The sequence below is a fragment of the Triticum aestivum genome, chromosome 5B (genome assembly GCF_018294505.1).
Source record: "Triticum aestivum cultivar Chinese Spring chromosome 5B, IWGSC CS RefSeq v2.1, whole genome shotgun sequence".
Lineage (NCBI taxonomy): Eukaryota > Viridiplantae > Streptophyta > Magnoliopsida > Poales > Poaceae > Triticum > Triticum aestivum.
In genome coordinates this window covers 442,754,587-442,826,675 of record NC_057807.1, presented here as the reverse complement: position 1 = coordinate 442,826,675, position 72,089 = coordinate 442,754,587, and the positions used below count along the sequence as shown (strand labels likewise).

Below are 72,089 nucleotides of genomic sequence, written 5' to 3'. Positions count from 1 at the left end.
TCTTCTTCCAGCACAGCGATCCCTGCTTCAGGTCCTGTATCCGTGACGCGACCGACTTCTCCGCGTCCTCGAGGATGTTGGTGCACACCTTGAGCAACTCCAAGGCCGAGCCGCAGCGCGAGAATGCCATGAGCGCTTGGATTGCCAGGGGCAGTGCTATCTTCTTGATGAAGAGCACCAGGTCGACCGGCTTGAGTTGAACCACAGGAGGCTCTGATTTGAAGCCAAACAGAAGAAATGCACTAGCCCACATGTGGTCTGAGTAGATAGACATATTGCCGGTCCTTATGACACCAGATACTGCTGCGGATGCCGGTGCCAGACTGCCGCTGATCTTGCCGAACATCTGCACGATCGGGTGAAACTGAATCCAGCAACCTGGACGCTGAGTTGTTTTCCGCGCCAAGCCAAGTTTTACCAGCAAGTGTGCCGACTCCACCTCAGCTTTCCTTGCCTGTGGCTGCAGAAAGCAGTGTGTGCCGCACAAGAGTGCCGCCTTAAGTGATTCACTCAACAGCTGAATGCTATTGGTTTTTGTTGGCAGCTTACTGGCCATGGCAGCTAGTAGGGTTGACGACACGGGCGATGGAGCTAGCCAAGAACCTACTGTGATCATCCTCAAGGCAAGACCACCTCCTTTCACCTGGTTCATCAATGCAAAGCAGAAGACTAATACCTTGATCAGAAACAAATTGTTCTGCCATAAGTTGTCATCACCAGAACAGAGCACAATCATGTTCTCATTTAACAACACCCGCTCGACAGCCTCAAAAAGAATACCGGGGTCTATCATCAACTCGGACAACAGTGAACCAACAAGCCACAGCCCGAAGCTGACTCGCCCCAGCTGCTCATCGAATTTCTTCAGAACTTCCAGTTCCTCAGGAGGGTAATCCTTCTTCTTTTTCCCCTTTATCAGGACCATAGCATCATGAAACGAGAGCTGCGGAAGATGAATTGGCTCAAGGTTCATGAAATGCGGCAGCCGTGTTGTCACGATGACATGGCTTGCTCCAGTGTTTCTAGGAATGAAATCTTGCAGGTCCTTCCCTTCCCACCAATCCCTCTCGCTCTCGAGGTTATCGATTATGAGCAAGTAGGGCACATCCCTGAAAAGCTCTCTCTTCACCCTTTGAAATGCATCCAACTCTTGCTCCTCAAAGCTCCTGATCCTGCCGTGCTCCCTGTCAGCCTCGGCGCTGATATCCAGTCCCAAATACCCCGACAAATTCAGTATGTTCTGTCTCAGGTACCTTGCCTCGCCTCCAATCCACAATACCATCTTGTACCGCTGTGAGTACCGGTACGCAAATTCCAATGCCAGCTCCGTCTTGCCAATGCCTGAAATGCCATTGATGCAGACCACATTGCCATTGCCATGATCCTTGCTGTTGCACCTGAATCTTGACTTCCTGAGCTTTGATCTCTGCTTCAGAAGACCGATCCCTTTCGCAGCCGACAGATCGATCGCCGGAGCAACCGATGGCTCCAACATAGGCCGATTGCACTTGTGCAACTCCAAGCTGCCAAACCTGCCACTGCTTGTCCTCACCCTGTCACTGTCCTCATCAGCAAATCCTCCATCTGACACACCACTGGATACACAATTAGGCATGGTGCTGCCCCCTGGGCACTCCACATCTTCGACTTCGCCGGCGCAACCGAAGAACATTCCCTCGATCTCAGCAAGCTCTTTCTCCCTTCCAATGAAATGCCTGTTGCGCGGAAATGGCAAACCCTCAGTTCCCTCGCTCTCCTTTTCAGCAATTGTACCCCGGCCAAGCTTCGATTGCAGCACGGTGACCGCCGTCGACACACACCTCCTCCAGCTGCTCTCATCTGTCTCGAGCTTCAGCTCATGGCACCGCATTAGGCCGTCCAAAGCTTCCATCCCCTCCTTATCTTCAGGTTTGCCATCAAACAGCCCGGCGATGTCTGACACCCTGGTGTCAAACAAGATTGGCAGCAGGTTCCTCTTCTGAGCAAAGAACCGGATCTCCTCGAGGACGAACGGGTTGAGGAAGCTGGACGTGGTGACCACCACGATGCCGAAAGCCGCCGAGCAGATGATGCGGTCTGCGACCTCATGGCTGTGCGCGCCGGAGTACCTGGCCCGGTCGGCCGTGAACGCGGCGATCCCTTGCAGCTCAAGCTCTGCCTTGAGCCACCGGCAGAACCTGGCGAGGGCAGCCCCCTGGCCGTGGAAGCCGATGTAGACGTCGCAGCTCCGGAGCTTGCCGTTGGACATGGGCGACGCGACGGCGCCCCGCGTGAGCGAGACGCGCGGCACGGGGAAGGAGAAGGACACCCGCGGCGCGGGGCCGCCGTCGGAGGACCGCCGGCGCGGGTCGGCGCCCTGGGACCGGGAGTCGTAGCCGCGGTCCGACGGCGGCGTGCGGGAGGCGCTCGTCGGCGCGTCCGTGTCCTCCGACCGGAACCCTCCGGCGCCGCGGGGCGCCGGCGAGGGCAGCGCGGGGGTCCGGGAGACCTTGGTTCCTCGATGCGGCGGCTGGGGATTAGGAGGAGGAGGAGGCTCGGCGATCCGAGGGGAGATGTAGGGCGACTGCAGCGCGGAGACGAAGGCGGAGGACGGCGGCGAGGGCGAGCCGAGGTAGGGCGAGACGGGGCTCGGCCAGTCGGAGCCGCCGGCATTGGCGGCGGTCTTGATGGTGAGGGACTTGGCGGCGGCGGGGATGTCGTCGTCCTTGGGTTTGGGCGGCGCATCAGGAAATGATGCAACTTTTTGCTCTCCCCCTTCCATTGGTCAACAAATATAATCAGTTGGAGATCTCAGTGCAAGAACTTCATAGGAATTCGGTCCTCCTTCTCCTGTCAGAAACCCATCCACAGATAAGAAAGGAATAACAATCTGTTAAATTCTGGACTAGTATCACCACTCATCAGGATTCAGGAACGAGCATGTATGGATTCAGGGCAAGAATGCGCAGTCTAAAAAACCAAAGAAACAAAACATGAACTTGCAAGAACGTTCAAACCAAATAGGGACGGATTGAGCAAGCTAATTACCAGCGAAGGCCTTCAAGAATCCAGCGGTGCCATTAGGATTGTGATTCTGTCACGGCAGAAGAGCTCGGGCTCCAGGAACACCTGCCCCGGCCGACAGGAGAGCTTGTAGGGCCTTAAAAAAAAGGGTCAACTTTTGATAGTAATCTTCTTCCAGACCATGGAAGGGATGGTAGTCCCCCCTCCTACCCCTCCCTATGATCTCGTCCCAGCTCCCAAGCAGTCAAGGAGGAGGTACAAGCAGTAGTACAAGTAAAGAAACTTTGGGAGTCGGTGGCCGTTTGAACTGTCAAGTACTCCCACCGCTATCTGCCTTGGAAATGGGGGCTGAGAGGCGGAGATGGCAAAAGCAGGGGAGAAAAACAGATCGGGTGGGGAGGTGACATCAAAAGGCAGGCAGTGCCCCAGAAGATGAGAGCTGCGGGGGAAAGAAGACCAAGACCGGCTGCCGCAGCAACACCAATGATGATGCTCTGCTCCGAAGGGAGGGGATTGTACCCTGTGCACAAGCAGGAAATACATTGAATGAAACGAGATGAGATGAAGCGCAGGAGGGGGTTGTTAATGGAGGAGTACCTAGTACTTGGATGCGTCTCATAAGAGTTTTGGACCATACTGCTCAGATTAATTAATGGCGTCTGCATGCTGGAGCCAGGGCAAATTCATGCATGTTTTACCGGTGGTACGCCTGCTCTTGGCGCCCTGCTAGGCCTACACCCTGCTGCGTAACTGTCCCCAAGTACTCTCGCAGATAGAGATCTGGCATTACTACCGGCACCGAGGCCTTCGTGATCCTGCAACGGACGGGTGATTGCATTGGGGTTGGGTGATGCATGAGATGCTCGTGAATGTTGGGGGTCAGCAGATTTTGGGCGGGGCCGGAGCGAGCAGGCGACGCGGGAAATTCAGCATTCTACTGCCGTCTCCATTCATTCAAGGCAAGGCCGGAGCGAGCAGGACGGCGACGGAGACGGACAACGGGACAAAGAAACCGGCTCGGCTCTGCCCCTGCCTGCCGCCTCTCACATGCTCTGCTCCGGCACATGTACCGCAGGCTGCAGAGATCGCATCTGCGTTGTGCGATCGGCTCATGGATGGGATTCTCTTCTCTGAACTTGAGATTGATGCTAGGGTATCCCATATTCCTTGGGGACTTGGATTAGTCCTTCCACACGCAGCCAGAGCCCTGGGGCCAACTCCAATGCACGGTTCCAAACGGATGTCCGTTTTGTTCAGATTTTATCTATTTAGATAGGGCAGTGGGACGATGTCCGGCCGTTTTCTGTTTGCGCTGGCGGTGTTCTCAACTGTCGGATGCATTTGGTCAGCCACGACTATTGGAACCACTATATATACGTTTTATGAACTATAATACATTGTAGATAGTTTTTGGACGCCGATAACTGCCACACGTGTGGCACAATGGACACCCGCCCACACGATCATGTGTGGCATACCCCGCAGGCAGCTCACACGACTTTGTGTGGGCGAATATAAGAACTGCCCACACGTGTGGCACGAGGAGCATCCTACCACACGACTCCTACGGTACAATGGGATCGATCTCAAGTACGAATTCGTTTGACAGGGGAACCCACACCCCACACGCCTCCATCAGACCAGATCCCTTTTCCCTGTGAAAAAAAAGGGGGGAAAGCCCACTAACAACAAATTAAATGAAAAGGCCCAGTTTTTTGTTTTTTCTGTATAAATAAAAGTCCAGATTTTGCTCAGATACTAAAAAATGCCATCAGCTGCTTCGAAAAAAGCAGAAAATGTCATTCAAGTTTAACCATGAACAAAGGTTTATATTTGTTTTTTAACGATGGCAAAGGTTTATGAACACATATATAATGCCCAACATGAAATATGGCAAATCTGCCATGACAACAAAAATCAATATTGCCATGTGAAAAAACGCAAAAAGTTGAAAAATTCATGTGAAAAGAACACACAAATTTGACAAGGCAATAAAAGATAAAAATGCAATTGCATTTTTAATTAAAAATGCCATGAAAGTTTAATCAAAATTGCCATGTTTCAAAGGAGAATTTTGCCGTGTGTGTGACAAAAAACACAAAATGTTGAAAATCAAGTATGAACAAAGAGATTTGCCATGGCAGATTGGTATCAACGAATTGTCGTGTTTTGTATGATGAACTTAATGTGTGTTGAAAAACACAAAAGGTTTGGAATTCACCTATGAACAAGAAACGTGTCATGGCAAATTCGTATCAAAACTTGCCACGACGAAATTCATGTAAACTAAATTTGCCATGAACAAGAAACATTGCCATGGCAGATTTATATTGAAACTTGCCATGGCAGAAAAAATCATTTAAACTAAATTGCCATGATCACTAAAATAAATTTGCCATGAATTGTAAACTAAATTTGCCATGAATTGTAAACTAAATTTGCCATGAACCAACAAACTAAAATTTGCCATGATCAACAAACCAAATTTGTATCAAAACTAGGCACGGCAGACTTATATCAATAATTGCCATGTTCTGGTATGATGAATTTGCCATGTGTGTAAAAAACAAAAAAGTTAAAAAATCATAAATATGAACAGGAAAATTGGCACGGCAGAAATTCACGTAAACTAATTTTGCCATTATCAAGAAAAATTGCCATGGCAGATTCATATTGAAACTTGCCATGACAGAAAAAATCATGTAAACTAAATTGCCCTGATTTGAAAACGTATCAAAACTTGGCATGGCAGATTTGTATCAAGAATTGCCATGTTTTGGTATGATGAATTTTCCGCGTGTGTAAAAAACACAAAAGGTTGAAAATCAAAAAATATGAACGAGAAAATTGCCATGGCAAATTCGTATCAAGAATTGCCGCTTGTTTGTATGATGAATTTGCCGCGTGTGAAAAAAACACAAAAAGTTGAAAGTCCAGTATAAACAAGAAAAATGCCATGGTAGATTCGTATCAAAACTTGCCACGGCGAAATTCACGTAAACTAAAATTTGCCACGATTTGAAATTCGCCATGACTAGTAAACTAAATTTGCAATGAACCAAATAAACAAAATTTGACATAATCAAATAAAATCAGTTTGCCATGATCAATAAACTAATTTTGCCATAGCCAACATACTAAATTTGCCATTATCAACAACCTAAAATTGCCGTGGTTAACTAAGAAACAAAAGCATAAAGATTGTCATGGGCGTGTTAAAAAAACTAAATTTGCCATGACTAGTAAACTAAATTTGCCATGAACCAAGTAAACTAAATTTGACATGATCAAATAAAATCAGTTTGCCATGATCAATAAACTAAATTTGCCTTGGTCAATAAGCTAAATTTGCCATTATCAACAAACTAAATTTGCCGTGGTTAAGTAAGAAACAAAAGCATAAACATTGTCGTGGGTGTGTTAAAAAAATGAAATTTGCCATGACTAATAAACTAAATTTGCCATGAACCAAATAAACTAAATTTGACATGATCAAATAAAATCAGTTTGCCATGATCAATAAACTAAATTTGCCATGGTCAATAAACTAAATTTGCCATGGTGTTTTGCTTATAAATAGTATACGTTATAGAATTGCCATCGATAAAAGTTTAACAACTGTCATGATTTCTGACCTCAATCTAACCACATGTATTCTATAGATAACAACACCAGATAATTAACAGGCCTCGTGACCTAGGGTACTACTACAGGTACACATGTTTAAGCTATGTGACCAACTTAAAATGCCATGGGTTAAATTTGCCATGCCTCTGAAATTTACCATGGCATCATCAAAAATTGCCATGACTCTAAAGTTGCCATTACTGCATGCTCGAAAACTGCCCGTGGAAACTACAGACTATCCATCCAATTCTAAACAAAGGCTAAATTATCAGATTGAAAACTGTACACAGATGATTGATCAAACAAAAATCATCTCCCTGCTGCCGTGTGTATGAACACACAACACACGAAACTGAGAGAGGGAAAATCAAACCTCCATGGCATCGGGTGCCGGAGGAGCACGGAGCAGGCGGGCCTTCCTGAAGATCACATCGAGCACGCGGATGTCGTCGTGATTGCAGTGGTTGTTGGGCTACCGCGACGCCCTGACGAACAAGCTGTTGCCTCCCACGACCACAAGCCCATCGATGTTGACGACGAACATGGGGTGGCGCTTGCCCACCGGGTCGAGTAGCTCCGGCCCGCGCCTGCACCCACCACGAAGGCCGAGCCCCACCAGGGACACCCTCCGGCCCGCCGCCGTCGTTCCCGGGGCATGAGTTGGCGAGTAGCGCGGCGGCAGCACGCAGATAGACTGGCGCGTGGCGGAGCTTGAACCCCAGAAGTAGCCGCACGCGCTCACTGTTGGAAATATGCCCTAGAGGCAATAATAAAAGTATTATTATATTTCTATGTTCATGATAATTGTCTTTTATTCATGCTATAACTGTATTATCCGGAAATCGTAATACACGTGTGAATACAAAGACCACAATATGTCCCTAGTGAGCCTCTAGTTGACTAGCTCGTTGTGATCAACAGATAGTCATGGTTTCCTGGCTATGAACATTGGATGTCGTTGATGACGGGATCACATCATTACGAGAATGATGTGATGGACAAGACCCAATCCTAAGCATAGCACAAAGATCGTGTAGTTCGTTTGCTAGAGCTTTGCCAATGTCAAGTATCTCTTCCTTTGACCATGAGAGCGTGTAACTCCTGGATACCGTAGGAGTGCTTTGGGTGTATCAAACGTCACAACGTAACTGGGTGACTATAAAGGTGCACTACAGGTATCTCCGAAAGTATCTATTGTTTTATGCGGATCGAGACTGGGATTTGTCACTCCGTATGACGGAGAGGTATCTCTGGGCCCACTCGGTAATGCATCATCATAATGAGCTCAAGGTGACCAAGGTGTTGGCCGCGGGATCATGCATTACGGTACGAGTAAAGTGACTTGCCGGTAACGAGACTGAACAAGGTATTGGGATACCGACGATCGAGTCTCGGGCAAGTAACGTACCGATTGACAAAGGGAATTGTATACAGGGTTTGATCGAATCCTCGACATCGTGGTTCAACCGATGAAATCATCGAGGAGCATGTGGGAGCCAACATGGGTATCCAGACCCCGCTGTTGGTTATTGCCCGAGAGTGGTCTCGGTCATGTCTGCATGTCTCCCGAGCCCGTAGGGTCTACACACTTAAGGTTCGGTGACGCTAGGGTTGTTAGGAAGACTAGTATGTGACTACCGAATGTTGTTCGGAGTCCCGGATGAGATCCCGGACGTCACGAGGAGTTCCGGAATGGTCCGGAGGTAAAGTTTTATATATGGGAAGTTGTTAAACGGGCACCGGAAAGTTTCGGGGTCATACCGGTATTGTACCGGGACCACCGGAAGGATTCCGGGGGTCCACCGGGAGGGGCCACCCCTCCCGGGGGGCCACTTGGGCTGCGTGGGGATAGCAGCCAGCCCCTAGTGGGCTTGGCGCGCCCCCCTCCTTGGGCCCATGCGCCTAGGGGAGGGGGGAAACCCTAAAGGGGGCGCACCCCCCTTGCTTGGGGGGCAAGCCCCCCACCCCTTGGCCGCCGCCCCCCCCTAGGGTTTTCCCTAGAGGGCCGGCCCCCCTTGCCCTTTCCCCTATATATAGAGGGGTGAGGGGAGGGCTGCAATACACCATAACTCAAGGCGCAGCCCCTCCCCTCCCCAACACATCTCCTCCTCCGTACGTGCTTGGCGAAGCCCTGTCGGAATACTGCCGCGTCAACTGCACCACGCCGTCGTGCTGCCGTTGGAGCTGCCTTCCTCAACCTCTCCTTCCTCCTTGCTGGATCAAGACGGAGGAGACGTCTCCCGTCCCGTACGTGTGTTGAACGCGGAGGTGCTGTCCGTTCAGCACTAGGACATCGGTGATCCGAATCACGTTCGAGTACGACTCCATCATCACCATCTCCTTGGCAAGCTTCCGCTCGTGATCTACAAGTGGTATGTAGATGCAAACTCTCTCCCTTGACTCGTTGCTTAGATGAACTCATAGATGGATCTTGGTGAAACCGTAGGAAAAATTTTAATTTTCTGCAACGTTCCCCAACAGTGGCATCATGAGCCAGGTCTATGCGTAGTTCTCTTTGCACGAGTAGAACACAATTTTGTTGTGGGCGTGGATCTTGTCATCTTACTTGCCTCTACTAGTCTTTTCTTGCTTCGGCGGTATTGTGGGATGAAGCGGCCCGGACCAACCTTACACGTACGCTTACGTGAGACCGGTTCCACCGACTAACATGCACTAGTTGCATAAGGTGGCTGGCGGGTGTCTGTCTCTCCCACTTTAGTTGGAGCGGATTCGATGAAAAGGGCCCTTATGAAGGGTAAATAGAAGTTGACAAAATCACGTTGTGGTTATTCGTAGGTAAGAAAACGTTCTTGCTAGAACCCAATTGCAGCCACGTAAAAGATGCAACAACAATTAGAGGACGTCTAACTTGTTTTTGCAGCAATTGATCAAGTGATGTGATATGGCCAGAAGTTGTGATGAATGATGAATTGTGATGTATGAGATCATGTTCTTTGTAATAGGATTCACGACTTGCATGTCGATGAGTATGACAACCGGCAGGAGCCATAGGAGTTGTCTTTATTTTTGTATGACCTGCGTGTCATTGAAGAACGCCATGTAACTTACTTCATTGCTAAACGCGTTAGTCATAGAAGTAGAAGTAGTCGTTGGCGTGACAACTTCATGAAGACACGATGATGGAGATCATGGTGTCAAGCCGGTGACAAGATGATCATGGAGCCCTGAAGATGGAGATCAATGGAGCTATATGATATTGGCCATATCATGTCACAACTATATAATTGCATGTGATGTTTATTATGTTTTATGCATCTTGTTTACTTAGGACGACAGTAGTAAATAAGGTGATCCCTTACAAATTTCAAGAAGTGTTCTCCCCTAACTGTGCACCGTTGCTACAGTTCGTCGCTTCTAAGCACCACGTGATGATCGGGTGTGATGGATTCTTACGTTCACATACAACGGGTGTAAGACAGTTTTACACAACGAAAACACTTAGGGTTAACTTGACGAGCCTAGCATGTGCAGACATGGCCTCGGAACACGGAGACCGAAAGGTCGAACACGAGTCGTATGAAAGATACGATCAACATGAGAATGTTCACCGATGATGACTAGTCCGTCTCACGTGATGATCGGACACGGGCTAGTCGACTCGGATCGTGTAACACTTAGATGACTAGAGGGATGTCTAATCTAAGTGGGAGTTCATAATTTGATTAGAACTTAATTATCATGAACTTAGTCTAAAACCTTTGCAAATATGTCTTGTAGATCAAATGGCCAACGCTCATGTCAACATGAACTTCAACGCGTTCCTAGAGAAAACCAAGCTGAAAGATGATGGCAGCAACTATACGGACTGGGTCCGGAACCTGAGGATCATCCTCATAGCTGCCAGGAAACAATATGTCCTAGAAGGACCGCTAGGTGACGCTCCCGTCCCAGAGAACCAAGACATTATGAATGCTTGGCAGTCTCGTGCTGATGATTACTCCCTCGTTCAGTGCGGCATGCTTTACAGCTTAGAACCGGGGCTCCAAAAGCGTTTTGAGCATCACGGAGCATATGAGATGTTCGAAGAGCTGAAACTAGTTTTCCAAGCTCACGCCCGGGTCGAGAGATATGATGTCTCCGACAAGTTCTACAGTTGTAAGATGGAGGAAAATAGTTCTGTCAGTGAACACATCCTGAAGATGTCTGGGTTGCACAACCGTATGACCCAGCTGAATATTAACCTCCCAGATGAGGCGGTCATTGACAGAATCCTCCAGTCGCTCCCACCAAGCTACAAGAGCTTTGTGATGAACTACAATATGCAGGGGATGGTAAAGACCATTCCTGAAGTATTTTCTATGCTGAAGTCAGCAGAGGTTGAAATCAAGAAAGAACATCAAGTGTTGATGGTCAATAAGACCACTAAGTTCAAGAAGGGCAAGGGTAAGAAGAACTTCAAGAAGGACGGCAAGGAGGTTGCCGCGCCCGGTAAGCCAGTTGCCGGGAAGAAGTCAAAGAATGGACCCAAGCCTGAGACTGAGTGCTTTTATTGCAAGGGGAAGGGTCACTGGAAGCGGAACTGCCCCAAATACTTAGCGGATAAGAAGGCCGGCAACACCAAAGGTATATTTGATATACATGTAATTGATGTGTACCTTACCAGTACTCGTAGTAACTCCTGGGTATTTGATACCGGTGCCGTTGCTCATATTTGTAACTCACAACAGGAGCTGCGGAATAAACGGAGACTGGCGAAGGACGAGGTGACGATGCGCGTCGGGAATGGTTCCAGAGTCGATGTGATCGCCGTCGGCACGCTGCCTCTACATTTACCTACGGGATTAGTTTTGAACCTTAATAATTGTTATTTAGTGCCAAGTTTGAGCATGAACATTGTATCTGGATCTCGGTTAATACGAGATGGCTACTCATTTAAGTCTGAGAATAATGGTTGTTCGATTTATATGAGAGATATGTTTTATGGTCATGCTCCGATGGTCAATGGTTTATTCTTAATGAATCTCGAGCGTAATATTACACATGTTCATAGTGTAGATGCCAAAAGATGTAAAGTTGATAACGATAGTCCCACATACTTGTGGCACTGCCGCCTTGGTCACATTGGTGTCAAGCGCATGAAGAAGCTCCATGCTGATGGACTTTTGGAGTCTCTTGATTATGAATCGTTTGACACATGCGAACCATGCCTCATGGGCAAAATGACCAAGACTCCGTTCTCCGGAACAATGGAGCGAGCAACCAACTTGTTGGAAATCATACATACCGATGTGTGCGGTCCAATGAGCGTTGAGGCTCGCGGAGGATATCGTTATGTTCTCACTCTCACTGATGACTTAAGTAGATATGGGTATGTCTACTTAATGAAACACAAGTCTGAGACCTTTGAAAAGTTCAAGGAATTTCAGAATGAGGTGGAGAATCAACGTGACCGAAAGATAAAGTTCCTACGATCAGATCGTGGAGGAGAATATTTAAGTCACGAATTTGGCACACACTTAAGGAAATGTGGAATCGTTTCACAACTCACGCCGCCTGGAACACCTCAGCGAAACGGTGTGTCCGAACGTCGTAATCGCACTCTATTGGATATGGTGCGGTCTATGATGTCTCTTACCGATTTACCGCTATCATTTTGGGGATACGCTCTAGAGACAGCTACATTCACTTTAAATAGGGCACCGTCTAAATCCGTTGAGACGACACCGTATGAATTATGGTTTGGGAAGAAACCTAAGCTGTCGTTTCTAAAAGTTTGGGGATGCGATGCTTATGTCAAGAAACTTCAACCTGAAAAGCTCGAACCCAAGTCGGAAAAATGCGTCTTCATAGGATACCCTAAGGAAACTGTAGGGTATACCTTCTACTTAAGATCCGAAGGCAAGATCTTTGTTGCCAAAAACGGATGCTTTCTGGAAAAAGAGTTTCTCTCGAAAGAAGTAAGTGGGAGGAAAGTAGAACTCGATGAAGTACTACCTCTCGAACGGGAAAGTGGTGCAGCTCAGGAAAATGTTCCTGTGATGCCCACACCAACTGAAGAGGAAACCAATGATGATGATCAAGGTACTTCGGATCAAGTTGCTACTGAACTTCGTAGGTCCACAAGGACACGTTCCGCACCAGAGTGGTACGGCAACCCTGTCCTGGAAATCATGTTGTTAGACAACGGTGAACCTTCGAACTATGAAGAAGCGATGGCGGGCCCAGATTCCAACAAATGGCTAGAAGCCATGAAATCCGAGATAGAATCCATGTATGAAAACAAAGTATGGACTTTGACTGACTTGCCCGATGATCGGCGAGCGATAGAAAACAAATGGATCTTTAAGAAGAAGACGGACGCGGATGGTAATGTCACCATCTATAAAGCTCGACTTGTCGCTAAGGGTTATCGACAAGTTCAAGGGATTGACTACGACGAGACATTCTCTCCCGTAGCGAAGCTTAAGTCCGTCCGAATCATGTTAGCAATTGCCGCATACTATGATTATGAGATATGGCAGATGGACGTCAAAACGGCATTCCTTAACGGGCATCTTAAGGAAGAGCTGTATATGATGCAGCCGGAAGGTTTTGTCGATCCTAAGAACGCTAACAAAGTATGCAAGCTCCAGCGATCCATTTATGGGCTGGTGCAAGCATCTCGGAGTTGGAATATTCGCTTTGATGAGATGATCAAAGCGTTTGGGTTTATGCAGACTTATGGAGAAGCCTGCGTTTACAAGAAAGTGAGTGGGAGCTCTGTAGCATTTCTCATATTATATGTGGATGACATACTCTTGATGGGAAATAATATAGAATTTCTGGACAGCATTAAGGCCTACTTGAACAAATGTTTTTCAATGAAGGACCTTGGAGAAGCTGCTTATATATTAGGCATCAAGATCTATAGAGATAGATCGAGACGCCTCATAGGTCTTTCACAAAGCACATACCTTGATAAGATTTTGAAAAAGTTCAAAATGGATGAGTCCAAGAAAGGGTTCTTGCCTATGTTACAAGGTGTGAGATTGAGCTCAGCTCAGTCACCGACCACGGCAAAAGATAAAGAAGAGATGAGTGTCATCCCCTATGCTTCAGCCATAGGATCTATTATGTATGCCATGCTGTGTACCAGACCTGATGTAAACCTTGCCGTAAGTTTGGTAGCAAGATACCAGAGTAATCCCGGCAAGGAACACTGGACAGCGGTCAAGAATATCCTGAAGTACCTGAAAAGGACAAAGGACATGTTTCTCGTTTATGGAGGTGACGAAGAGCTCGTCGTAAAGGGTTACGTCGACGCTAGCTTCGACACAGATCTGGATGACTCTAAGTCACAAACCGGATACGTGTATATGTTGAATGGTGGAGCAGTAAGCTGGTGCAGCTGCAAGCAGAGCGTCGTGGCGGGATCTACATGTGAAGCGGAGTACATGGCAGCCTCGGAGGCAGCGCATGAAGCTATTTGGGTGAAGGAGTTCATCACCGACCTAGGAGTCATACCCAATGCGTCGGGGCCAATCAAACTCTTCTGTGACAACACTGGAGCTATTGCCCTTGCCAAGGAGCCCAGGTTTCACAAGAAGACCAGGCACATCAAGCGTCGTTTCAACTCCATCCGTGAAAATGTTCAAGATGGAGACATAGAAATTTGCAAAGTACATACGGATCTGAATGTCGCAGATCCGTTGACTAAACCTCTCTCGCGAGCAAAACATGATCAACACCAGAACTCTATGGGTGTTCGATTCATCACAATGTAACTAGATTGGTGACTCTAGTGCAAGTGGGAGACTGTTGGAAATATGCCCTAGAGGCAATAATAAAAGTATTATTATATTTCTATGTTCATGATAATTGTCTTTTATTCATGCTATAACTGTATTATCCGGAAATCGTAATACACGTGTGAATACAAAGACCACAATATGTCCCTAGTGAGCCTCTAGTTGACTAGCTCGTTGTGATCAACAGATAGTCATGGTTTCCTGGCTATGGACATTGGATGTCGTTGATAACGGGATCACATCATTAGGAGAATGATGTGATGGACAAGACCCAATCCTAAGCATAGCACAAAGATCGTGTAGTTCGTTTGCTAGAGCTTTGCCAATGTCAAGTATCTCTTCCTTTGACCATGAGAGCGTGTAACTCCTGGATACCGTAGGAGTGCTTTGGGTGTATCAAACGTCACAACGTAACTGGGTGACTATAAAGGTGCACTACAGGTATCTCCGAAAGTATCTATTGTTTTATGCGGATCGAGACTGGGATTTGTCACTCCGTATGACGGAGAGGTATCTCTGGGCCCACTCGGTAATGCATCATCATAATGAGCTCAAGGTGACCAAGGTGTTGGCCGCGGGATCATGCATTACGGTACGAGTAAAGTGACTTGCCGGTAACGAGACTGAACAAGGTATTGGGATACCGACGATCGAGTCTCGGGCAAGTAACGTACCGATTGACAAAGGGAATTGTATACAGGGTTTGATCGAATCCTCGACATCGTGGTTCAACCGATGAAATCATCGAGGAGCATGTGGGAGCCAACATGGGTATCCAGACCCCGCTGTTGGTTATTGCCCGAGAGTGGTCTCGGTCATGTCTGCATGTCTCCCGAGCCCGTAGGGTCTACACACTTAAGGTTCGGTGACGCTAGGGTTGTTAGGAAGACTAGTATGTGACTACCGAATGTTGTTCGGAGTCCCGGATGAGATCCCGGACGTCACGAGGAGTTCCGGAATGGTCCGGAGGTAAAGTTTTATATATGGGAAGTTGTTAAACGGGCACCGGAAAGTTTCGGGGTCATACCGGTATTGTACCGGGACCACCGGAAGGATTCCGGGGGTCCACCGGGAGGGGCCACCCCTCCCGGGGGGCCACTTGGGCTGCGTGGGGATAGCAGCCAGCCCCTAGTGGGCTTGGCGCGCCCCCCTCCTTGGGCCCATGCGCCTAGGGGTGGGGGGGAAACCCTAAAGGGGGCGCACCCCCCTTGCTTGGGGGGCAAGCCCCCCACCCCTTGGCCGCCGCCCCCCCCTAGGGTTTTCCCTAGAGGGCCGGCCCCCCTTGCCCTTTCCCCTATATATAGAGGGGTGAGGGGAGGGCTGCAATACACCATAACTCAAGGCGCAGCCCCTCCCCTCCCCAACACATCTCCTCCTCCGTACGTGCTTGGCGAAGCCCTGTCGGAATACTGCCGCGTCAACTGCACCACGCCGTCGTGCTGCCGTTGGAGCTGCCTTCCTCAACCTCTCCTTCCTCCTTGCTGGATCAAGACGGAGGAGACGTCTCCCGTCCCGTACGTGTGTTGAACGCGGAGGTGCTGTCCGTTCAGCACTAGGACATCGGTGATCCGAATCACGTTCGAGTACGACTCCATCATCACCATCTCCTTGGCAAGCTTCCGCTCGTGATCTACAAGTGGTATGTAGATGCAAACTCTCTCCCTTGACTCGTTGCTCAGATGAACTCATAGATGGATCTTGGTGAAACCGTAGGAAAAAATTTAATTTTCTGCAACGTTCCCCAACACTCACCTCCTCCGCTTCAGCCATCCGGCCCCCTGGACCTCCCCCTCACAGCCGGGAAAACCACGCAGCTCTCCCTCACCACCACCCAAGCCGCCATGGGAGAAGGGGGATCCACCCGGTGCTCACCACCAACGCGCCCCTCCCCGCCCCTCACACCTGCCACCGCCCATCTCGCCGGCCACCTACTGGTCACCACAAAGATACATATGAGAGGGGATTACTAGCAGAGGGGAAGAAGAGGAGCGGCACGGGGCGGTGGGAAGAAACCTGGGTGCGCTAGGCGGCGTTCGCCGGCCACCGAAGGGAGTGGAGTGGGGGTGGGGGGGCCTGAGGTGAGAGGATAAGGTGCGCTGCCACACATGTTCGGGCGAGGAGTGTTTCGCCCGCACAACACCGTTTGCTTACGTGGCTTTTGACCCGGATGGCAATTGCTCTAAAATTCGTGCAAATGGATCGAACGGCATCAAGTGCGTGTGGGCGGGTTTCTAAATGCCACACGTGTGGGCGTTAACATTTCCGTAGTTTTTACAACCAAATAAATCAACATAGCAAATAGTTTTACAAACAAATTGAAATTGTCTTTGAATAGCAAATAGTTTTACAAACAAATAGTTTCACATACGAATAAAAGCACAATCAAAAAGTTTTACAGCCCAATCAAAATTATCTTGAATAGATGGAAAGAAAATGAATCGATGCATCTAGTGGTTGCCAATGAGAATCCACATGTGCTCAACCAAGTCATCTTGGAGCTGAATATGAGTATACCAATCACGTATTTCACGATGAATTTGGTGAATGGTTCGAACGTTGCCGGTTCTTGGTGCTCGGGCTCAACATTTTCACGCTGAAAATCAAACCCTTGGTCGTACATACTATCATCACGCTTATCCATCGCGATCAAGTTGTGCATGATCACACAAGCAGTCATCACCTCCTAAAGCTTCTCGGTGCTCCATGTAAGTGCAGGGTGTCGGATGATACTCCATCGAGCTTGTTCCCCTTCTCGCTCTCATCTCTCTACTCCCAGCGATATCATAGGCGGGCAATGTTCATGTGATAGAACCTGAGTGAGAGGATGTGTGCGGGCACTCTAACCCTAGCTAGCCGTTGAACACCTAAAGGTGGTCGTAGTCACTAGAATACGCAGTGGTGTCTTATTTCATCCGGGTGGTCAAGGCCACTCTGACGAGAAGCCACTAGTGGGCCTCATCCTTCCGCTGTGTTTAGTAAGTTCTTCCCTTCTTCTCACCCTCAATTTCTATTATAGGGCCAGGGTTCAGAGTATATATTAGGAGAAATAAAAGGTAATTTGTGAATTAGTATTGGGGTTTGGATTACAATTGGATTTGAAAATTAAGAGTACACAAGCACTTCCATGTTCTCTATAACAGGATTTGTAAGTTATGCGAAAAATGTATTATTTAAAACTATTTATACTAGAAAAAGAATGCAGAGAAAATAATACCAGAACAATATATGAGATTTTCTTATTGGAAAGACAATGACCGCGATTGCAAAACAATGATAACAGGCTAGAAGGTGCTAGACAACATGATACATGTTTTACGTGCTGGTCCAGAATCACTATCGAAGCTAAATACGAAAATCCCTCGGTATGGTATCCTAGCTAGACAACTTCGCACAATGATAACATGATAAGTGTGTTATGCTCTCACGGACGAGGTAATACCCTACATCATGCTCTTTGCTTTAGTGCTTTGGGTGTAAACAAAGCATCAAGGGATTGTAATTGTGTCTATCTACCAGCCCGGTCCTCTAGCACACTCGGGGAGGGGCTAGGTTACATGGATCCTAGTTGGCTACATATGAAGAGGCATAATCCTCCACGACCCCTGCTTCTTGTTTTGCACGCCAGAAGTCCTCAACCCGGCCATCAGTCCTAGAGTCAACATGTTGAGAGGCCCTTTAGCCAGGACACCACCAACCATTGGATTGGTGTCTTACTCCGACATCATCATCGGCTATACTTCTTGGCGTGATAAGGTATTTCAAATACACCATATTTACCAAAGATACTACATGACTTCAAACGAGGGCCTGTAGTGCGTTGACCCAGTAATTGTTAGTCCGTTCATTACTTTCACTCGTTTGTTTCATTCGTTCTTATTTCTTATTTATTTATTTACTCTTGGATATATTTTAAATATATACATCACAAAATTACTTTACATGATTTTTTAAAAACTTCTACCGCACACTAAAAAATGTTCATGAAATTTATTTAGTTTTGGCACAAATCTTGAAAAATGTTCATATCATAAAAAAATATCATTTAAATATGTTCACACATTCAAAATTATGTTTCATGTCATTTTTCTAGAAAATGTTCACGCACATTTAAAAAATTGTTTGTGTAATTTGTAAAAAAAATGCTCATACCATTTTAAAATATATGACTTTATAAATTGCCTGCATGTTAAAAAATATGATCATGACATTTTAAATACGTTCACACAATCTTAAAAAATTTATTCACGTAATTCATAAAAAAAATGTTCATGCCATTCAAATAGATATGACATTTAAAATTGTTTGCATGTTTAAAAATATGCTCATGTCATTTTAAATATGTTCATACAATCTATAAAAAAATAAAATATCAAAATGTCCGTGTTATCAGAAAAATGTTCAACGTGTGTATAAAAACATTCAATATGTATTAAAAGAATTGATCAATGTGTGTATAAAATATAGAACATATATACAAAAAAAATCCAGCCCGGCAAGGTGTGCATAAATATGTATTAAAAATTGCCACGAATTCGAAAATTGAATAACAAAAAAATAAAGAACAAAAAGGGAATGGACAAAGAAATATACAGAAAGGAAAAACGCATGAAACGTTTCCAAAACCGGACGGCAAGATGTGCCTTTTTTTCTTAGAAGAGGCAAGATGCGATAATGCATAGGAGTGGACGAGCTCGCATGCTCACGGAATCGTTGAGCACTCGTTTCCGTTGGGATAAGAGCCGTGTCAGGTATTGTCGCATGAGAAAACGTTTGGGGCCGGGGCACCGGCCGAAGCTTCGGCCGGTCCAGTCCACGCGCGCACGCCGCAACCCAGTCGCGAGCAACCACGTGGCGCTGCGGATCTCGCGAATCTCGCCTCATTCCTGTCTCGCAGCTCCGCGGATCTCGTCCCCATCCTCATCTCCTGCAGCGCCGGCGCCCACATCTCGCCGTCGGCCATGGAAGGTCGAATCCCCCGCGCGTCCATGGATGTCGATCTCACCCCGCCATGCTTTACAGCCCGTTTCGCCATTGGATGCAGCCCGTTGACCAATCCCCATCCCCGGCGGTTGCAACTCCCACACGTCTCGTGCTTCTGCCTCGCCGCCGACGAGCCGGACGGCGATGGTCGACACCGGAGGCTTCTGCAGAATCGTCGCACCCCCTCATGTTGCAACCGTTTAAAAAAAAGCTTCATCCCCTAGATGAAAAGCTTCAACCGGATGTAGAGAAAGCTACAAGCGGTCAGCGCCATCGCCGGAAAGCTACAACCGTTGACATGAAATGCTACATCCTTCGATTAAAAAAGCTTCAACCGAAACGGCACAAAAAACCTTGACCAAGTGCTGCTAAAAAGAAAATAGCTACAACTTTTGGTAAAAAAAGCTTCAACGGTTGTTGGAAAAAGCTCCCACCATTGAGAGAGAAAGCTACAACTAGACACTATGAAAATAAGAAAGCTTCAACCAGCGACGGCTGAAGGTGGAAGAAGATGATAAAATGCTGCAGTTTTGCTACATGCTTCAACCGGCATAGATTTTTGCTACAACTGGCATAGCATTTTGCTACAACTAGCGTCACGTTTTGCTACAACACACAGCCGGCGTCGCGGTTTTGCTACAACTAGCATCGTTTTTTGCTACAACCGGCATAATGTTTTGCTACATCCATCATGGCTGAGCTGCGACCCAGCACGGGTTTCCGTGAATTCTGGCGGCGAGATCCAGCACGGGGGGCAGGCGTGCATGCTGCAACCGGTCGCCGGCGAGCTGCTACGGGCTCGCGGCGAGCTGCAACCTCGACCGGCCGTAACGGAGCTCGAGCCCAAATCCATGGCGGCAAGGAGGTCATGACGTATGTAAGACATGATTGAAGCAATCCCAAGGCGGCTTGATAGGTGGGGGAGCTCCTCGTCGACGTGATTCGGCCGCGGGGAACGAATAACAGGCGGATCTAGCCACCGCCGCCGCGGATCGGGGACGGTCAGTCACGGGGGGATCCAACTCCCTGTTTTTCTTCTTGTGCCTGTTCGTACACGATCGCAACAAAACTGTTCTTTTTTGCTGCAACGGTTGCTTCAGTCTGTGTATGCGCGCAGATCTAACGGTCCATGCAAACCGCATCGGACGGCTGGGCCTCGACCGGCCCAACTGTTGGACCGGTGCGCCGGCGCAGATCGCTGCCCTTGTCGCATGTATACGAATTGGGGCTTGGGCTGAATAGGTACTGCTGGACCCACACGATTAACTGACGGACGCTGATGTGCGTAGGAAAATGATGTCCTCGACCGAGATGTGCCATCTGAACGTTTTCACAGCCTACGCCGTACTTAACGGCGTGTCGCGACTCACGAGCGAGGCGGTGTCGGGTGGGCTCATCTGCCTTTGCGTCCACACTTGCCGGCCATGCTGACACGCGTGCAGGAGGATTACAAAAACAGAATCACCTGTCATTTACAATCTGTTCGTTAAAACACGTAACACTCTGCTCGATCTCACGCGTGAAATGGTAGTCAACTTGGTAATCCTCTAACCACACCAACTTGCTAAACACAAAGGAGATGCACTAAGGTGCACCGCTGACACAAAGGATGGGGTGACAGGTCAAATGCGCGAGGCAGCATTCTCGGACAATTCATAACCTAGTTTATGAAAGATATTTGGAGCATCTACAAGTGGACACCACATCCGGAGAGCAACTAGTTGACAAGCGCATCTTCCGGAGTCTGGCAATGATCACTTCCGATGGGCTAAGAGCGCGCCACTTGGGTTTTTAGATGTTTTTTTATTTTTTTATTTTTCGCACACGTTTTTGCTTTTAATGTTTTTTCTGGAATTTTTTAATTTTTCTGTTTTCATACATCTTTTGCACGAAAAAACTTTTTTTTTTGCTTCCTTAAGAGTCATGGTTTTACTTTCCAGAGAGGCACGGCCATGTCTCTCGGAAACGAGAAAAAAAAACTGTTTTCTCTTCTTCTTTTTTCCGTGAGGCACGGTTTTTCATCCGCGAGAGGCACGGTTTTGCTTCCATGAAAAATGGAAAGAAGATTATTTTCTTCCTTTAATGAGAGCCACGATTTTGCTTTCGCGAAAAACCGAAAAAATCCGCATTTTCTCTTCTTCTTTTTCTGCCTCTCGGAAACAACTTCCGAAAAGGAAAAAAACTGCTCTCAGTTTGGTTTTGCCATCTGTTTTTTGGGGAAAAAGTTTTTCGAAACCTACCAACATGATATCTAGTAATGCCTCGACGTGAGGAATCCAACGGTGAAAATGATTCGAGATTTGATGAGTTTATATTGATGTGTCAAGCATGTTTTTTGGTTTAATTATTTGTGAAGTTGAAATGTTTCATCGACGTCATGGTGAAGATATTCTGTTCCCAACGATCTCTTCTTGAGGTGAGGTGGTAATACTTTCAGTCACTCTTATTTCTGGGCAGCATGTTCCTCCAAAGGTATCAACAATGTGCAGGAGTTGAACCAAAGGGTGAGGTTGCTAGCTCCTTGCTACTGTTTCATTTGATTTTTCTAGGCATTACATACATAATTGTAACACGGCCTAAGGGCAACTCCAACGCGGCGAACCAAACGAACACGCCTTTTGTTTGTTTGGGTCGGCCGAGTGGGCGAGCGCGTCCATTTTTAGGTTTGGGTTGGCCGGTGCGCCAACGGATAGCAAATCCATTTTCCCCGCGTCAAAAAAAAGTTTCGAAACATGCGGCCAAATGAACTTAATTAAACATTAAATGGTCGGCCAACCACCGGCAAAGTCCACTTAAACATTAATAGAACTTAAAAAAACATGCACGACCAACGTGCTGCCCTAGGCGTCGTCGTCCTCCCCGGGGCCGGTGAGGTCGATAACCGCCGGCGCCGGCCTAGCCCAGAAGAAGGCGGTCTTCCACGCCTCATGCGCCTCCTCCACCGTCTGCCCCGCTGGCGGCTACAGTGCTGCTGCGCGGGTGCGCTGCTCCTTCCCCCTCTCCAAGCGCTCCTCCTCCGCCTCCCATGCCAAGCGGCGCTCCAGCTCCATCTGTCGCTTGCTGTCGGCGCGCTCGTCCACCAATGCGCGTGCCCTTCATTGTTGGAGGTACGAGGCCTCCTTCTCCAGCGTTGCCTCGAGCCACATAGGCGACGCGTTGATCCACTCACGAAGCTTGCCGGTCCACTAGTACCGCTCCGGCTCGGGCTCAGTGGACGGCGGCTCGGCCTTGGGCTCGGGGAGGAACTCCGCCGGCGACGGCGGGGGGATGACGTTTTGGGTCCACGCGTTGGGCCGGTGCTTTGGTCCGTTTTGAGCCAAACGGACATGCCCGGGCAGTTTGGGTCGCCGCGTTGGAGTTGCCCTAAGCTTTCTAGAAATATATACACCAATTTAGGAAATTTGGATATGTTCTAACTCATTTGAATTTGAATATGTTTTAACTCTTCACAGCGGGGAGATATATTGATGCCTTGAGTTATGGTTGTTATAGTGCCAGATCTTCTTTTCTTCCGTTAGAATCCACACATCTTTTTGCACCTCAACCAATCCTTAGTGTGAAAATTCTAGCTAATCTAGCAAGTTCATGAGCCACCTGATTCACTTCTTTATTAGTGTCCAAAACTAGTGAGAGAAAATCACAGGAAAAAAATAATAACGATCGTCAAAAATCACCGCCATCGCTCCAGCAGATCCTCGTCTATCTTTATGGTGGCGATGACCTCCGAATTATCATAATTAATTATCAGACAGTTGTAGTCCGCCTTTTAAGACGTGTGATACTCCAATCCTGACATTTTTCGATGGCAATTCCAGTCACACAAGCATGACAATTTTAAGGCCAGTTCTTTTGTCGGCTTAAAAAATAAGTCACCTTCTTTCCGGATTTTTTCATAAGCCGTCTCCCTTATTCAGTGGTCCTTCTAAATTAGTTACTGAACTTGCTGTAAAAAAAAGGTTCGGAGTTGCCATAGGCTCATACCTTGGCGTTCGGTACTTATCAGGTCCTTTTAAATTGAAACAAGGCTTGGAATGTAGGGAATTACAGAAACGGCATACATTGTATCCCTTTGGTACTCGACGACCTCGTGGTCGTGGCGGTGATACTCGATACGTCGCATGTTGACTATGTCGCCGTAACCCGGCTCACGACCCTGCCGACGGTAGCACCAAAGGTGCGACGGTCCGACGCGTAGCAGTATGGCACCGGCGGACGCGGTCACCGGACGAAGAGACCGGTGCCCATGGAAAACACAGGCCTCGACGAGGTGACGCCGCTCCCACCGTGCGCCGGCAAGGTCGCCGCACGCCCACATCTCCACCGACCCGATGCCAGGCCTCGGGCTGCCGGCGCACAGCCACAGCTCCCCGCGCAGCTCGGCCATGCTGGACGCAGCGTAGTCAATCCTCTTGTCGCAGGGAGGCCCTGGCGTAACGCCGAACAACTCGTCGTCTAGGCTGAGGTGGATGAAGCCCGGCGCCTCTTTGCCGAGGACCCGCTCGTGGGGGGTGAAGAGGAGCGAGCCCTTGAAGAATGTCGCCGTGCGCCCTGGTATGACGGGGCACGGCGGTGGAGCCGGCGTCTCGCGCCATTGCTGGTCCGCCCCCCCGCCGCCGCCGAGGGTGAGCACCTCCGCCCCGAGGGCGTAGGTGTAGGTGCAGCCGCCCGCGTAGAGCTCGACCTCGTCCAGTGAGCGGTAGAAGAAGCGGGCGACCTTGTAGGCGCCTGAGCGGGGGTTGCGGCCGAGGCCGAACGCCTGGTGGCCCACGATCCGACCCGAGGGGAGCGGGGGCGGCGGCGCGACGACGGAGGGGAGCGCGAGGACGCGGGACGTGGCCGGGTTGAGCACGCGCGCGCCGGCGTCGGTGGGCACCAGCAGCAGCCCATCGCAGTGCGCGAGGTCGTGCGCCGCTTCCGTGTCGGGGTGGAAGGAGTGGTAGTCGGGCATGGCGTCCATCACGAGGGTTGCGGCGCCCTGGCCCTCCTCCAAGCGGTAGAACCCGGCAGTGGTTAGCGTGCCGTCGGCGGCCTCGATCTGCGGCGCCATGAGCACGCACGGGCACGGGTCCTCCGTCGCCGCGGCAGTCGCCGTCGCCATCGCCGGATCGGCCGGACTTGTTATGTATATTAGGTTTAGGCACGTAGCCGATCGTGCGCGCAAGTTGTCAAAGTGATGGATCCATCGGTTGGCTCCGTGTATATATGTATTTATTATTATTTATTATACTGTAGGGTTCGATCCAAAAGCAAACGCAGTACGGATCGATGTACTTGGTCTCCGAGCCGTCGAGGCCAATTCAAATCTCCATAATAAAATTCAAACAGGCTATTTTTTTGATTTTTTTGGGAACAAAAAAACAGGCTATTTATAATATTGGGAAAGTGTTAAAAACATCCGACTGATTTTGTCGGAAATCAACCGCGTCGCTCAAGCGCCACGCGTCCATCAGGCCACGCACCATCGCACCACATCACGTTCTCCCTTAGAGCATCTCCAATAGCCGCCCGAAAAGGCGCGCCGGGGTAAACCGAGTTTTTTGTGCCCGCGGAACGTTTCGTCGCGCTCCAGCGGTGGCGGGAAACTCGCGCGGGAACCGTTTGCGCGGGCGCTGGAAAAGGCGGCAGCTCGCGCGCTATTTTTGGCGCATCGCTTCCGGCGCGCCTTTAAATTGCGGCGCTCGCCACGCGCCTATTCCACACACTTCCCTTTCTCTTCCGCTGCCACGCACGCCTTCACCGCTTCCTCGTTGCTTCCGCTGCCACGCGCGCCCCCCACCGCTCCAGCGCCCCGCCACCGGCGCGCCACCATGCCGCCGCGCCGCCGATCAGCGTCGGGCTACCGCGGCGTCCGCCGGCGCCCCAATGGCGGTTTCTACTCCGAGATATGGTCCAGAGAACTTCGGCTCGGCCTTGGCACCTTCGGGACGGCGCGCGAGGCCGCCCACGCGTACGACGCGGCGACGTGGCGCCTAGGCAGGCCGCGCGCGCAGATGAACTTTTAGGACGTCTACACGCTCCAGCAGGCGCTGAACCGTGCCCCGCCGCCTCGTCTTAACACGGCAGAAGACCGTGCGGAGCACGTCGACCGGCAGCGCCGCCTCCTCGTCGCCCAGGAGGACGAGCGGGTCATGGCGGATTGGCGCCGGTGCCACCCGGAGGACGTCACCTACGAGCAAACCTACTGGGCAAGGCGCCGCGAGGAGGAAGAGCAAATGCGCCACGACCGGCGGTTGGACAGGCGTCGGCGGAAGGCCCTGACGATATCGCAGTGCGACATCGTTGAGAATGGTGGGCAGACGATCTTTATGCCTGACGATGATCATTGGACGGCCATATGGCTCGATACCTCAGACGACAGCAGCGAGGATGGTGATGATGATGATGGTGCCGTCGAATGGGAGTAGGTTGTAGTTGCATTATCTAGTAGTTTTTATTATCTATCTAGCTATGGAACTATGTAAAATATCTATGTATCGTTTTTTTATCTATGAATTTTATTTTAGTTTTATTAAAAAAATGTACGCAATGTATAGCGTGTGCTGCCTTTTTGCGCCGCCGCTGGAGCTACGCGCGCGCGCTCAATTTTCACGCCGCTGCTGGAGCCAGCGCTGCCGGCCGCACCAAACCAAACGAACGGCGCGCGGTAAATGAGTTTTTAGCGCGATCGCGCCGCTGTTGGAGATGCTCTTATTTCCAGCCGGTCACGGAAAGCCACTCATTCTTTTCCTTTCTGTTGGAGATGCTCCTATCCAATTCCTTTTCTCTCACCTATCTCTCTCTTGCAGACTGGCCGGCAACCACTAGAGCCGCCGCTCACCGCATGCTGCTGCTGCTGCTAGAATGCCACCATCGCACCACTACTGCGGCAAGTGTCTTCTCTCGCTTCCCCCCTCTGCGGCCTCAAACACACCGGCGCAGCGTCTCAACGCACGCTTGTGCTGCTGCAAATCGGCGGCCGGCGCTGTAACGAAAGTTCCTCGTCGGCGGTGGATACTACAATGCAACGACAGTGAAGGTGCAATTGAGCTTCGCCGGGGGCCATTGTTGCTGCGCTGGAGCTTTGCCTTGCCTCGCGGTGCCGCCATGGAGCTGCAATGGAGCATCAATGGAGGTCGTTGGTGCTGCAATGGAGCTTTGCCATGCCATGCGGTGCCGCCATGGAGCTACAATGAAGCATCTCCGGGGCTCGTCGGTGCTGCGATGAAGCTTTTGCCGCGCCGTGCCGTGCTGCCATAGCGCTACAACGAAGCGTCGTGGAGTTTGTCAGTGTTGCGATGAAGCTTTGCCGCGCCGCGTCGTGTAGCCATGGAGCTTTGTTGGGGGGCGTCAGCGCTGGCATGGAGTGCTGCGTTGTAGCTTGCCGGAGAGAGCGCCCAGGCTGCTAGTAGCCTGCTGCGAACTGTTCGCTGGCGGAGCATCGGTGGCAGCACCAGCGAAGTGCTGCGATCCAGCTCGCCTGGAGAGTCGCCGGGAAGAGTGATGGTACTGCAGTCAACGCCGTCCCCCGTAGACGCGGTGCGGGAAGGGAACAGGTCAGGGGCGCTGCTATTTTGTGGCTGCAATTGGTGGTCATGGCGCTGCTGTGCTACGATGGGGTGCACGGACGTGAGGAAGGACGAGATGATGTAGGGGAGATCGGACGGTTACGAGCTTGGAATCTGACGGCAGGCTAGGTGGATGATTTCTAGAGAAATCATTCGGTAAATTTGTAGCAGCCGCCATTTACTACGCACATATGCCTGCGCATTGCAACATGAGCGTACAACCATCCGCCAAAATTAATATCAGTCGCCAGTGCGACACAGGTGTCATTATTGGGGTACTTAACTATATCTAGGATGTGTTCTATCCATGAACCATGGGGCGACTCCGATTCAGGGCCTATTTGGTTTCAAATAAGTCACCAACTTATAAGTCGAAAAGTAAAAAAAAAGTGACTTATTTTGCCAAACAGACCCGACTTATAAGTCACCTCAACTTATAAGTCATAAGTTGCTTCACCCCAACTTAAAATTTATAAGTCATCCCCTTTTACGTGGGTCCCATCCCCTACATGATGTTGATTGGTGTGGAAATGTGTGTCAGGTGACTTATAAGTCAGGTGACTTATTGGAACCAAACAGACCCTCAACATCATTCAACCGTGCAAGCCAATAATCGATGGAGCGCAACATCCCCAAAGCAAATATGTATGCAAGGCCCTCCATTTAATTACGAGCTAACCACCACATGTATCCATGCAAGCCCTCACAATCCGATCAAATCACCATAGATGGAATTGCATCATGCAACATGCATTGACTTTCTTGGGGTGCGAATGGAACACTATTAGAACACTATTTGACGGATAGAGGAAACGTCGTAGGAAATTCGTCATGCATTAACAAGTTTCTTGTAGTGTTAAACAGAGTTATTACACTCCAGTTGACAGAGAACATCAACTTCCTCCAATGCACAATGCAACCAGACAACAGTCTTAGGGATAGTTCTCCCTATTCGGGCTAGGGAATGGCTTGCTTTATTCTGGTCACGCCCTATGATCATCATTTCATGCGATCTAGTACTAAGTAGATGCTTTATGTCGTTCATCATAGCAGCCATCAGGGATCTATCAGGATCTCTTGGGCAGTGATCATGTGCCTCCATGCAGCTCGCCTCGATCATCGGTCGATCCGTGCTTCTATCCAGAGCTAGAAACATCCCCTCCATGTTAGCTGCAATTTCAACATGGAATTGATCGATTGGATGCAAAGATGATGTCCCTTGTGTGGTCTTGAAGAATCATACCATCACCTCATGTACATTCCTCCTCCAATCACGACCGAGTGGCGGTGACATCCATCGCCCTGGAGGTTTTCGTTGCATCGTCATTTCATGTGCTCCCCCCCACCCTCGCCGTCCACCATAGGAGACCACCCTCTTCTCCTTCTCGACCGCAACCTTTGGATGTTGTTGTATGTTCAATAATGTATCGCTATAAGAACTGAGGAACCAACATTATGCTTCCACTGGCAGTGCTAGTTTGCCATGATATACCCCGTTCCGCATGTGCCAGTTCCGCCAGAGAGTCATGATGACAGGGAGCCAAACATCAGTAGTACATCCATCAAGCAAATGCATGATCCATTTTGTACCAGTGTTGGTCATAGTTTCCACCTTGGGAATTCTCTATATACCCACCATAGCCGTCCATGCATAGTCTGTGGCAAAGGGCGTCTGCATAGGGCGTGGAACAAGTCCTCGCATTCCAGACCACAAAGAACACCACACCGTTTTATTAGGATTTAACTAATCATCATAAAGCACATGCATTTTTCTTGATTTTAACAAGCGTGCATTATTCTTTTTTGATTTCGCACCTCATGGATCAAGTTTAGTTAGCCCACAAGTTCGTTTAATTAGATCTAATTGGACATCATAGACCACATGCACTGTTCATGGTTTTAAAAAACGTGCATTTTTCTTCTTTGACTACGCACCTCATGGATCCAATTTAGTTAGCCCACCAGTTCATTTAATTAGGATCTAACTAACCATTATAGGAATGCATCATGTTCAATCAGCCCACCAGCATAGCATGTATAGAGATTTAGGGTGACCGTGCGTGCAAAGCGCGGGAGCCGACATGCATGTGATGTTGTGACCGACTTAATAGTCATGTCTTTTTTTTTCTTGTGTATCATCATGTCCCACAACCCCGCCTTTGATAATGGGGGTTAATGCATTTGATGGTGCAACGTCCTCCTTTGAAGCTGGTCGTAATGGTAGTATTATAGTTAGTATCATGCATGTCAACTAGGCAATTTTGATGAGGTATTATAGCATTAAATGAAGAAAGAGAGGGTGGGATATCATATCATGATACCATATCATAATAAATGATATGCTACTTTGTATCATGTAGGTCAATAAATAGAGTACAACATGATACTAATATATGATACTATGCATTAGGAAGGTAGTATCATACACTAGTATCATATGCATGATACTAGTATACGGTATTCCCCATTACAACCAGCCTGATATTCATGGCATCCCCCCCCCCCCCCACCACCACCCTAGAGTTAATTCCTTTGGGTCTTTAGATCATCAATAATTCCTCCCGGGTCATGTTCTAATTTGCTTGACCATACATGTTCCCTACTTTATGAGTGTTTTTATTCATTCCGAGGGCCGGTCCCATAATTGTGCAGATTGTGCGACGCGCACAGGGCCCATAATTTTTGGGGCCCCAATTTTTTTATATAAGCCTGGTATTTCTCAAAAAAAAAAAAGACTGTTTGCAAAGGCCTAGTGGTCTTTGTATTGTTGGGCCATGAGCAGAACCTTGTTTGGGTCGTACCTTGCGCTCTGTCTTTCTCCGTTCGACCGCACCTGCACGAGGAAGACTGGATCGACTCGCACGAGCTCGCTTCGCCGCCGCTGCCTGGAGTGGCTCGCCACCGCGCCCACGGCCGCCACTCACCTCGCCGCCGTTGCAACTCGCCTAGCAGCCGCCTCGAGTGACTCCAGTCATCTCTGTCGCCGCCGCCCGAGGTAATTGATCCCGTCTGTGTGTGCTTGGCTGCTTGCTGCTGCGTATGTGTGGGCTACTGCGTGATGCTTGGTGCTTCTTGTGTGATTGACTGCTTGATGTTGTGCTCGCCGCGGGAAATAGATGGGAGCTTTCATTGCCGGATTTTCTAGATGCCATGATAAAGACCGAACCTCGATGCGAGATCCGGTCCGTTGTTGCGGCCCAACCTTTCACGACACTCCATCACCAGCAGTAGCAACCTCTCGCTCGCGCACGTAATGTACACGAAGTAGAGGGTTTAAACCTTGCGGTCCAGCACGAGAAAACCAATCTCGACGAAGGTACTCACGTGCAAAACAATTTCCACGAAGAGAAATCGCAACACAGAGATTTTCTAATGATCCCTCCCAAACTTGATACGGGTGTCTATCCTGAAAAACACATCGTGTCTATTTCATATAAAAATAACCTGCTTTACATGACCGCACCCTCCAGTACTTATATGTCGTGGTATTCTCACGGCGGGGGGGGGGGGGGGGGGGGGGGGTGCAAGACGACATATGCCACAAGGTGGCTTCGTGTGAGGGTAAGACTGCTGCCGGAATATCCAGGGACGGGTATGCGAGTAGCACGCGCTAGTTTACCCATGTTCGAGGCTCTCCGAAGAGATAACACCCCTACTCCTGTATGTCTGAGTATATCTGGTATATCTGGTACAGAGTGCTCCTGAAGCTGTATCTGAAGTCAGTGCCATAGGCATCTGACATCTGGCCTCGTATATGTATATGAGCACAAGTATGTGCTTAACTGTGGGTGGATGGATGAATGGATGTGTGTGTGTGTGTGCTAGCTAGTTTGCTAGCTACGCATGCGTGAGTGTGTGTCTAGGGAGCCCTTGTGGCCGTGAGCATGTGTGCACACGTGAGTGTGTGGATGGATGGATGGCTAACTATATATAGTGGAGCTAGCTTAGGATGTAAGCCATGTAGGCATGGTGGGGTGTCACACTTGTCCCCTGGGTCACTTCATAAATAGTGCCCAGGGACAAGTGTCACTGTACATGATGGCTGGGATGACACGTGAACAGTGCTCGGGTACATCCGTCTCATCGGTGTCTCGTCGATGTCGGGTCGGGCTGCAGTCGGCAGCCGGCTGGTTGGCGCAGTCGGCAGCCGGCAGCCGGCCGGGCAGGACAGTCGGACGGGGAGCCGGCAGGAGCGGCCGGGCAGTCGAACTGAGGGGCTTTGCTAGCCCCGATGTCTTGAAATATCGTCTTGCCGCCTTCGGGGTACCCGTCGCCCATTACTCCGACACTGACTTGACCCTTACGTAAAGAAATATTCTATCTATACATGCTACGCACAACTCAAAGGAAAACTCACACTTTAATCTATCCTGGACTCTATTATATTTAATTATTAGTTGCCTTTTACATCTCAACAACAAACATCATCGAACATGGATGTGTCTCAGTGCAGGTGGACCCCATCCTGACTCCATTAAGCATAATCTGTCCCGCATGACAAACTTCTTGATGCATGTAACTTGTTCTGGTGGACCCCATCCGGCTTCCTTCAAACATTGAAGACTCCACACGTTGCACGTCTTAGAAGTTGCCTGATATTCCTTGCATGGTAGGAATAGAAACATGAATTCTTCCTTAATCCTCGCTTTAACTCCTTCTTTTATTTCTTGCATGGTTGCATGCACGTCAAGTTTTAAAATATGGACGCCGATAACTGCCACACGTGTGAGCGTTAAGGGATCTGCCCACACGTTCTGTGTGGTTCTTAAAAGGATCAACCCACACGTTTGTGTGTGGGCAAAATAATTAGCGTCCACACGTCTTTTTTTCCTCCCGGTCCCTTTTATACGCGTGCGTGTGGGCGAAATAAATAACGCCCACACGCCCGATACGTCAGGCCTCGTACCTCGTGGTCCCGCACGTCCCACGTGACACTTACCACGCGCACGCAGTTGCCATGGGCCGGACCCTCATCTATGTTCGTTTAAGTGCAGTTGCCATGTCGCTGAACTACGGTTGCCATGTCGGACAACTACAGTTGCCATGTCTGCTCAACTGCAGTTGCCATCTCAGGTCAAAGTTCCAGATTGCCATTTTTTGGACAACTACAACTGTTGCCATGTGTGGTCTAGTCTACTGCAGTTGCCATGATTTCAAAACTTTAGGAGTTGCCACCTACTAACACTAGGCAGTTGCCATGTAGCGCTACAAAAATGGCATGACAAAAAAACATGTTCGGGTAAAAGAGAGTTGCCATGTGCTCACAAGCACGTTAGGGCAGTTGCCATGTAAAAAAGAAAGAGTTGCCATCTGCTTACGTGCACGCTAGGGCAGTTTGCCATGTACCATGCAAAATATATGGCAACTGACATGTTCGGGTAAAAAAAAGAGAGAGTTGCCATCTGCTTGCAATCACACTAGGACAGTTGCCATGTACAATGCAAAACGCATGGCAACTGGCAGCTTGGGTGTGGGAAAGGAGGCGGATGTGTGGGCGAGATGGCAAACCCACACACACCAGCCCTTGTGCGTGATTGAAAACTGGTGTGTGGGCGAACTGCTAAACACCCACACACCGACCTCTCCGTGTGGTAAAACGGATGTGTGGGCGACCTCTCTCACACACCACACACGCGCCTTGTCCTACGTGGCACAGAAAATCGGCCAGATTGTGCCAAGATTCGTGTATATAGTAATGGACCGTGATGAATGCGTGTGGTCGAGATGGTCAACGCCCACACATATGGGCGTTAACATTTCCGTAAAATATTTAGCATCTGCCCGTGAGCCTCTACTACTAGTACATAGTATTCATTTTCTTGGCCTATGTACGATAGTGTGTAATGCATCAGCATGTCTGCATGTAACATTAATTAGCTCCACATCATCCTTGTTTTTAAGCTTCATGGAACTTGTCATGCACGTATCTCTGGCCTCTAAACGACTGACTTGTGGCAACACTCCATGGTCAATGAAAACATTAGCATTACTCTTGGCCATATCATGCCATTAGATTCATTATCTGTACGTTTATTTTTTGTTTTTATTTAAACAGTTTTGCTAAAGCACATCTAGATGTGCCATGAATATTGCTAATCTAAGTACTATGTCATTGTTTTTACACGGAGATTTGTGTGGGTATTTTCTATTTAAATGTGTTCTACTCCCTCCGTCTCATAATGTAAACAATTTTTTAACACTACATTAATGTCAAAAAACGGCATATACTATGGGGCGGAGGGAGTATTTTTCATTACATTTTATTAGTATCCTTCTCACATGAAAGTATTGGTGCGCATTGTTAATTGTGTGGACTACCTACATTGTGCATCAAATTTGTTATGTGCTTAGAGCCCGCCTTACCTCAAGAAAAATCCGTTTTCTGCCATTGCATTATAACTGCTTGCTATTTGTTTAATGAGATAGGGCCTTATTTTTTAGTTTCGCACATGGCTCCGGATTTTGCCGCCCCGGCCGTGTTCATTCCCTTCTTTATCAAGTCTTTCTCTTCATTCTCTTTGTTTCTTGGATTCTGCGGAGGCTTGCTGATTTTTCAAACAAATTAAAAACATATATAAATTGGTGGAATTAGGTGTAAAAAGTTGAGGTGGTCCTATTTAATTGGCCAACGAACCCTCCAATTGATGGGAAAAAAGATGCGGAGCATGCCCCTCACCCACGTAGGGGACGGACGGAATTTTTTTAGAGAAACTCAACATGACTTATTAGTAGATATAGATTTATATAAAACTTGCATCTATGGAATATGTAGAGGATGGCAGATTTTTTTTGGGGGGGGGGGGGGGTGCGGAGATTGATGGACCCCATTATAATGTTTGAGGATGGCTAATGCACGGTTTCTGAGTTGAAGGACTGATTTACAACTTCAATGGTCATGTGTGCATTCTACTCTTAGTATCACCAACAAACATAGTAAATGTACCACTACTGTCACCAGAACAAGCCGCTGACACACCGCTTCTTTACTGAAGCCGTCTCAACCTTATCAATGGCATCTGAGAAGTCTTCGTGCACGTGCACTAATTAAGGACTAACACCCTGGAGTCCGCAGTCATTGACGTTGTACCCTTGCATAGATCTGAAGCACTTGACAACAAATCTCGTTACATGAAGAGAAACCATAACTCCATCGGCACCGCCCTAAGAAGATGACGTAAAGCTACGCTACAGCTCCGCCGACTATGTCTAGATAGCCGAACTCGAGGAGGATCGAAGCCAGAAGACAAACTCGAAGAAAAAATGCCGCTATCCACCCGAACGTCGGACTAAAAACCCTAACCTAAAGTAGTAACAGAAGCAGAGGCATCCCTCCCCGTCACCAGCCGCCAGAACGTTGCGTAGAGGGGAGACAAATGCACAGGTTCACCAATGAACTCTGGAGGGAAGAACTTGCCCTAGCCGTATAGGGTTAGAGGAGAAAAACGATAGACTGCCACTAAATAGATGTCCTAATCCAACATCATCACCGGCTATACTTGGCGCGATAAGATATTTCAAATACGTTCTCAGATCCAGCAAGATCACACCGTACATTGTACCATGTTTACCAAAAATATTTCATTTTTTTAGACAAAACCAAAAATATTACATGACTTCAAACGAGGGTATGTAGTGCGTGGCCCAGTGTTAGTTCGTCGTTGCGTCCATTTGTTTGTTACATCACAAAAATACTTTACTTGATTCTCAAGAAACTTCCACCACACAATAAAAAATGCTGAAGAAATATAGAATTTGTTTGCGAAGACTTTAAAAAACATTTATATAATTTGGAAATGTTCACATGTTTGCAAATATGTTTCATTATATTTCTAGAAATGTTCATAAATATTTACAAACTTGTTCGCGTAATTTGTCAAAAACAAGTAACAACAATAAAAGATATGTCATTTTAAAAAATGTCCGCATGTTCGTAAAAATTACTTTACTTTTTTTTTAAATTCCACCACACATTAAAAACTGTTCATGAAATATAAAATTTGTTTTTGCAAATTAAAAAACTCGCATCATTTAAATGTGTACACATTTGAAAATATGTTTCATGACATTTCTTGAAAGTGTCTGTGAAAATTTAAATATTTGTTCACGTAATTTGTAAAAAAATGTTCATACCATTCAAACAAAATGTGACATTGAAAAAAATGTTTGGGTATTTAAAATTATGGTCACATAATTTTTTTATATAAACATTATAACATATAAAAGATGGCCCCACCATTAAGAAAAATGTTCAACCTGTGTATAAAAACGCTGGATGTGTATACAAAAAATGATCAACATGTTTATAGAAATCTAAAACCTGTATACAAAAATTGTTCAGGGTGTATTAAAATTTGGCATGTATTTGAAAATTAAAAAAGAGAAATGTAAATAAAAAATAAAAAACAAAGAAAGAAGAAATGGAATAGATGAAGAGAAACACAGAAAAAAAGACACAAGGGGCCCTTTACAAAACCAGACGGAAGATGCCTAAATCAACCCCAAATCTACTCCTAATGAACGACTTGATGAATAGTCTGCGCGATTTATTTTCGCTGGTTTTTTTTCGTCATCCTTCCACCTCTGATTTTTTTTCGTCACCTCTCCCCCCCTCCCGCTAAGGAAAAACCCGTACGACACCCCCTCCTCTCGATCCAGAGAAAAACTGGTACGACGCCCCCTCCTCTCGATCCAGATGCGACCTCTCTCCCGCTCCGCCGCCGCCCCTACTGCTCCGCCGCCGCCCCCTCGATCTGTTTCCTGTGGCCAGATCCGGCCGGGGGAGCCGCCGTAGAGCCTCCACGTCGTCGGAGCAGAGCAGCCCGAGGTGTGTGTCGATCTCGTCCCGCAGATCGCCGGCGGGGCCACGACCACCTCATTCACTGTCGTGGTGGTGCTTCTCCCTGCGTCGCCGTCGTTGGTTCGCCTCACCCTCCTCACCCCGTCGGCTGCAACCGCTCCTACCCTCCACGGTGCTCCTCTTCGGCATCCACCGCAGGCCAGTGAGCGGCCACGATCAGGGAGGCCTCTACCTCGACTGCAACCGGTCATGGTCGTCTCTGCACCGCCGCCCCCTCGCATCGCACCGTTGCCTCGTGTAGGACTACGAGCATGGGACGCTCGGTTGAGGTTTTCTTGTCTCGTCAGGATTCTCGTGCTGCAAATTTAGTAACGAGGCAAACTTTTGGGTGTCCTAATTTGTTTGCGGATTGATGAGAATTTGGCGAGGGGGATCATAAACCACCGCTCGCTGCGGCACATCAATTGTTGAATTCGCTTGAAGGAGGTGTCTTTCCTCTCTGTTCCCTTGAGTCAATCACCATGATTTTACATCGAGATGATGTTTCTTCTTCAACAGGGATGACGAACAACATGGGACAAGGAGGAACTTTACATCGAGACGATGTTTCCTCTCTACCATTCTCTTTCCTTTCCGAGCCGTTCACAATCGTTAGAGAGGTGGACATTGATTGGGAGGGAGGATAAGAGGCCTCAGATCGTGGATCCTCTTTGATCCAGACCTCCTCGACGCCTTGCGCGCCGTCATCTACGCATACACCCACGCGCTCGGGTGCGAAGTGTCCACACATGCGCCCGACTGGGACGAGCTCGGCGTGCTTCTGCCGGGCCAAACGGCGCCATGCCCCTGTTGTTGTGGACCTATGGTGGTACATCAGCGAAGATGATGATGAGGTGGCGCCACCCGATATGGTCGGCTGGTTGCCGTTGGCTCTATGAACATGGCTCGGTCGCTGCCATCACTGTGAACCGCATGTTGTTCCTCAGATGCAACAAGAATGACTTCTTGGGTTCACTGTACTTTCTAAACGGTTGTAACTTTTTTGCTTCTGAAGTGTCATAGGATACCAAAAATCTGGATGATATATTAGTCACCTGCAGTCCTTCACAAGAATTGATCCAAAGGACGAAAACTTGTAAATTCCTCAAGCACATAAACTACAGGTTTGTTATTATGATCTCATTATAATTTTCTTGTTGATTTTTTACACTTGCAGCACTCTGAAGTTACAGTAGTCAGGACTTGCTTTTCTACTTTGATTTTCAGCTTAGTTTGTGTTAGTAGTTGTACCAAATTCACTGTAAGTTCAATGTAACTCTGATTCTAAGCTTTATTAGTCACTTTTCCCATGTCTTACAGTACATCTGAATATGAGTTACACTAACCAGAAGTGGATTTTCCCCATGTTTGTTGTGCAAAGTTCAATATAACTGTTATATTCTTGAGTTTTTATATTGGATTACATTTTTGGTTTGCTGCAGAAAGTTGGAAGCATAGAAAATGGATTGGGACAAGGAGCCAGACAGAGGATGGTCAGTGGGTTTGCTCCTTTTGATCATCAATTATCAAAACTTGACATTTTCATGATGAATATTCTGAAGATAAACAATCTGCATGTATTAAAGAGGAGGGGCTCGGCGGAACAAATGGCCAAGGAGAAAAAAGTAGCTATCGCCACAAGCATCAAGATATGTGGGCTTCATGTAACTCATGCTTCCTACCAATACGTTTTTCATAATTTCCATTGAACACCTCAAATGATCTGAGCTTGTCTGTTATTTTTTGCTGAACAGTCCACTCCGCACCACATGAGAAATCTACACATTTTTTTTGTTATAATCATATTTATTCTCTAGCCAAGAATTATGACTAATTTCTCAGGCCTGAAGAACCAGTATATAATCATAGTTTCTTAATTAGTTAGGGATGTTTCGGCAATTGTTTTTACCACCACTATTAATCACAATGTTCTGTTTGTTGTAGGCATCATTTACTATCCTGCAGAATACATCGGTAAGTTGAGGTGTGTTTGAGTAGCCTTCGCTATCCAAATAGTTTATAATCCTTTTATGCATCTTGTTGTGAGACTGTTATTTTCTTAATTATTAATGCTTGATGGTTCTTGCGGGCATGGCTATTACGGAAGATATGATCAGACATACGAGTCAAGATAGTGAGGGAGTAATAGTTCTTGCATATGAAAGTGGAACCTTGTAGCATGTGGGTTTGTAAAAATAGTCATTATGAGAATGCTTGCAAATGTTCATGATTAACATATTTGCATATTTTGATGAAATGTGATCCTTGAAACTATTGTGCACGGCCTTTGTTTGTAGTAATATCTAGGGTGGACAAATGACTGGCTTCGGAGCACCATAACATCTTTCCTTGCATAAAGAAACCACACCTCCTAAAATAATGGACATCTGCAGCAGCAAAATACCTGTTGATCATTATTATTTCCTCCAAAATAGTTGCTCATTATTTAACTTCCTAACTTGAAAAATACGACAGGACTTGATGAAACTGATCTTGCTTACAAATTTGACTCAAAAGTTTTGTTCTGCATTTTGTAGGACAAATAAGACAATGTTTAATTAGGTGGACATAATATATACTTGGTGCTTTCTTTAGCGGGATAATATACTTGGTTAAAGTGCTAGTTATCGACTAGAGGGGGAGTGAATAGGCAATTTTTATGAAAGTCTTCAAAACGTGGAAGTTTCGAAGACAAACAATAGAAATGACCTAATTAATATGCAGCGGAAGATAAACTACAACAAGCCAGCCATAATCAAGTATGCAATAATGTGAAAGTACAAAGACTAATAGCAGCTTGGTAGTAAGGATCAGGATGGAAGATAATATGAAGCCAACAAATGATAGTAGTCAAGCAATGAAGTTAAACAGGTACGACAAATAGGCAATGACTTCACGAAGACAAACACTAAGTAAAGGAAGGGAGAGGATAGAACCAGTCACTTGTTGAAGACACAATATTTGTTGGACCAGTTCCAGTTGCTGTGACAACTGTACGTCTGGTTAGGGAGGCTGAGATTCAACTCAGAAGACCGCGTCTTCACCTTATTCCCCTTGAGCTAAGGACACACAGTCCTCGCCCAATCACTCTGGTAAGTCTTCAAGGTAGACTTCCGAACCTTCACAGACTTCGTTCACCGGCGATCCACAATAACTCTTAGATGCTCAGAATGCGACGCCTAACCGGCTGGAGGATACACAGTCCTCAAGTATAATAAGTCTTCAGGTCACACAGACAAAAATACTTCAGTGATGCCTAACACTCTTTGGCTCTGGGTGTTTGAGCTTTGTCCTCGCAAGGATTTCTCTCTCAAAGGCTTTGAGGTGGGTTGCTCTCAAACGACAAAAGCCGTGAACTAACTCTGAGCAGCCACCAATTTATGGTGTAGGGGGTGGGCTATTTATAGCCACAAGGCAACCAGACCTGATATGTCCGAAATGACCCTGGGTCACTAAGGAACTGACACGTGTTCCAACGATCAGATTTCAAACACACACGACAACTTTACTTGGGCTACAAGCAAAGCTGACTCATCCAGTTCTGGATAAGATTTGCTCTCATTGTCTTCGCTCGAAGACATAAGATTTGGGTTGAGCATCACTTCAGTCATTTTGACTTTGTTCACTTGGACCCCACTTAACAGTATGGTGGTTCCTATGACTCAACAAAGAAGAAAAGGAAACAACGAAATAACACAGTCTTCGTGCTCCATAGTCTTCATACAATGTCTTCTCATGTCATAGTCTTCAATATGAATATCTTCACTTACCACCATTGTCGTCAATGTCTTCATACATTTTTAGGGGTCATCTCCGATAGGTAAACCGAATCAATGAGGGACACTACCTGCGTTATCCTGCAATTCTCACAAACGCATTAGTCCCTCAACCAACTTTGTCGTCAATACTCCAAAACCAACTGGGGGTGGCACTAGATGCACTTACAATCTCCCCCTTTTTGGTGATTGATGAAAAACTGGTTGAAGTTTTCAACGGGAATAAAGTATGTGAAATTGTAAAGAATAGGGTATTGTCTTCATAAGTGGCAAAGGCTCCCCCTGAAGATGTGCATATAAGTAATTTGCTTTTGGAATGCAAATGCACATGGCAGGTTGTACTTGTGGAGATCCTCTTCAACTTATGAAGATAATTCATCATGCATGAAATGATATAACTAAGAGAGTGACATGCATAATGAAAAATGGACGTCTGTAGAATGATCTAAATGCGGAAGTTATCATCGCACATGGAAAAGCAAGTAAGTAGCAGACGACCATCGAGTTTAAGTGTTACAACTCAAAGAACGAAATGTATCAAAAGCAAGAGTTGTAATCACTAGGCAAAATATAAAGCAACCGCCCATTTGAACCCGCTTGAAGACTATCAAACTCATATGCTTCTCCCCCTTTTGTCAGTAATGACCAAAAAGGTTTGAAGACATAGAGCATCTACTCGTTCTCATGAGGAATAGGTGAAGCAGCAGGGTTGTCGTTGTTGTTTGGCGGCGCAGACGAACTTGGTGCAGTGTTGATGCGTGCAGAAGTAGGGGGCGGTGAAGTAGCATTGTCTTCATCATCGATCACTTTGGCATTCACAGTTGCCGCGGAGGAAGAATAGTCAGAGTCTTCAAGGGATGGAGTTCGACGTAGGACAACATTCCGTGGAGGAGTGGAGTCAAACTTGAATCTTTCAGTGAAGCCATTGTCTTGAAGATCTTCTTCAGCACTAAGCAGCGTCAAACTCTTCCATGATCGTCGACAAGTCTCGTGAGTGACAAAAGCATTCTTGGTGGCAAGATTTCGAATGCGATTGACGTCCACCAATAGGCTTTGCATCTGTCGCTTGAGCCAAAAGTGATGCTTGTCTTGTTTCTGATGAAGTGCCACAAGAAGTTCTCGGTCATTTAGGACGCGAGAGCGCTTCTTAGGCCTTTGGGCAATTGTGCTCTCAGTAGCTTCAGTTTGCGCACAATGAGGCAGATGAGTGTTTCCAGCCATTGGATAGACACGAGTTACTGCATGGACTCCTTCCATGGGCCGAGTGAAGCTTTGGTGTTCAACATTTTGAAGACAAAGAAGCTTCTTGGCAGGCTCAGGGTATATGGCTTCAATTGACATATCAACCTCTGGTAGAAAGATCAGATGATTGCGAGCAGAGGGCTGATAGTTGATAGCAGAGTGTAGCTTGATGAGGCGCATGACCCATGGAGCATAGAATTTCAGGCCAAAAAGGTCAGATCCAGACGCAGCCAGTTGCCGGATGAAGAATTCTTGTGTATTGAAGCTGATGCCATTGAGGATGTAAAAGACCAATGTCTTCATGGCTCCTTCAAGTTTTGCAGCTGATGAGTGTCCTTTGATAGGCCATAGAGTCCGTCTGATGATGTGATATATTGTGCGAGGCAGATACTCAAGGTTATCAACAAAGAACTCCTTTGGGTATTCAGTGTCAGGTGGCAGAGGCTTCATCATACTCAACATCTAGCTCATGTTGGGCTCTGGCTTATGGAAGATGCTCTCCAGTGCATTGCGGTGGAGTTGACAATCAGGTTCAAACAGTTCTCCGGGAGTGGGTAGGCCTGTAAGCTCAATAATGTCAAGAGCTTTGGCTTCATGATGAACATTTCCTGTCATCCACTCGAGAACCCATGTCTTTGTATCCCTGTTGTAGCCGCGAATGTGGAGGGTAGCATAGAATTGAAGCAAAAGTTCCTCATTCCAATGTTCTTTGTTTGTCACAAAGCTGAGCAAACCAGCATCACGAAAGCAGTCAAGTGCTTCTTCTAAGCATGGCAGTCCAGCAATGGCTTTAGTGTTGAGGCGCATATGAGGGAAAATGCGCCCTTGGTCATACAGAACGCAGGAGTAATAGCTTCATTGCTGATAACTCCAGAAACGATCAGATGATATTCTTGGCCTTGAGTAGGAGTTCTTTGCGCTGTCAAATAAGGTGTTGTGGCTTTTGAAGCCATTTGCATTGAAGGACCCAATAAAGGTGGCAGTACCTGGGAACCTTGGCAGTCTTGGCTTTGGTTTCTGGACCTGAGGCCTATGCTCAATATGATAATCAAACTGAGGACCAAAGGCAGTAGGCGGAGGGACCACAACGGGCCATTTGACAGTGATAACCTGGCCATAGTTGTATGCTTGCTCAATTGTATGAGGCCTAGGTGGCGGAACAGGAGCAGTGGCAACAACAGAGTCTTCAGGCTGCACAACAGAAGCTTCAGGAGCCGTTGCATCATTGGTTTCTGGCATATTGGTTGGTGCAGGCTCCACACTGGCTTCGGCCATGACTACGTCATTAGCTTCATTTACGTTGGTGGTGGCAGCCTCAAGATTTTCAACCTCCACTTGATGAGCTGGAGGGTCGGGTACTGGCACGTTCACTTCAGGAACAACTTCTTCAGTAATGGGGGGAGTATGGACACATTCTACTTCTTGTTCGTCATCGGCTGATGCAGCCGGATTGTCTTCAACAGCTTGGGCATCAGACACGGAGACATTCTCAGTCGGAGTGGCTTCTGGAAACACTTGACGTGCAACAGATTGGTGGTGCATTTCTCCTTCTGGAACGCTCGAAAGAGGGACTTGAGGCCTTGGTCCTTTGCGAAGCCTGCGTAATGCTTGCGACGCTTTTGGAGATGAAGTAGGCTGGGCCTCATCCTCTTCTTCTTGCACATGTGGTGTGACTTGTTGTTGTTGGGGAGTACTTGGGGAGTCTTGCTGTTGTGGGCGATCAGCCCATGATGCAACCTGAGCAATTGGCGCCAGAGGACGGCCAATGCTGATGAGTTCTTTGTTCGTGAGAACAGGCGATGATACCACGTTGTGTTCAATCTGAGGAAGAACTTCATCATCTTCAACATTGTCATGGTGACCAATGTCTTCAGCAGCGGTGGGATCAACTGCTGGAATGTCTTCAGCTTCATAAGCCTCTGTGGAAGCAGGCTCATGAACTATCATCCGTTGTTCTTGGTGTTCAGATGCAGGGCGAACCATTGAGATAGGTTCAACAACTAAGGGCTCTGTGGGAGCAGTCCGATTCTTCTTGGAGGGAGCAACATCAGAGGCTTCTGTATTTTTCTTTTTTCTGGCTTCAGCCTCGGCAGCCCTCGTCTTCTTCAGTTCAGAAGCGGTTGACTTGACCTTTGGCTTCGAGCCAGTCATGCTGCTTGGGAAGACTATGCGAGGTTCTTCCTGCCTTGAAGGTGCAGATTGGTCAGTTAATAGCTTCTTCTTCTTTGCAGCCATTCTGGGGTCAATGCCAGGACGACCAAGAGCCTTGCGCTTCTCAGCTTCATTGTAGGCTAGCACACACTTGTCAGCCAGACTTTTCATGCGCTCCCGAGAGCCTCTAGCTTCTTCGCGCTTCGAGTGAAAGGCTTCTTTGAGCTCGTGCAACATGATTTTGAAGTTTTTGACATCTTGCACGCTGAACTTGGCCACATGCTTCTTGAACTAAGCTTTCTCATAGTCGATCTTGTGCTTCAGTTCAACGATGCGCTGAGCAAGAGCTAGCTCAGAAGCAATGGCGCCATTGAAGGAGACGCTGAGGCCAATGGGAAGTTGTAGATCATCAAAGCTGAGATTTGAGATGTCAAACCACTCATCAATGAAGTTATGGATGATTGCCACATCAAAGAGAGGCAAATCATTGAAGATCTCTGCTTCTTCCTTGCTTTTGATCAGTTGCTCAAGAGCATCATCTACAAGATCTTCATCGCTGGACAGATCAATGTGCTCTTCTCGCAGAATGGCAACAGGAGTCAATGTCTGATCAATATTCTTGACGATTTTCTTTTTCTTCTCCGTCTTCTTGGAGATACGTGATAGATCTTCAGACTGCACACTGTCTTCAGGAGGTGTAGTGGCCAGTGGCTTCACACGTGAAGCTTTTGGAGGAGCAGCTGATCGTGAAGCCTTAGTCTTCTTTAGCTTTTGCGGCTTTGGAGGAGGAGCTGGGGCTTCATCAATGTCAGCATCATTATCAGAATGATCCACTTTGGCACTGAGGGAGTTCTGGACTAGGGGGTGTCTGGATAGCCGAACTATCATCATCGGCCGAACTCCAAGACTATGAAGATAGAAGATTGAAGACTTTGTCCCGTGTCCGGATGGGACTTTCCTTGGCGTGGAAGGCAAGCTTGGCGATACGGATATGTAGATTTCCTACCATTGTAACCGACTCTGTGTAACCCTAGCCCTCTCCGGTGTCCATATAAACCGGATGGCTTTAGTCCTTAGGACGAACAACAATTATACCATAGGCTAGCTTTTAGGGTTTAGCCTCCTTGATCTCGTGGTAGATCCACTCTTGTAACACACATCATCAATATTAATCAAGCAGGACGTAGGATTTTACCTCCATCAAGAGGGCCCGAACCTGGGTAAAACATCGTGTCCCTTGTCTCCTGTTACCATCCGCCTAGACGCACAGTTCGGGACCCCCTACCCGAGATCCGCCGGTTTTGACACCGACATTGGTGCTTTCATTGAAAGTTCCTCTGTGTCGTCACCGATAGGCTCGATGGCTTCTTCGACCATCATCAACAACGTAGTCCAGGGTGAGACCTTTCTCCCCGGACAGATCTTCGTATTCGGCGGCTTTGCACTGCGGGCCAATTCGTTTGGCCATCTGGAGCAGATCGAAAGCTACGCCCCTGGCCATCAGGTCAGATTTGGAAGTTTGAACTTCACGGCTGACATCCGCGGGGACTTGATCCTCGATGGAGTCGAGCCACAGCCGAGCGTGCCGCACTGTCACAGCGAGCATGATTTAGCTCTGCAGCTGGACAGTACCCTGGAGGCCGCACTCGAACCCGCTTCGATCTTCAATTCGGAGCCGGCTGCGCAGATCGAGGACGGATGGCTAGACATCGCCTCGGGAGCTGCAACCTCTACGGCGATAGAGCCGAACACTGATCTTGTCCCTCATAAAGCTCGTGACTCCGAGGTGCCGGACTCCTTGCCGGACTTCGAACCTCCCGCGCCCCTCCGATCGAATCCGATTGGGCGCCGGTCATGGAGTTCACCGCAGCGGACATCTTTCTACTCTCACCTTTTGGCGACATCTTGAGTTCGCTAAAACATCTCTCGTTATCAAGAGAGCCCTGGCCGGACTGCGGTCAGGACGGTTGGGATGCAGACGACGAAGAAATTCAAAGCCCACCCACCACCCACTTGGTAGCCACTATCGACGATCTAACCGACATGCTAGATTACGACTCCGAAGACATCGACGGTATGGACGACGATGCCGGAGACGACCAACAACCAGCGCCGACCGGGCACTGGAAAGCCACCTCATCATATGACATATACATGGTGGATATCCCAAAGGATGGGAATGGCGAAGGAACAGAGGAGGATGACCCCTCCAAGAAACAGCCCAAGCACCGGCGTCAGTGGCGCCGCTCTAAATCCCGCCACAGCAAGAATGAAGATTCCGGCACCGGAGATAATAATACACCGGATAGCGCCGAAGATAACCCACTCCAGCAAGACCCAGCACAGGAGGATGGAGACGCCAGCCCTCATGAGAGAGCGGCAGAAGAAGAGGTAGAGGATTATATGCCTCCCTCTGGAGACGAAGCAAGCCTCGACGACGATGAATTCGTCGTGCCTGAGGATCCCGTCGAACAAGAGCGTTTTAAACGCAGGCTTATGGCCACGGCAAACATCCTCAAGAAAAAGCAACAACAGCTTAGAGCTGATCAAGATCTGCTAGCCGACAGATGGACTGAAGTCCTCGCGGCTGAAGAGTATGAGCTCGAACGCCCCTCCAAAAGCTACCCTAACGCAAGCTGCTCCCCCGATTAGAGGAGGAAGCGTATGAGCCCGCATCATCAGGAGACAATACGGCTGACCGATCACCCCGTGGTCACGACAGAGAGGCCTCTAGGCCCTTCACTAGACCCGTACCCCGGCATCGCTCGAAAAGCACAAGGCCACAGGGGAACGCTTCGGACTTGCGAGATATATTGGAGGATAAGGCAAGACAATCAAGATCGATCTATGGATCGCGTGGGCGCCCCATGGTACGTGACGACAACCGTAGCACCGGACACAGTAAGTCCGGCCGGGCCGAACAAAACAGACAAAGCTCTTTTGAGCTCCGTCGTGATATCGCCCAGTACAGAGGCGCCGCACACCCACTATGCTTCACAGATGAAGTAATGGATCATCAAATCCCCGAAGGGTTTAAACCCGTTAATATCGAATCTTACGATGGCACAACAGACCCCGCGGTTTGGATCGAAGACTATCTTCTTCACATCCACATGGCCCGCGGTGACGATCTTCACGCCATCAAATATCTTCCCCTCAAGCTTAAAGGACCAGCCCGACATTGGCTTAACAGCTTGCCAGCAGAGTCAATTGAGAGTTGGGAAGACCTGGAAGCCGCATTCCTCGATAACTTCCAGGGCACGTATGTGCGACCACCAGACGCTGATGACCTAAGCCACATAATTCAGCAGCCAGACGAATCGGCCAGACAATTCTGGACACGGTTCTTAACCAAGAAAAACCAAATCGTCGACTGTCCGGATGCGGAGGCCCTCGCGGCCTTCAAGCATAACATCCGCGACGAGTGGCTTGCCCGGCACCTGGGACAGGAAAAGCCGAAATCCATGGCAGCCCTCACATCACTCATGACCCGCTTCTGCACGGGCGAGGATAGCTGGCTAGCACGCAGCAACAACCTCAGCAAACATTCTGGCAGTCCGGATTTCAAGGACCGAAATGGCAGGTCGCGTCGTAACAAAAACAAGCGCCGCATCAACGGCGACAATAGTGAGGATACGGCAGTCAATGCCGGATTCAGAGGCTCTAAACCCGGTCAGCGGAAAAAGCCATTCAAAAGAACTGCTCCGGGTCCGTCCAATTGGACCGAATACTCGACCGCTTGTGCCAGATACACGGCACCTCCGAAAAGCCAGCTAACCACACCAATAGGGACTGTTGGGTATTCAAGCAGGCAGGCAAGTTAATTGCCGAAAACAATGACAAGGGGCTGCATAGCGATGACGAGGAAGAGACCCGATCGCCGAACAATAGAGGACAGAAGGGTTTCCCCCCACAGGTGCGGACGGTGAACATGATATACGCAACGCACATACCCAAAAGGGAGCGGAAGCGTGCACTCAGGGATGTATACGCGATGGAGCCAGTCGCCCCGAAGTTCAATCCATGGTCCTCCTGCCCGATCACTTTTGACCGAAGGGACCACCCCACCAGCATCCGCCACGGCGAATTCGCCGCATTGGTCATAGACCAATCGTCGATGGATTTCACCTCACCAGAGTCCTAATGGACGGCGGTAGTAGCCTGAACCTGCTTTATCAGGATACAGTGCGCAAAATGGGCATAGACCCCTCAAGGATTAAACCTACCAAGACGACCTTTAAAGGCGTCATACCAGGTGTAGAAGCCAATTGTACAGGCTCAGTTACACTGGAAGTGGTCTTCGGATCCCCGGATAACTTCCGAAGCGAGGAGTTAATCTTCGACATAGTCCGTTCCACAGCGGCTATCATGCCTTGCTCGGACGTACCGCGTTTGCAAAGTTCAACGCGGTGCCGCACTACGCATACCTCAAGATCAAGATGCCAGGCCCTAGAGGAGTCATCACGGTCAACGGAAACACTGAGCGCTCTCTCCAAACGGAGGAACATACAGCGGCTCTCGCGGCAGAAGTACAATGCAGCCTCTTAAGGCAATTCTCGAGTCCGGCCGTTAAGCGACCGGACATAGCTAAGAGCGCCCGGAGTAACCTACAACAAGACCACTTGGCACGTTCCGAGCACGCGTAGCAGTGCGGCCCCAACCCCAGCCCCTGCAAAACATCCAAACAGTTCCTTCGCGTACACCATTACGCTCTGAAGATACCATGGGCATGGGGAGAGGGGCACGACCACAATAAGCCCAGACTGCGGCTCAACCACACTAGGGGCTCTCAAGTGTGTCGTTCTTTTTTTTACCTTTTATTTTTTACCCACAGGACTCCGTTCGTCAGAGGCCCTGTCCGGGAGCAGACCTGCCGAACTCACGATGCAACAGGCAGGGAAGGATACAGGCTACAACGAATATACAGGTGGTCTCCATTACGAGCATTTTTATACATCAATCCGCAGCCTACCCTTGGAGGGGGATATGTTTAACAGTCCCATCCCTTGCTTATCGCACTATTTGTATCGTTCTACATTCATAGCAGCACTTATTGAATAAAACAGTGCAGCATCTTTTTGCTTATAATTGCATTTCTTTTTCATACACATGTTAAAATTACGACATGTCGCATCCGTACATTTTGGTACGGTTAAAACACACCAGGGGCTTATGTTTCCTGCATCATGGTGTGATAAGTCCGAACACTTTCACAAGTGCGGCACCCCGAACTTATAGCATTATATACATCGGCTCCGAATCATGTCTTGGGTCAATAGTTGGGTTTGCCCGGCTCCCATGTTTTGGTACCTTACGTTCCGTTATATCGGCTAAGGTAGCACTGGGAGAACCACTGCGATTGCGCCCCAGTTGAGTTGGGTTAACGCCTCAGTGGAGAAAGCTAAAACTAACCGTCATGATGAGGCGAGAGCCGGTCGCTGTTCGAGAGGTTTTTGTGAGTCCTTAAAGACTTATGCCGCTTAGAGCGAGGAGCTGGATCTTGTCCGGCCCAGGCGTGGATAGCGCCCCAAATTCGGCCTTCCAAAGACTAGGGGCTTCGCCGAAATTTAAAATTATAGAATTCTATGGCTAAGTGAGAGTGTTCAAGCATTATAAGTCCGGTTGCCTTGTTCGCTGTGTTGAGCACCTCCCTAGATGGACCCAAAAATGAGAACAAGAGTGCTCAAGTTTATCCCGAACACCACAACACTTGTGGCATGGGGGCTGAAGCCGACGACTTGACATCTCTCAGATTTGATAAACAGCCGCACAGAAGGTAATATTTTAAATTAACAAGCGTTGCTTAGCGCATATGAACTAAGTTTTCAGCGCACAGGATAACAAAATGCGAGTCTACTAAAAAATTACATCTTTGAAGCACTCCCCTGCAATAGTGCGGGCGCCCTTCAGCACACTCTTATAATACATCTCGGGCGTGCGATGCTCCTTGCCCTCTGGTGGCGGGTCGGTCACAAGCTTCTGGGCATCCATCTTGCCCCAGTGCACCTTCGCGCGGGCAAGGGTCCGAAAGGCACCCTCAATACAGGCGGAGTGCTTGATGACTTCAACCCACGGGCACGCATCCACCAGCCGCCGCACCAAGCCGAAGTAGCTCCCAGGCATGGCCTCCTTAGGCCACAGCCGAACTATGAGGCCCTTCATGGCCTGTTCGGCCGCCTTGTGGAGCTCGACCAGCTGCTTCAGCTGGTCGCTAAGGGGCACCGGATGTCCGGCCTCAGCATACTGAGACCAGAAGACCTTCTCTGTCGAGCTCCCCTCGGCCCGGTAGAATGCGGCAGCATCGGACACGCTGCGAGGAAGATCTGCGAACGCTCCTGGAGAGCTCCGAATTCGGGTAAGCAACAGGTAATTAACACTCACATGCTTACTTTGCATGAAAAATGCCTTACCCGCTGCTATTTTCTTCACCGCCTCAATCTCCTGAAGGGCCTTTTAGGCTTCGGCCTTAGCGGCTTTGGCACTCTCAAGAGCCGTTGCAAGCTCAGACTCTCGAGTCTTCGAGTCACGCTCCAGGCTCTCATGTTTTCTCACGAGATCCTGGAGCTCTTGCTGTACCTCCGCCACCCGCGCCTCCTGTTTCTCTCGCTCGGTGCGCTCTGCGGCCGCATTTCGTTCGGCCGTGGCCACCGCCTCTTTCAGGGTCGCCACCCCGTTAGCGGCCCCTGCAATACCCGTGTTATCCTTGTCATTCTTTTTGCAACCAAAATCCTTTTCTGTAAGGTACAATTTTCATAAGGTGTTACTCACCTTCCTTGTCCTCGAGCTGCCTCTTGGCACGGCCAAGCTCGTTCTAGGACCGCTCGAGGCTTTCCTTCAAAGTATTGACCTCCGCAGTCAGTGCGGCAGAGGTCAGCAGTGCAGCCTGCAATCCCATATTGACATATTTTTTATAACTCCTGCGTATATCTTTGTAGATTCTCAGTCCGGCTTTTCTTTTCGAACACCGAACCGAGCATCAGGGGCTACTGTCTATGCGGTATATCTTTGAAATTCTTACCTCAAAGCCTGTTAGAAGGCTGCTGCAGGCTTCGGTCAGCCCGCTCTTGGCGAGCTGCACCTTCTGAATCACCGCACTCATAACAGTGCGGTGTTCCTCTTCGATGGAGGCGCCGTTGAGCGCCTCCAGCAAGTTATCCGGCACCTCCGGATGGACGGAGGCAGCCGGCGTCACGGTCTTGCCCTTCTTGCGAAGGGATCGCCCGCCGGACTCCGGAGCCACTGTGGGTTCCGGGGCCGAGTCCGGTGCAAAGTCCGGGAGGTTGTCCTGCGACACCTCCGGGGCCCTCTCCTCCTGGTGGGTCCCTTCTTGGGATCCCACCTCGGCATCGTCCGCATCACGGGGGGTGGAGGCCGTCGGAAGGGAATCCATATCCGACGCACCTAAGGACCCGCTCGACGAGGCGGGAAGATCATCCTTAGGCGGACTGCAGGGTTGTATGCGGCATTAGAAAGACATTATGTGGCGAAAAATAAAAACCTTGAAGTTATTCGGGAGTCCGGATACTTACGATCTCGCCAGGGGCTTGGCCCTTGGAGGCCAGTCCTCGTCGTCGTCACTGTCATTGGCGGAGCAGTCCGGGGGAAGAGTTTTTCCCTTCTTGGACCCTTCGGCCTCCCTTGTTGGGGAGGCCTTCCTTTTCTTCCCTCCCCCCGCTGGGGGAGAGGCTTTCTTCTTCTCCTCCTCGCCTTGGTGGGAGGATTCGGCCTCGGATTTATCATCCGATAGCACCTGAAAACGGGAACTCTTCCGAGTCCCCGTGGCCTTCTTCTTGACCTTCTTCTCCGGCACCACGTGGGGTGCCGGAGCCAGCAGCCCCGTTAGGCGGGCGTCCGCTGGGTCCTCTGGCAATGGGGCCGGACAGATAGTCCGTTCGGCCTTCGCCAGCCATTCCTGTCAAAGGTAAAGGGAGTTTAGATCCTGCATAGAGTCAAACTATGGAAAACAAGTGGCAAAATCACTTACCTCGTCAGCTAGACGCTACGAGCGGAATCCGCGATCTTCGGTAGCGGATGGGGGAGCCTCGGCGCCTTTGAACAACACCTTCCAGACATCTTCGTACGTAGTGTCGAAGAGCCCGCTCAGAGTCTGGTGCTGCACCGGATCGAACTCCCACATGTTGAAGCCCCGTCCCTGGCACGGGAGAATCCGGCGAATGAGCATGACCTGGACTACGTTGACAAGCTTGAACTTCTTGTCCACCAGCTTCTGGATACAGGCTTGGAGTCTGGTCAGCTCCTCCGAATCCCCCCAGATCCGGCCACTCTCTTTCCAGGAGGTAAGCCGTGTAGGGATGCCGGATCTGAATTCGGGGGCCGCTGCCCAATCAGGGTCACGCGGCTCGGTGATATAGAACCACCCCGATTGCCACCCCTTAATGGTTTCCACAAAAGTGCCCTCCAGCCACGTAACGTGGGACATCCTGCCCACCATGGCGCCTCCGCACTCCGCTTGGCTGCCCTTCACAACCTTCGGCTTGACACTGAAGGTCTTGAGCCACAAGCCGAAGTGGGGCTGGATGCAGAGGAAGGCCTCGCACACGACGATAAACGCCGAGATGTTGAGGATGAAATTCGGGGCCAGATCATAGAAATCTAGGCCATAGTAGAACATGAGCCCCCGGACAAAGGGATGAAGTGGGAAGCTCAGTCCACGGAGGAAATGGGGAAGAAATGCTACCCTCTCATGGGGCCTAGGGGTGGGGATGAGCTCTCCCTCGTCGGGGAGCCGATGTGCGATGTCGCTGGACAAATATCCAGCGTCGCGCAGCTTCTGGATCTGCCCCTCCGTGACGGAGGAGGCCATCCACTTGCCTCCCGCTCCGGACATAGTTGGAGAAGGTTGAGGTGAGAAGTGCGGACTTGGGCGCTGGAGCTCGAGTTCGCGGAGATGGATAAGCCAAGGAGGAAGAAGGCGCATGTAAAAGGGTTGGATCTTTATCCCCTTATATGGGCGGACAAAAACATGTGTCCCCACCGGCCTGGTAAAACTCGCTTATCTCCCAAGCGTCACAATCAATGGCGCGGTTGGGTTACCCACGTCCGTATTGATGGGAATCCCGGAATAAGGGGAACACGATCTCTGCTTCGACAAGACGTGCCAAGGAAACCGCCTCGCTAAACGCGCGGAGGTGGAACAATAAAAACAATTTGAGTAAAGGCTTGGTAATGGCATGACGTCACGCCACTAAATACGTCAGCAGATTGAACTTGTGTAATATTATTCTCTCTATGGTGGTACGTGGAATTTATTTTTGCAGAGCCGGACACTATCCTAGTGTTCACAATCTTCTATAAATTATTCGGAGGAAGAACCCGCCTTGCAATGCCGAAGACAACATGCGTGCCGGACTCGTCGTCATTGAAGCCTGGTTCAGGGGCTACTGAGGGAGTTCCGGACTAGGGGGTGTCCGGATAGCCGAACTATCATCATCGGCCGGACTCCAAGACTATGAAGATAGAAGATTGAAGACTTCGTCCCGTGTCCGGATGGGACTTTCCTTGGCGTGGAAGGCAAGCTTGGCGATACGGATATATAGATTTCCTACCATTGTAACCGACTCTGTGTAACCCTAGCCCTCTCCGGTGTCTATATAAACTAGATGGCTTTAGTCCTTAGGACGAACAACAATCATACCATAGGCTAGCTTCTAGGGTTTAGCCTCCTTGATCTCGTGGTAGATCCACTCTTGTAACACACATCATCAATATTAATCAAGCAGGACGTAGGGTTTTACCTCCATCAAGAGGGCCCGAACCTGGGTAAAACATCGTGTCCCTTGTCTCCTGTTACCATCCGCCTAGACGCACAGTTCGGGACCCCCTACCCGAGATCCGCCGGTTTTGACACCGACAGGCACCTTGGACCAAGATGTAAGTGATGAGGCCATCAAGGTTGGAAAAGGGGCCGATGGCATTGGGTTCTGCATCACGTGAGCCGTCAGCACGAGGAGCAGAGGGACCAGGGTTGAAGTCTAACCCCATTGACTTCTTGTTTTCCTTGGCCGATGCCTTTGCGTGCTGGAAGTTGCGCTTGAAAAGATTTTCATCACGACACCAGAGCAATGATGATGGGTTGACATTTTCAGGCTGAGGTCCACGGACCATATAAGGATAGAAACCCTGTGCAATAGCTTCAGCTCTGTTCTTGGGTGGAAGGCCTCGATAGAGAATATCACCCCAAGGACTTTTGATAGCATTTTTCTCAGCGTATTCCTGGGTCACGAACTTGTATTTGAACCATTTTTCAGCCCAATATCATCGAATCCATTGGATTCGTGTCTTGCGCTGATTATAATCCTCTTCAGGATCTGTCTTCTAAAGTTCTGCGAGGTCATCAGGCAAATCTTTTGATGTTCCCCCTCGACGCTGTCTGCCACCCTTCCTTACAGATTTCTCCGCAGCCATGAACTTCAAACTAAATGGCTTCAATACGTTCAAAGGCTTCAAAGGCTTTCGCTTGCTGGACAAACAGGAACTGGCTTCGGGAGAGTTAATGAGATGCTGTAAGAATTCTGCAAACGAATGCAGACTATGAGAACCTAGGATTCTCCCACGGACATGTACCTGTGACAGCATTAGAAATGCGAGGGAAGGGGAAGAGGTCATATGCATTCTCAGAAGATTTTGAAGATAAATCAGTTTGAAGACATTGACCTCATGATGCGAAGACATTCACTTATATGTTGAGAATTGGTTCCAGATTTGTACGAATCCGTGAATAAGTACACGTGAGGAATCTAACTGGATATGAAGCTTAAGTGAATATTACTAGGCAGTATGAGATGCAGATAGAATAGATCTAACATTGTATAGGCAGAAACCAATTTTGATAAATAGGATGAATCATTGAAGATCAAAAAGATGGTAAAAATATAGTTGTATTTACCACACGACGAACTGCTAGATGGGATGAATAGGAGACCGAGCAGTTCAATCCACCGTGCCCTAACTTGGTGACGGAGGACACCTACGGCAGCGACAGAGAGGACGATATACGCGGCCGGCGTGAGGACAGCATCGGAGAAGTCACGGCAGCTAAGCGCTTCGTCGCCGGCGTCGTCGAGAGCTAGCGGTGGCGCTAGGGTTTTGACGAGGTGGAGAGGTGGAAGAAGGTTTCTTTACCGTAGGGGGCATGTATTTATAAGGAAGTGTGCGACATAGCGCAATTACGCAGGTGCCCCTGGCGGTTCACATCTGAGGGGCACGTGGCAAGCATGCAACATACTCAGAGTTGTCCCACGTTCCCACGCCCGCCAGGTTTGTCGGATGGTTGTTCCGGCTTCTCCGGATGTCAAACAATTAGGATGAATCGTTTAAAACAGACTTAATGTTTGTCTCTGTGTCTTCTGCTGACAAGGATGCAGAGAAGACATTCGACAGTTTCAATAGAATGCATATGATTTGGACAGATAGAGTTTGAGATAGAAAGCATAGAGAGATTAGGGTCCGATCACATTCACTTAGTTCAAAAGATTCAACTAGGAAGACATAGCTATAAGTGAATGTTGTAGAGGACATATCACTAGTATATATATCCGAAAGCAATCAAATCAACATAGTGAAGAAAATTGTGAAGATAAGTTGAAATTTAAGACAAACCAAATGCGAAGACATTACAAGAATAACGCCATGAGTGAAACACTTCAAATCGAGAAATTTGGTGGTGGCGTTACCCACCATATAGGAAGTATTAGACCCAGACACGGCGCACAATTATCGTGGCGCTCCGATGTCAAATTCCACGTTAATGTATTCACACTCAGAATGTAAGTCTTCATTGATTGAAGATGTACTTTACTTCGTGTGTTGCACATCTAAGTCATCAACATGCATATGTGTTAGGATGTGTGCCTAATCATAGGACATTTGAGGATTCCAAGATATTTAGCTCACACCGTATCTTGCAAAACCTTTTCTCGTCCAAGGGCTTTGTGAAGATATCTGCCAGTTGCTCTTCAGTGTTGACGTGAATGATGTCAATATCTTTCTTCATGCCATGATCTCTGAGAAAGTGATGACGAATTTCAATGTGCTTTGTCTTCGAGTGCTGGACTGGATTGTTGGCAATCTTGATGGCGCTTTCGTTGTCGTAGAAGAGAGGTACTTGTTTCAGATTGATGCCATAGTCCTTGAGAGTTTGCTTCATCCACAGAAGCTGAGCGCAGCAAGATCCAGCAGCAATGTATTCAGATTCAGCAGTTGAGAGTGATACACAGTTCTGCTTCTTTGAAGACCAACAGACAAGTGATCGTCCCAGAAAGTGACATGTGCCTGATGTAGACCTGCGATCCACCTTGTCACCAGCATAATCAGCACCCGAGAATCCAACCAGATCAAATTTTGAGCCCTTTGGATACCATAATCCGAGTGTTGGGGTGTAAGCCAAATATCGAAGAATTCGCTTCACAGCTAAGTGATGCGATTCCTTTGGTGCCGCTTGGAATCGAGCACACATGCAAACACTAAGCATAATATCTGGCCTAGATGCACATAGGTAAAGTAAGGAACCAATCATGGAGCGGTATACCTTTTGATCGAACTCTTTACCATTGTCGTCGGGACCCAGATGGTGTTTGGCTGGCATAGGCGTCGTGTAACCTTTGCAATCTTGCATTCCAAACTTCTTCAGACAATCTTTGAGGTATTTTTCTTGAGATATGAAGATGCCATTCCTTTGTTGAGGTGTGTATGGAGCAGAAAACTCATGAGTGATTCCCATTGTATCCATATAAAGATCAAGCCCGGTGTTCTTGAACTCAGTGCCGTTATCACTTCTGATATGCTTGATCTTGACGCCATAATTATTCATGGCTCGATTGGCGAAGCGTCTGAAGACATCTTGCACTTCAGTCTTGTAGAGAATAATGTGCACCCATGTATATTTTGAGTAGTCATCAACAATGACGAAGCCATAGAGACAAGCAGTCGTTGTGAGGGTAGAGTAGTGAGTAGGGCCAAATAAGTCCATGTGTAACAGCTCGAAGGGTTGAGATGTCGTCATGATTGTCTTCGAGGGGTGCTTTGCCCTAATCATCTTTCCAGCTTCGCAAGCACCACACAAATGATCCTTCTTGAACTTGACACCCTCGATGCCTGTGACATGCTTCTTCTTGACGAGTGTGTGTAAGTTTCTCATGCCAGCATGCCCCAGCCTCCGATGCTAGAGCCAGCATTCTGAAGCTTTTGCAAGAAGACATACGGCAAGCTGTGGACCTGCTGAGAAATCTACCATGTATAGATCATCTTTCCGATACCCTTCAAAGACTAGAGACTTGTCAGATTCCATTAGTACTAGGCAACAATATTTTCCAAATAGCGCAATCATGTTCAAGTCACAAAACATTGAGACAAACATTAAGTTGAAACCAAGGGATTCAACAAGCATCACTTTATCCATGTGTTGATCCTTTGAGATTGCAACTCTACCTAGACCCAATACCTTGCTTTTACCAGTGTCAGCAAATGTGATGTGACTCTTGTCTGATGGACGTAAGGTTGAGTCCATGAGAAGATTTCGATCACCAGTCATATGATTAGTGCATCCGCTATTCATAATCCATTCTGAAGCATGAGGTGTCATACCCTACAGTGCAGTTAGGAGGATAGGCTTCACAAAGAGTGTTGTGAAGCATAAGCATTTGACGAACACACGGATTATCACAGCATAGATCAAGGTTAGGACTCATAGTATGACTGGTAAGCAATTCAGATGTGAAATACATATTAAGACCATTTTATCATGCGTCCTTTAATGTGTTTTAGGTCCCCAGCAATAGTATTGGACGCCTTTGATTGCAGGCTGGAGACCTTATTCTGCAAAAGAAAGTTAATTCTTCTTCACCACCCACATCTTCAGGGGTGGCTTAGAAGCAATGAGTCTAAGTGCAGCATCTGAGAATTTTGGCCTTGAAGCCCTAGCAAATAGCCTTGCAGGAGATGAATGATACTCATATGAATAAGCAGAAAAGTTCTTAGTTCTATGAACATAGTGGTTTGAAGACACACGCTCATATCCATCAGCTTGAGTACGATTTCCCTGCAAAACATTGGCGTTAGGGTGACTCAGGTGAGTCTTGTATCTGTATGAAGCCTTTGGGCCATATGAAGCCACAGGTCTGGGGTTTGTCTTCTTCCTTGGTGGTGTCATGATGACATTCACAGGAAGATTCTCAATACACTGCTTAGGTACCCAGATCTTCTTCATAGGTGGTCCATTCCTGCAGTTAGTACCAATATACCTGGCAAACACTTCACCATTCTAATTTTTGAACAGTTTATAGTTTGCATCAAAGGATTCATCAATGATGATAGGGTTAGCGCAAGTGAAGCCAGATAAGGTGGATGGATCTACTGAAGGTTCCTTTGCAGCAACCCATGTGGTTTTGGGATACTGCTCAGGCTTCCAGTAGGAACCATCAACATTCACTTTCCTCTCGAACCCAACCCCCTCTTTCCTGGGGTTTCGGTTCAGAATCTGCTTTTTGAGGACATCACAAAGTTTCTGATGTCCTTTCAGACTTTTATACATCCCTGTTTCAAGAAATGTCTTCAACCTAGCATTTTCATCAGCAATAGTAGTGGTATCCTCCGCAGAGGGGTTAGTTACCACATCAGTAGTTGAAGACAATGCAATAGTAGCAGCAGTGGAACATTCAACAACAGAGGTAGCGCTATCACGCTCAATGCATTTTAGACATGGTGGTTCAAATCCATCCTGAGCGGAACTGATTTGTTGAGCAAGTAATGAATCACGCTCCTTCTGAAGATCTTCATAGTCCACTCTTATCTTTTCAAGATCTTGCTTTCTTTGAAGACATTCAGAAGAAAGCTTCTCATGATCAGACAAGAGAGCATTATGTTGATCTTGAAGGGCGTTAAACTTGGAATGAAGTCTCTGAAGACTTTCAGCCAATGCTTTTGACTGATCCATTTCTTCTCCCAACATATCATTGCTCTTACCAAACATGTTTTGAACCTTTTCCAAGGCTCTTTGTTGTTTAGTGGCAAGGGAAGCAAGTTTGACATAGCTGGGGCCAAATTCATCACCTGATTCATCATCACTAGTTTCAGAGAGGTAGCATTTAGTTACCTTAGCACCCGTTGCCATGAGGCATGGTGAAGATGAAGACGATTCAGGTGCAAAGGTCATCTCTTTAAGAGACTCCTTGTAGTCCTCAAACCAAGGATCATGACGAGTACGATGACCTTCATAGACCTCAGAAAGCCGGTCCCAGATTAGCTTCGCATGATTGAGGTGCATGACGTTCCTGAACTGATTTCGGGACAGACAGGAGCAGATGACATCCTTCGCTGTGAGGTTCAGTAGAGTGTACTTGCGAATGTCATCAGCCTCCGCCATCTTGCATAGATCGGTAAGACCAATCTCAGTGACGGTCCACAGTTCGCTATCCATAGCCATGAGGTGCTTCTTCATCATGGCCTTCCACCGAGGATACTCATGACCATCAAAGGTGGGGCAAGATACATTCCTCAATCCTGCAGTCGACATAGCTAAACTCCAGGTGGTTAAACCGAATCGCACACAACAAGGGAGTACCTTGCTCTGATACCAATTGAAAGTGCTAGTTATCGACTAGAGGGGGGTGAATAGGCGATTTTTATGAAAGTCTTCAAAATGTGGAAGTTTTGAAGACAAACAATAGAAATGACCTAATTGATATGCAGCGGAAGATAAACTACAACAAGGCAGCCATAGTCAAGTATGCAATAATGTGGAAGTACAAAGACTAATAGCAGCTTGGTAGTAAGGATCAGGATGGAAGATAGTATGAAGCCAACAAACGATAGTAGTCAAGCAAGGAAGTCAAACAGGTACGACAAATAGGCAATGACTTCACGAAGACAAACACTAAGTAAAGGAAGGGAGAGGATAGAACCAGTCACTTGTTGAAGACACAGGATTTGTTAGACCAGTTCCAGTTACTGTGACAACTGTACGTCTGGTTAGGGAGGCTGAGATTCAACTCAGAAGACCGCGTCTTCATCTTATTCCCCTTGAGCTAAGGACACACAGTCCTCGCCCAATCACTCTGGTAAGTCTTCAAGGTAGACTTCCGAACCTTCACAGACTTCGTTCACCGGCAATCCACAATGACTCTTGGATGCTCAGAATGCGACGCCTAACCGGCTGGAGGATACACAGTCCTCAAGTGTAATAAGTCTTCAGGTCACACAGACAGAAAGACTTCAGTGATGCCTAACACTCTTTGGCTCTGGGTGTTTGGGCTTTGTCCTCGCAAGGATTTCTCTCTCTCAAAGGCTTCGAGGTGGGTTGCTCTCAAACGACAAAAACCGTGAACTAACTCTGAGCAGCCACCAATTTATGGTGTAGGGGGTGGGATATTTATAGCCATAAGGCAACCTGACCTGATATGTCCGAAATGACCCTGGGTCACTAAGGAACTGACACGTGTTCAACGGTCAGATTTCAAACACACACGGCAACTTTACTTGGGCTACAAGCAAAGCTGTCTCATCCAGCTCTGGATAAGATTTGCTCTCATTGTCTTTGCTCGAAGACATAGGATTTGGGTTGAGCATCACTTCAGTCATTCTGACTTTGTTCACTTGGACCCCACTTAACAGTACGGTGGTTCCTATGACTCAACAAAGAAGAAAAGGAAACAACGAAATAACACAGTCTTCGCGCTCCATAGTATTCATACAATGTCTTCTCATGTCATAGTCTTCAATATGAATATCTTCACTTACCACCATTGTCGTCAATGTCTTCATACATTTTTAGGGGTCATCTCCGGTAGGTAAACCGAATCAATGAGGGACACTACCTGCGTTATCCTGCAATTCTCACAAACGCATTAGTCCCTCAACCAACTTTGTCGTCAATACTCCAAAACCAACTGGGGGTGGCACTAGATGCACTTACACTTGGTGCTGATCTTTCTAGGACGTTTAGCAATTTAGTGTTATTTTCACAAATAAATAGAGAACCAACTGGCCTATACAATTTTGGTGACACGACAAATTAAAGTTCTAAGGCGACAAGGTATATGCCCGATATACTGCAATTTCTGCAAGTTTACCAGAATATGTGAATTGGACAATCAATTAGATCCAAGAGAAGATGTCTACTTTCAGAAACTACTGTTTGGAATTCAAATATTTAAAGCAATTAGGAATTAAAATTTCTGTTCATTCATCCAGATGTCTACGGATCAATTTATCAAACCACTAATGAAAACGAGGGGGTGATAAGGGACATCGAACACAAATATTAAAGAATCCCATTGAGCTATGGGAACTGCGGCAATGAATGATGGGGAAGCCATAGATGCACATCGACCTATGGTTGTCCCTTCTTCCGCAATGGCCAGCTACCTCGGCTCGGTGGAAACGCGGGCCCGCTCTGCGGGAGCAGGGAGGACTAGGCAGCAGTGACGGAGGGCCCTGCGCTCCTGACCCGTGAAGTGTATCTCCAGTATTGGTTGATCTTTAGTTTATTCCCAACTGCAAATTTTACTGAAATGAACCACAATACAGATGGTTTAGGCCCTGTTCGGATGACAGCCAGTGGCTGCCCTTCCAAAATATTGGTCGGCAGGCTGGCGTGTGTTTGGTTCACGGCCAAAATTTCGGATCTCAGCCAATTATTTGGTTACCCATGTTATTCTGCAGCAGCGTGCGGGCGAGTTCCCGGCGGCACATTCCCTTGTTTTGGCGGGGCTGGCTTGGGCACCATCCAAACAGCCCCTTATTCCCTTATTATTTACTTGGAGTGGCGTACATTTACCTTTGCAATTGGGAAGCAAAATCTGAAAGTTCAGTTTCAGTTTTGTGGTACAAGCTTGAAACATTGGCATATAGTATTGTCTTATAAAAGATTAGATGCTCCCGCTTTCAGAGAGCTGATCATACATATCTTGCTTGATTTGATGTTGCTCTGTGTTATTATGTACGTCTCGGCCGAAATTAATAGGAAGGAGAGGCACTCCAAGAGTCGTATGTAAGTACAAATCCTATAGCTATTTTGTTTACCTTAGGAGCAGTACCAATCTGGAAACATGTTTCTAATTGAGTAAAACTTGAAACATGTATGGATGGATAAATTTTAGTATTTGATCCTTTTATTGAAAAATCATATAACTTACGATCTTATGGAGTTTAGAGATGCTTATCCTGTTCTTTATGGTTTAAATTCCATCAATAGTTCTGTAATATAGTTTTGCCCAGATAGGATGCATTATATAAAAATAAGATGTATGCAAAAACTTTGCAGTAAGTGCTTCTATATTGGAGGAAGCCAAAATGATAGAGAACTCAAACGCTTGGGTATATAGATCAGATAAGATTTGCTTCTTTGTTGTTGTTTTGCTTTGTTTACACTGGTCTCACCAATTATTATGAGCTTTTTTTAGCTCGTATTGGGTCAGTGTGTGAAGAGTGAAAGACTTTAGCTTGCTAATTTATTTTTACATCTGCTCATTAGGACCTCATCAAAGGTGATGATGATGCATGATTAACATGATTTATAGAGATCTGTTTGGAGCTTAGTAGGCCTGAACACGCTCACGTTCATTAAGATGATTTTGGAACGTGCTTTCCTCTCGATGACACCATTTTTCCGCTAGCAATGCACGCAGAGCCTTGAGCCCTGCATGGTTGGTCGTGGCATCCTTGGTGACAGCTCATTAGGACCTCATCAAAGGTGACGACGATGTGGCTTGCCATGTCGTCGCTGGCGAAGGAGCGCACCGGTGCGGGACGTCGCAGTCACTAGAGATGATGGCAGGGTTTAGAGGGTTTGCCGGCGACAGAGGTGCCGACTCGGGTAGGGGCCGATGAGGTAGTGTGTGACAACACTTGCTGGTCGTGGATGGTGGTGGGAAGTGGTTGGGCAGGTATAGGTGGGTGGGTTGTTAGAGTGGACGAAGAAAAAGGTAGGCGGTGGGAGGAATAGAATATTAGCTACAACAGTTTGTCGCCGGTGTAGGAGAGGCGCGAGGGGTTAACAGACTTGAGTGTGGGGTGCATGATGTCACGGGCACTATAAATGATTATGGGAGAGGTGAGCGGGTTGTGGACGAAAAAAAGCAGCGATGAGAGGAAGAAGAAGAACCGGTAGCAGAGGTGGGTCGTCGCTGGCGGATAAGAGGTAGGGGATTAATGGATTCGAGTGCAGGGTATATGAGGTCTCAGGTGACTCCGTGACGGAGATGACGACTGCATTTAAAGGGATGGCCGGTGCATCATGTTGTAGTATTTTGTTTGCACAATCCATCCCGAGAAAACATATAAATAAAGGAAATTGGTTAAATTATGTTCGAAATATCTATTTGGGTGGAGATACAAGGAAGACTGCATCTCATGACAGTTGCTTTCCTTTGTCGATATTGTAGCATAAGAATACAAATTATTTACACTTGCCTGCAGCTCATGAATGGTTGGTTGTTATTCCTTTGACCATGATATTGTTATTACTTAAATGTTCTAATATATTGTACAAAGCTTCCATTTATGTCTTCAGAAAAATCACCGATAAAAAAAAGAGCTCTCAAATATATATTTTAGCTCATTAGATCAGTTGTAGAAATCATGTGCCATTTTTATGTTCATGTCATCATTTGATTATATTTGCCATAACTCGACTTGGTGCTCTTCAACATACACTACAAGGTCTCTAATTTCTCTGAATACTCTTTACAATTCTTAATGCAATCCTTTCAGCGGGATAAAAATATATTTACTCAAATGATGCCTATCGTCGCTACACAAAATATCATTACTTTTCACTCTTAAGGAGATACTTTAACCAACTGTTCCTAGAATTTTAATATGGGGTATGCATTCTTCTTTTGTTGATAGCTTTTATTATGTTGATACGTCTGATTCGGTGGACTAGCATAGCAAATGTAAATGTGAATGTGAAGGTGGATTCCATCAAATTGTCTGTGCAGGTTAGTGTTGTCCCTGATGCTTTATACAGACAACGTGTTCAAATATCTTTCATTGGACAGACCTCTGACGTGATCATATTGCTATTTTCATCTTTTGGATTTGCATATAATGTTGACACCACATGTGAATCTGAAGCCACTTGTGCTAAGCATTCCCTGGTTTGCCAGCTTGTGTGTTTCACTAATGGAGAAGGTATGAATCTGTTTCTTTAATGTGCAGGTGTGCACACACCTTCCATCACTAATGGAGTTGAATGTGACCGGGGTCGCGCTGCTAAAGCACTGCATCTTCTGTGGTGCACGTGGCGACTAGATGTATCAATAGTGATGAAGCAAGGTGAGTGGGAGCTCTAGAATTTCATGTTAATTTGAGCTGTTGACTGGGCCATTTCTGTTGCTGAATTACTAGATTAGGTTCTGCTGTCTTGGTCTGCAGGCGTGCGTGAGCTCTGGCATGGAGAGCTTCATCAGTGTCATTGAGTGCACTGGATGGGAGAGTTATGTTACTCGCTCACCCATGGAGTTCTCCAAAATTGTCTGTTGCTTCCTACTCTCCGGGGTCATCTTTAACTGATTTAATTTGTCCCAAGTTGTGGTAATTCGGGAGAGAGACAACGTCGTCGTGTTGGTCGCTGAGCAAGCAGATCAAAGCACAAACACGGGAGGTATCCGACAACAACGACGACCACGACATCGTTCCACTTAGACTTAGAGGCAAGAGCAATGATTCCACCGGCAGCAGAGATCAACAAGTTCTTCTCCATCAGAGAGTAAATGCTTCACCGCCAACTAAGTGAAGACTTAACTAAAAGAAGTAAGTGGAGACTTATCGTTGAGCTACAGTCACTTGATCGTCATCACAAACATTGTTGCGCTAAGAATTGTGCTGCTGCTATACTTCAGGTACAAATTGGACATCATGTGAGGCGTGACGCTCAAATCCGGCAAGGAAGATTGCGGCCGCGCACGTAGAAAGGAAAAGGTGCCCACACATTGAAAACAAGTCTGGAAAAGGAGGTTAGCTGATTAATCACAGACATAACACAAGAGTTATGGTACAGAGAAAGAACTTCTTCATTCAGGATTACACATGTGTCATGTGTCATAGACCAGCATTGGAGGCAACGGATCACTTGTACTTCGTATGCCCTTTTGCAAAACTCTGTTGGCAATATGTTTGTCCTTCATGGAACCCTCCCTACTGGGACAGATATTCAAGACGAAGTTGCCCATCACAAACAGTTGCTAAATCTGCCTTTTGCCATGGACATTATTATACTGATCTCATGGGCAATTTGGACCACAAGGAACGACTTCATCTTCCAGCACATTCCTCCAAATCTCTATAATTGCCGGCGTCGATTTAAGGAGGAAGTAAAATGGTTCACCTACACGACAAAGAGAAAGGAGCTCACTGGCCTCATGGATTGGGTTCAGGTTTTCAGATACAGCTCTTGATAGCTTTGTTGTATCTGTTGTATTTTCTGCCTTTGTTTGTTTTGCTTTTTGTACTTTCCTTTTGATTGTATAGATTATTTTTGTTTTGAACCTCACCATCTACTCCCTTTGTCCGAAAAAGCTTGTCCCAAGCTTGTCCATCAAATGAATGTATCTAGCAGTAATTTGGTGCTAGATACATCCATTCGAGGGACAAGCTTTTTCGGACGAATGGAGTACATCTTATTTGAAAATCAATAAAAAAACACTGTTTCCCTAAAAACAAGGAGGTTAGCTTAGCGTTAGCGAGCTAGAGCCTCCTATTGAGCCCGACTTATACCAAGTTGCCAAAAGCCTGGGTCAGAGTAGCAAATCGGGTGAACATCAAAGTTTAGGGACCAATAATAATGGCGAGCCTAAGTTATTGTTCACTTGCCTAAAATCTGTCCGCTACGGATATTCTCTCGCCCAAGAGACTCTTTCCCGAGAATCCCTATTCTTTCAACTCGTCTAAACGAAAAGAAAACCTTGTGTGCTATTTGTAAGAATAGAAAGGAGGATTGCATTTGTATTGTGGTTGAACATTGTGTGCTGGCGCAATGTGCTCATTGTTGGGAAAGAGTGAGCATTGTTTACAAATTCATTTGTTGGCCCGTGGCAACGCACGAGCAGTTTACTAGTGTAGCATAAGTTCCTAAAACCGTAGCCCATGCTGTTCGGTGCAGTAGTAGGTTATTGCTATTATTTGCCGAAATCACTAATTAAGAGACATCTTTGCTGCGTCAAAGTAAAGAGACATCTTTGCTAAAAATAATAATAATGAGGCATCTCCTTTAAAGGTCATTCTCAACAAGTGGCACACTGTATGTCCGTCACACTACATGTGCGTCACTTGTCGCAAACTGAGTGTTTTTCTTTCTTTCTTTCCATAGATTCATTTTTCAAAACAGTTTATCTCTTGAACCGTGCGTAGAAATAGAGAACCATCTACACCGTTGGATTTCTCAAGTCAATACCTTTAAACTAGATCTATTGGTTATAGGTTTCGACGAACTTTTTTTCATAAAAAAACCAAAGAACCAGGACTGAAAAACAAGTTTGAAAAAAAGAAACAAAAAAACAAAAGATAAAAAGAAAACAAAAAAAAACCAGGAAAAAAGACCCCCCAAAATTACCTGAAAGCACAGTTCTATCTTTTTCTGGGAAGCACATACTTGCTTTTTCTTTTTTCAGGAAGCATAACTATATTTTTCCTTTTCAAGAAGCACGACTGTGCTTCTCTGGAAGCACAATTGTACTTCTACATATTTCTGGGGAGCATAACTGTACTTTTCTCTTTTGAGAAGCATAGGTTGAGGTTTTCATAGAAGCACAGGATATTCCTTTTTGAAGCAGAGCCTTTTTCTTTCTTTCTTTCTTTATGAAGCACAACTATGCTTTTTTTCTTCTCTTTTTTGAAAGCACATATGTGTTTCATGAAAGAAAAAACACACCGTTTCCAATAAATACTAGCTCTGTAAAGAAATATAGGAGCCTTTAATCACTACGTTGGTGCTCTAAACGCTCTTATATTTCTTTATGGAGGGAGTATAATTTTAAAAATTCTGCCAAAATCTGTAGAAAGACAACCCCCAGAAACAAGTGCAAAAAAAAACTTGGAATCCCGCTGGTGCACCCAACACGATGACAAGTGAGGGCGGATGGGCGCATCATTCGGCATCCCCGCACGCCTGATACCATTGTTTGCCTTGTATTCCGCTTCCATTTTGGTTGCATTTTGAAATCTAAAAATAATAATTAAGGGGTTGAAATCTAGCAAGTGATATTCGAAATGTTTGATGGGCTATATCTCTCAAAGTCCATGGGCTTATGCAATACAGATCCAATGCAAAATCCGTGGTCCAGCGTACGCGTCCTGAAAGTTCTGGAACCTGTTCTGAAAACCAAAAACAAAACCTGAAGATTGAAAAAGATAGGTCTGGAACCTCAAACCTTTCTCTAGAAACCACTCCATCCTTCTCATGATCCCTGTGCTGCGTCCGCCAAATCTCTCCTCCCCCCTCTCTATAAAAAACACAGGGCAGCATTGCGTTGTACAGTCGCGCTCATTTCTCCTCAAACAACCAATCAATCCAAGTCCAAGGCGAATCAAATCTCCGGCGAGAATGCTGCAGGCGGTGGTCTCCAACCCGCAACCCGTCGCCGCGTCCCTGGGGGCTCCTTGCCGCCCTGGGCGAGGCTCGGTGAGGGTCCGGTCCACCAGGAACGGATCCGCCGATAACCTTGACCATCTGCGGAGGCCCCCGACGGCGACGGCTAGACAGCCGCGGCAGGGGAATGGGAATCCTGCTCCGAGGAGGAGGGTCATCCAAACCACGCCATTTGGTAAGAGCTCCCGGAGTGCCATGCCATGCATTCTTGATGATTTTTCGCCGAAAATCTGGTCGAATGGCTTAATCATGTTCTTGGTGATTGAATTCTTGGATTGGCAGGGCTATGGGACAGCTTCCCGGACGCGCGAACCCTGGACCAGATGATGCGCACCATGGAGCGCATCATGGACGAGGCCGACGACGACGACGGCCGTCGCCCTTTCGTGGTGCCGGGCGCGACGGTGCCGCCCACGGCACGGCGCGCGGACGACCGACGCGGGCGGACACCGTGGGAGATCAAGGAGCGGGCGGGGGACTACCTGGTCCGGTTCGACATGCCGGGCATGACGCGGGAGGACGTGCGCGTGAGCGTGCAGGACCGGACGCTGGTGGTGGTCGCCGAGAAGGCGGCGAAGCCAGGGGAGGCGGACGGGGAGAAGGATAAGGATAACGAGGAGGATGGGGAAGAGGAGGAGGCGTGGCCGGCGGCGAGCTACGGGCGGTACAGGACGCGGGTGGAGCTGCCGGAGAACTTGGAGGTGGAGAGGATCGCCGCGGAGGTGAGGGACGGCGTGCTCTACCTCAACATCCCCAAGGTGTCGCCGTCCGGGGGCAAAGTCGTCAGCATCCAGGTGCAGTGATGGATATGGATAAGGCTAACCGGTAGCTCAGAATGTATTTTGAGTTTTGGACTCGGGCCAGTGAAGAACGGAACGACATTACTTCCGTTCAGATTGTCGAGTCCACAATTTATATACCGGAAAAATGAATAGTTGGCTATCTGTCCTTGTCGTTGGTCCGCATCCTCTCCCACATAATCACTCCTGCACGTACCAAGAGGAACATACGCAAAGACAACAAAACCTTGAATTCCATTGGATGTGTTTTTTTAGATATGCGTCCTCGTTGCAACATGTTTTTAACGTTGTTGCATACCGAGGTGGATTGAAAAGGCGGCGGCTGCGAATTGAACGGGATGATTTCACAATCGCAGCAACACCACGCTGAGCACGACGAAGCTCCATTGCAGCTCTCATGGTGCACCGTGCAGCGCGACAAAAGCTCTACAAGCCTGCAACGCAGTATCGATGGCCGTCCAAAGAAGCTCCCTTAGCAGCCAGCGTGTGGGCTATGCTTCAGTTTGAAATATTGGGCGTAGAGTATATAGTGAGTTTTCTACACCACACTCGAGGCGTCTGGGTTCTTTACACCACACTTGAGGCGTCTGGGTTCTCTACACACACTTAGGGTGCGTTTGGTTGTAAGGGCGGTCATGAATGGGTTGGGATCGTTCAGAAAATAGACATGTTTGGTTATAAAGCACATGAATGGTTCGAGCCAAAAAAAAGAATATGCCATGAAGATGCTGAACCGTTCCACCCAACCAAATCGGTCGAATCAAATGGCCATCCTTTGCATGCATGACTATGTGAGCATGACTGGTGGTCCCGTCCTAAATAATTAGCTCATCACGTATATTCAGCCAAACACATGAATTGAATGGTTCAATCCCAAAAAATTTAAACGGTCCCAACTCATTCATACGACACCTTCAACCAAACGCATCCAGTGAGGTGTAAAGGAGAGCCTGGCAGGGACCGGGGCGGCCGCGTGCAACATATATATGCGTGAATGCCCCCGAATATCCACACCCTCACATTTCTTTTTGACAAAAAATCTAAAGTCAGTCTCGCTCCCATCGATACACATCTATCCGGACTCATCGAGATACACTTGACATAGCCACTGGCTAACCCATCGAGAAGGCACTCGGTCCCACCAAAGCGTGCTTGTCAACCTTCTCTAACCTATTGATTTCATCTCGAAATTTTTGAATGGTTTTGATCAATTCACCAAAGCGTGAAAAGTGCTTAGGTCATCATCCGTCGGTCCAAACCTTTGCATTTGTCGGTCTCACCGAGTGATTCAACTTGGTGCGGCATCGGTAATTCCATCCGGTACCACTGAGTTGTGTATAAATATGTGTGACGGTTAGATTCTTGATGTACCCCATCCATTTCGTCAACTCTTAGAGAAAGCAATCAGGACGAAATTACCATTTCTCATATCCATTTTTTGAGAAAGAACCGCCTACACTTGTCTTGAAATAAGGGGATACCACTCCAACCTCTGATTCTTGATTTCAAGCCCTCTCAAAATTGCTTTACACTTCTCACTTGGGAGCCTTCAAATCTTGTGGAGTTGAACCAAAAAGTATACAAGGGCACGGATATGATCTACTTCGTGAAGATCTATCCGAATGAGACTAGTCCTTCATGGACGAAAGCCATGATGGCAGACAAGGTTGTTTCTTTGTGGACTCTTTGTAAGTGGACCCCTTTGTGGACTCGCACAATCATTACCCCTTGTGAATTGAAGTCTCCATCAATGTGAACGTACGATAGCACCACCTACCGAAACCATGCCACACTATGTCTTCATTGTGTTTGATTTTCTCCGATCCCTCCTTTATGTTTAGATGCAAAATCTTTACTTCATGCGCATGTGTAAATGTTGCTTGACTTATGACTTGTGATAATTGCTAAACTTGTCAAGAACTAAAATATGAAAAAGCTAAGTTTTCTATTTTGTCAAATAGTCTAATCACCCTTTATAGACCGACTTGCAATCCCACTGGTATACACTATCGAATCTAGCAACACAAAATCCCCCCCCCCCCCCCCCCCCCCCGAAACTCGGTGTTCGATTTGGGCAAAAAACACGAGATCAAAATCAACCCCCCTACTAAAAAAGATCCTACCATCCCACGAAATCTCTAGACACAAAATGCGCCCTACCCCATTGAATCTTACCATCTTAAAATTTCCCCACATTTTACACAAAAATCTCTCGATTGGAGTGAACCCTTGATCGATGAAATACACACAAAGGGCGCGCAAAAGAAGAATCAAAACAAAGAAAAAAACTAAGCGGACAAAAAACTCACTTGTTGCGACTCTCTCCTCTCCCTTTTCGCTCTCGAGAATCGCCACCGCCTGAAACAAGTAGTGCCTAGAGAGGAAGGCGAGTGGGTGAGGGCACTACTAGAAAAAGGCCTGCTAGTGGCGCACCTGTTTTGCTTACTAATGGCGCACTACAGGTGCGCCACTAGCACCACGCCATTAGAATTTTTTACTAATGACACACCTGTGATGCAGGTGCGTCATTAGTATATCAGATACTAATGGCACTCTACATAGAAGTGCGCCATTAGTAATATTTCTTTTCAAATATTTTTTCAGAATTTTTTTTCAAATGTTTTTTTCAAATTTTTTTGTTTTTTTTCTTAATCTCGGGTCACTATGGCTTAATCTCGGGTCAGTATGCTTAATCTCAAGTCAAATCGCACTAAGTGGTCAAACTTCCCAAAAGGTCACCCATCCTCACACTACTCCAGCCCAAGCACGCTTAACTTCGCAGTTCTATCTAACCTCAGCACCACCTCACTTAACAGGCACTTGTTGATATATCTATCATATCAATCCTATTAAACCTTGTTGATGTCTAGGACTTTGTTCATGTTCATGAGTATGATGAAATTTTAAAAAATATTTCAAACTTCTCGGTCATATTACGTATCATTTTTTTAAAAACAATCCAAAAAAAAAATTAAAACCAATTTTTTTTTCTGTTACTAGTGGCGCACATAGCAAACGGTGCGCCACTAGTAAGTTTGAATTTTTTTGAATTTTTTGCCTCTAGATCTTGAAAGCCCCATAACTTTTTTCTGTTAGGTTTTTGAGGATTTTGAAAATGTTTAACGGGGTTCCCCCCGTCAAATTCGGATGTAACTTTTCGAGTAGATGATTTTTCATATAAAAAACTTTTTAATCCGTCGTATGCAAAAGTTATGCCCATTTTACAAATTCCAGAGAGATTTTGCAACTAAAGTCGAAATTCATATTTGTAAATTTTTCCAACAACTAGACCACATATCACATGGGAAACTTATTTTCTTTTATTTTTTTTGACATTTCCATCATTTCCTTTTAATTTTTTTCAAAACTGAAAAGGTGGTCCACGGTGAGTTGCATTTGGTGTATTTTTTGGGCCAAGTTAGTAATAACGCACCGTGAGAGTGGTGCGCCATTACTAGTTCAATTACTAATGGCGCACCACTCCCACGGTGCGCCGTTACTAGTTTTAAAAAAAATGAAAAAATAAAAAAAAATACTAGTGTCGCACCGTGGATGTGGTGCGCCATTACTAGTTTTAACTAGTAATGGCGCAGTATCCCCTGGTGCGTCATTACTAGTTTTGAAAAAAAAATTGAACAAACATTACTAGTGGCGCACCGTGGATGTGGTGCGCCATTACTAGTTTAATTAGTAATGACGCACTATTCCCTGATGCGTCATTACTAGTTTTGAAAAAAAATGTTACTAATGGCGCAACGTGGATGTAATGCGCCATTAGTAATTGGACACTAATGACGCACCAACACATGGTACGCCATTAGTATATAGTAGTGGCGCACCACATGTCTGGTGCGTCATTAATGTCCATATCATCTATAGCTCTTTTTCTAGTAGTGGAGAATGTGAGTGGGTGAGTGGATGGAACACTTCCTTCCATTTTGATCGATGCAAAACGCTCACTTTGCTGGGCTGTTGGAATGCGGATTGTGGACAAACAACGGCCCGCCCCCACTGGCATGGACCTGGACACGGTCCGGCGCGCGTGACAACACGACACGGGCGAGCGCTCGAACGAGCCGAACAACTTGCGCGAATCTTAAAGACAGACAAAATCTATGATTCCGCATTTAGATGTGAGGTGAGTGTTTCACATCGACTCCCTCTGTTCTAAAGATAAGTCTTTTTAGAAATTTCAGTGTAAACTACATACGAATGTATATAAACATAGTTTAGATAGTTTAGAGTGTAGATTCACTCATTTTGCTTCGTATATAGTTTATATTAAAGTCTCTAAAAATACTTATATTTAGAAACGAGGGAGTAGATGTGCAGTATAGCAATTCCGAAAAATAAAACATCTACCAGCAAGGAAGATTGGAAGATTTGGTACTGTACGTTGTGCCGGCGGGCGGCGGCTTTATCACCTGCCTGTTTACGGAGGACCCGTGACAGCATCGCTTGCCTCCTGGCCCTGGGAGACAAGTCCAAGACTCTCTGCGAAGGCTTGAATAATTGGTTGAAATGGATATTGCCTGTCACTTGAAAATAAGGTTGTTTCATTTAGAATTCAGCAAGTTTCTTAGAAAATTGTTGTTAAACAGGTTGACGTTCCACTGGGAATGGAATAACAAAGGCTTTTGGCAGTTTGTGGATCGAGATGTGATTCGCTTTTTGAGTAATAGTTTCTTTCATTTGGTGTGCTCTTCCTGGAGCCGGTAATAGGAAAAATTTGGTGCATTCTACTTTGCTGTTATGGTATTTACAATCCTTGAATTGTTTG

The 72,089-nt window shown here is 47.3% G+C and overlaps 2 protein-coding genes and 1 long non-coding RNA gene across 8 annotated transcripts in view; 2 read left to right on the top strand and 1 right to left on the bottom strand.

Moving 5' to 3' along the window:
- The window catches only part of LOC123112343 (uncharacterized), a 4,195-nt gene extending 434 nt beyond the window's left edge, over nucleotides 1–3,761 (bottom strand). Inside the window, exons 1-2 of the mRNA XM_044533301.1 lie at nucleotides 3,028–3,761; nucleotides 1–2,829 (exon numbers count right to left, since the gene is read on the bottom strand). The exon at nucleotides 1–2,829 is cut by the window's left edge and continues 434 nt beyond it. Coding sequence (XP_044389236.1) covers nucleotides 1–2,761 — 2,761 coding nt within the window. The 5' untranslated portion in view covers nucleotides 2,762–2,829; nucleotides 3,028–3,761. The remainder of the gene's footprint in view (nucleotides 2,830–3,027) is intronic.
- Nucleotides 3,762–35,536: 31,775 nt separating this feature from the next.
- LOC123112342 (uncharacterized) lies at nucleotides 35,537–64,418 on the top strand. 6 transcript variants are annotated; one of them, XR_006455379.1, is made up of 8 exons: nucleotides 35,537–36,185; nucleotides 36,258–36,862; nucleotides 37,181–37,231; nucleotides 37,325–37,402; nucleotides 37,683–37,712; nucleotides 63,083–63,199; nucleotides 63,277–63,676; nucleotides 63,766–64,418. It is a non-coding gene; the product is annotated as an uncharacterized lncRNA (long non-coding RNA). The 6 variants fall into 6 exon arrangements; XR_006455380.1 differs by having other exon boundaries at nucleotides 37,683–37,722; XR_006455377.1 differs by having other exon boundaries at nucleotides 37,325–37,712; nucleotides 63,299–63,676.
- Nucleotides 64,419–66,303: 1,885 nt separating this feature from the next.
- Nucleotides 66,304–67,451, top strand: LOC123116367 (small heat shock protein, chloroplastic). Its single transcript, XM_044537331.1, has 2 exons — nucleotides 66,304–66,684; nucleotides 66,792–67,451. The coding sequence occupies exons 1-2, from the start codon at nucleotides 66,321–66,323 to the stop codon at nucleotides 67,310–67,312; spliced, it is 885 nt and encodes a 294-aa protein (XP_044393266.1). The 5' UTR covers nucleotides 66,304–66,320; the 3' UTR covers nucleotides 67,313–67,451.
- Nucleotides 67,452–72,089: the final 4,638 nt, after the last annotated feature.

What these genes read in the sequence shown, in the direction of transcription:
- LOC123116367 (XM_044537331.1), top strand. Translation starts at nt 66,321, where the DNA reads ATGATCCCTGTGCTGCGTCCGCCAAATCTCTCCTCCCCCCTCTCTATA. An exon ending in CATCCAAACCACGCCATTTG is followed by an intron (nt 66,685 to 66,791) that starts GTAAGAGCTCCC and finishes TTGGATTGGCAG; the next exon opens with GGCTATGGGACAGCTTCCCG.